General features: G+C 36.1%; 2 protein-coding genes across 3 annotated transcripts; both read right to left on the reverse strand.

Annotated features, from left to right (window-relative positions):
• Positions 1–41,323: 41,323 nt before the first annotated feature.
• On the reverse strand, positions 41,324–48,951 carry LOC117402791 (gap junction alpha-1 protein). The gene is made up of 2 exons (XM_034004250.3): positions 48,795–48,951; positions 41,324–44,054 (listed from the first exon to the last, which is right to left on the reverse strand). Exon 2 carries the CDS (start codon positions 44,036–44,038, stop codon positions 42,893–42,895), a length of 1,146 nt encoding a protein of 381 aa, XP_033860141.1. The 5' UTR covers positions 44,039–44,054; positions 48,795–48,951; the 3' UTR covers positions 41,324–42,892.
• Positions 48,952–51,917: 2,966 nt separating this feature from the next.
• LOC117402793 (gap junction Cx32.2 protein-like) lies at positions 51,918–54,535 on the reverse strand. Of its 2 annotated transcripts, none has more exons than XM_034004252.3 (2): positions 54,313–54,535; positions 51,918–53,511 (listed from the first exon to the last, which is right to left on the reverse strand). In XM_034004252.3, exon 2 carries the CDS (start codon positions 53,490–53,492, stop codon positions 52,467–52,469), a length of 1,026 nt encoding a protein of 341 aa, XP_033860143.1. In that variant the 5' UTR covers positions 53,493–53,511; positions 54,313–54,535; the 3' UTR covers positions 51,918–52,466. The 2 variants fall into 2 exon arrangements, with proteins under 2 accessions (XP_033860143.1, XP_033860142.1); XM_034004251.2 differs by lacking the exon at positions 54,313–54,535 and adding an exon at positions 53,925–54,101.
• Positions 54,536–69,736: the final 15,201 nt, after the last annotated feature.

The following is a 69,736-nucleotide window of genomic DNA, read 5'->3' on the forward strand; positions in this document are numbered from 1 at the left end:
TCGGCAGCCTTCAAGTACCTTCAAGACTTCTTCCCTAAGCTGTGTGAGGCAAAGGTCAAAGCCGGTGTCTTCGTCGGACCACAGATAAAGAAGATCCTGGAGTGCAATGAATTCCCCAAGAAGCTCACTAGTAAGGAGAAAGCGGCTTGGAACAGCTTTGTCGCAGTGGTTTGGGGCTTCCTGGGCAATCACAAGGCCGAAAACTATGTGGAGCTGGTTGAGACTCTGGTGAAGAACTACGGCACAATGGGCTGTAGGATGTCCCTCAAAGTCCATATCCTTGATGCTCATCTTGATAAATTCAAGGAGAACATGGGAGCGTACTCGGAGGAGCAAGGCGAGCGCTTCCACCAGGATATACTGGACTTTGAACGCCGCTACCAAGGACAGTATAACGAGAACATGATGGGAGACTACATATGGGGGCTGATTCATGAAAGTGATTTACAGTATAATCGTAAATCTCGAAAAACTACTCACTTCTAAATCTTTTGTAGTCATTTTTGTATTACTTTAGTATAAATACACATTAATTTGGATTCATATGTTGTTTTTTTCTGACTTTATGTGAACGAAAAGACACAAATTCGCCCGTTTTCTCATTGGAAATAGGTAAATTTCAAAATATCACTGTCCTGGTCACAAAAGCAAAGTTTGTGGGGAATAATAGCCATTTTCTATACTTTTGAGGCATAAGCAATTAGGAAATAACACTTACTACCCAGGAACAAAAATTGTGTTACATAGTGTAATCAGTGTCATATTACTCAGCCTCAGGTGTCCCAACACCTATACCTGACTTGCTATTTTGGATAGTGTAAAAGATGAAACCTTCAAAGCTCTTATTAGCACCAGCAATATTATATCCAGTACCGCTTCCTTTCTGTGATTTTAAAGTTTTGTTTATCATGCCTTTAATCTGTTTAAAAACCAGCAAAACAGCTACCAATTCATGTTGCATATTGCTGTGAGTGAAGCGGAGGCTTACCATTTTAGGCGTCTTCTGTGAGGGGAAGACCTGTGAGAATTCCATGGTTTGCATACAGCATAAAAGTTTTGTTTTGTTTAATTGAAAAGGATTAATATTTAATGACAACAGCAGCCCTAAGCCTAATCCCTTGTTTAAACACCTTGCATTTCAGGGCTGGACAATAAAAGTAACCAGTGGTGTCTGCTTTTAAAGAGTTATGCTTCTTACAGCCCAATTATGTGCCCTTGTTGATTTAAATTAAATAAATTCAGGGATGCCCTTTGACAATTAGAGGCATGCCAGTTGCTGGGATACTGAAGCCTCTTCAGTGATGTTGGCAACATAGAGATTGTTGATGTCTTACAAAATGACTGGATATCTGTTTTATATCTCATCTGAAGGCTGGCACAAAATACAGCATGCACACACCATGCTGGGGTGTTTGGAAGTGCATATTGTAAGAGTTTGCCCCCAAAAAATAGTATGATTTTCCCTTATACTATAAAAGACTGCCAAGGAAAAATTGCACAGTAATTGTGCTGTTTACTGTGCTTTTCATAGTATTAATCTACCTTGTTTTGCAATAGCTTATACCGTGCTTCTCCATACTTCTAAATGTTTTACCCTGCTTTCATTATGGTTATAACATGATATACCACAGTAAACTTTTAAAACACCTAGTCCGTGATTTTCTGGCCTAGAACTGGAGGTGCTAACTACATACTACAAGATACCAACAAACAAATAGAAACTTTTATTTTATTCACTGCCAGCATTCCAGTCTGTAAACAATTTACAGCTTTGAAACCACAATAACATAATACTTTCACAATATACAAAATGTGGGATTACTTCTGTGCCCCAACAAATGGAAATGCATGTTCATTATGCTCTTTTTATTCCAGTAACTACTGTGTCAACAGTAAACATAGCTTAATAGCCTTACATATAGGTGATATATAGACAGAGAGCAGACATTGATTTTTCTGTGCATCTGTTTAAAAACCTGTGACAAAATAATGTACTGTGGGTTGTTGTTCATTTACCAGACATGCTGGGTGTACAATTATTATATGTGGCTGGCAATATATCATTATGCCTGCTGATACAGGTCATTTATTGCTATTCAGATATAACTGTCAGACAGCTGTTGTTTTGTAAATCTTCTAAATGATAACACATAATTATGTTACTTCATAAACATTGCTATTATTATTTATGGGAAGTGTAACTGCAGTCCTAAGAATGTGTGACTTTGATCCCTTCCTGAAGGATGTTAGTATGAATAAATGCACTATGGGTTATCACAGATTTTGATGATATCTTATTGGCTGCTGTGATAGGTGGGATGTTGGTTTCATAGTGGGTACAAAACTCAGTAGGTCAAAATGTCAAATCTTTGCTAGTACACAAATCACACTATTTGAGGGCATGACTAGCTGTTTCAATGATTGACGAAGACACTAAACACAACTTTCATATCAGTAAAGCATAATGATTCATATTTTTATTTTTACACATAATCCCCCCATATGTTATTGTTGTTAATGTTATAGACCCCTTTTGGTGTTGTTTTATCCTAGGTATAATTTCCAAAGATCTGAGGGGGATCAAATATGTTCTGCACATTTCCGACATAGAGGTCAAAGCAGTGTTTAATTAATATGATATTATGGCACATGATGTGATCCTTCCGAATCAAAACAGTATTGCTATAAAAAAAACTTAAAATAAAAACCTGACAGGAGAGCAAAAACATGTCAATGAGAAGTACAGAAATGTATTTTAAAAAGACAACATGTATGTATTTATTTAATGCGATCAGGACCAAAAATGCATGCAGTAGGAAAGTAGTACTACATTGCCAATCCAATTGTGAGGTATTTATGGGTTTTGGTCCAGGGTTTACCACATAGTATACTTTGTGAATCAAGTCTCATTAAAATATTGATTTAGTTTTAGGTAAACATTGGCTTAGTTGAGTCAACTAAGATAATTAAATGCACAACCTGAAATGTTAAAATTTGTATTTGTTGATATAAAGTGTGCCTAAAGAGGAAAAAAAGGCAGAACTCTGTTTGTTAGTACTCATAATCAGTATAAACTGTGCCTGCCGTCATGAAGTGTGTTAAGAACGTAGGAAAAGCTTGGAATAATTTCAGGCTAAACAGACTGTTCACAAGTTTATACAAATAAATTATTTTCCTGAACATTTTTTGGGGGGAAAAGGATAAAATACTTGGTTTCCGACTTGAAAATCCAGAAGCTGCCAATGTCTTCATTAGCGTTAGTGTCCGTTAGTTATTATTAAGTGTTTAAAATCATGATCATGGACACTTTATTTAAAGGACTACTTTTTAAATTAATTAACTGTTAATAACGAACTTACTCATACAAATGTTAATATGCAGCAATCTATTTAAACTATTAAAAAGCTGATAATCAATTACAAGTCTATCATATCATTGGGATTGCATTTGTTTAAAGACACTTTTTACAATGTTAGTGAGATTAAGCTGTATTTTTTACCCTTTCAAATAGTTTATAAATACGGTACTATACAATAATATACTATTAACAAAATATGAACACATTTTTTGACTTGTTAGTAAGCTTGTTAACTATTAATAAACAAAAAAATGTGTCTCTTAACATAAAACCCTTAACCCTTAGCAGAAATATATAATATGAAATATAGTTTGTTTTGTTTCCAGACTAACCTAAATCTCTGGATAATATTAATATTATTCTTTGAGAAAAATATGTGTAAAAAAAAACATGAAGAATTGTGATGTACAGAATACACAATACAATGCATTCTCTTTACTGTCTGATATACAACTGTAACAACATATTACAACAGTAAGGATTGGTCATAGTTCACTAAAGCTGAAAGCCACATTAATTAACAACATTTACTTTAAGGCTTAATGTATGTTGCCTATAATATTGGCAACAGTGTGACCCTCGTTTAAAATATTGTATTAATTGGTTCTGGGTTCACTCTGAACCCTTGTATGAAGAGTGTGCTGTACAGAGTGTTTTTTTAAACACCTTATTGACATCAGCTACACATTCCTTGGATAATAGCAACGCACTGCAGTCTGCAAACGCAGCCAAATAAGAACACAAAGCTTACTTTGAGCAAATCATTAACAACTTGTGGCAGCCAATGAGCAGGGGAAAGAATATATCGCCTAGACAGTGAGCATATGGGAATACTGTTTCAATTACTATTATAGGGAAAAGGAGCACACAAAGCTACATCGGCTAGAGTCAATTCAGATACGTTTATAGGTGATTCACTTTAAAATGCCTTAAATGCTAGTGAAAATGTTTGACCCTTGTATATTCATCTACATATTATGTGATGCCATTTTGAAGTTTCCATGTCGATGTGATTTAAAACAGTTCAAAACTCAAACGCTGCAAATAAAAAACAGTAAAGCAGCAAGGTTAAATTTCAGAACATGACTATTTGGTTTTGCCTTAATGCCTTAACAACAAAGAAATTCCCCACCACAGAAGGCAAATATTTATGTTACGGTCTATATTAAAGCAGCTTCCCTAATCATCTGTTGAGAATAGATGTTGCGTAAATGAATACTTTGGTTACAGAAAGCAAAATGGAATGACAACGAAAAAGAGATTCACAAAACTTTAAAGAGCAAGTAGCTTGAAAATACCTTTTTATCATTTACTATTCCCTTTCCTTCACAAGGTTTCATCCATAACTATTACACACTCAATATTGCTAAATACTTAAACAAGCTTCCGAAATTCAATGACTACCTTAGCTAAAATAACATTAGACACTGTAGTCCAATATTAGGCCTAGTCAAGGTATGTGAAACCAGCCATTAATGTTTTCTATTGAAGACATTTAGAAAGACTTACGTTTGTCATTGGATTTAAGTTCCTTTCTGATGTTTGCAATGATTCACAGTAGTTCGGATTGCTTTTACCTGTGGGTCAAGCTGCTTTTAAGTTATAGTTGCCTGAAAAGACATATGTAACACAAGCTGTTGGTAAGCACCAGAACCATTGAGTCCTTTGCTGTGTATTGCTTGCAATACAATATGAAACTTGGAATACAATAGGAAGCTACTTTTATAAAGACACTTTTGCTGATCCTAGCCTATGTAACATATGTCTATGGATGGCAACCTGAACTCAGGTAAACGCACTTTTACACAGAATTAAAAAAACACCCACAATATTTTAGAAATTAATATAAGAACTCAGAATGGTTGTGAACATCATTAAATAGCAAGGGGATAGTAAAAAAAAAAAAAAGAAGAACGTGTCATTTTAAGCTATTTAACGTGACTTATTTAAAGAATCATATTTTTCTGTTTAAGTCTGTTGTTATAAATGAAATACAGTTTGATATTCATGAATCTGTTCTGGTCTCTTGTTGGCTTCTTCGTCAACTGTCTAGAATGGTAACATGCATACCAAACTTTATTTTATTCATTAAAAAAAGCTTTGTAAATGCATGTAGGGTTCTATATTTCTAATGCAAAATTTCAAAATCAGTAATGGTCCCATGCAATTACTATTGTTCATACTCTTTTCTTTTGAGTTGTCAATAATTATATTTTGTGATAAAGTGAAGTAAGAAAGGTAGGGGTATTGAAATCTTGAAGGAAGTATTTTTGAATTGTTAAACGATGACTTGTCTTGATGGGGACAATATACAGTAAATTAATGATGATGTTTTAAAGACATGCAGGCAGACTACACTACATGGAAAATGACTTTGGGGTTCCATGGCAAGGATGAAGTTCAGTTAAATCCAGATAGAACTGTGAGGGGCCTTATGGAGAAAAAAAAAAAAAAAGCTCTGTGCACAATTCAATGAAACAGAAGTTGTGTAGGGAAATGTACAAATAAGGTTCCGAATTCACCAACCCAGGCACTCTCTCTGAATAGTCATCAAAGAACTACTTTGACAGCCTTATATTGAAGTGTTTTGACAATGCAGTAGTAGATATTTCAGCTATTTGAGCTTCATGAACTATTATCTATTACAAAAAGAAATAGCTGTGATAACAATTAGATTCAATTAATCAAAACACTGATTAGGCCATCTTAACATGTTTTCAATACAGCACATTTAGCTTGATTATATATATATATATATATATATATATATATATATATATATATATATATATATATATATATAATATAAAAATACATGAACAGCCAGCAGATCAATTATGTTTTGGCTAACTGTAAAATATTGATATAAAAATACAGTGCACCCTTAATTAAACCAGCATGGTTAGGATAGGGGTTTACTGGCTGTATTTCATTGCTTTCCCTAGGATTCTCTAGGAAATAACAACATGTATTCAATTATTTAACGCAAATATTGCATAAAATATCCAAAATCACGATAGCTACGATAGCGAAAATAGTTCAAATTAATGACATTCTAATAAAAGGGGGTCACAGTTAACACAATTGCACAATTTTTATGACGAGATAACAGCTTTGTTGCACTATCGCTTCAAAGGATCTATTGTAATCTATTGTAAGGATCTATTGTAATTTATGCTTTCAGCATACCTCTCAATTGGCAGCAGTTTTCTGCAGGCAAAATTCTCTCAGCATGTGTCACGTGTAGCCACTGTTAATTAAGCTATTTCGTTGGTTGTAAAATCCAAGGAGGGGACTGTTAAGGCCTGACAAGGTCTGCAGATCTTCGTCCAAACAGTTCAGTAATTAGTGTATAAATGTATAACAACTTTAATTCCATTGCTTATAGCTGAGACTAGCAAAAAATCGAAATAATAAAAAAGAATGAAACCTGGCTTCAGAAGCATGTAATTACCCAAAATACAATACACCTGTAATAAATTAGAAATGGATCACAGTATAAAGTAATTAGGCTCAATTAAACTCGGCATTGGGTAAGGTGTTGTTTTTTTTTATTATATTATATTTATTGTACATATCCATTTATACTTTAAACTATATTTTATCTTGATTTATTGGCTGTCGATTTAGATGATCTAAACAGGGGCAGAGTTTAATACCATCACTCTTTCAATCCTTCCACTGTTTCTCCTGAGGGGCTATTTCTTACAAAAGGAAGTAAGAATACAGTGAAAAGAAGGCCACCAAAGCTCAGGTTTATACATTTTAGAGCATTGTTATTAAGATCTGCTACAGTTTATATCATAAGCATAGTTGTCTAGAGCATCAACTAGTCTACTCACAAGTGCAATAAATTCTATGGTTATAAGGAGAAGGAGAAATATAAAGCTGACAAATACAGAGTGTCTCCCACTTGACTGGGTAGAAATAATTACAGAAAATACCAACAAGATAAATGGCCTAACTCTAAATCACTTTGGTCTGCTCTGCTGTAACCCATACCATAAATGTTAGTCAGCAAACATATTTCAAACACATTTCCATTTTGTCTTCTAAATATTTGGCCCAATCTTGGTTTTGGGTGTGCTCGTCTTCTTGTTGAGTGAATGGTTCAGCAGCTGTTTATTAACATTTCATTGTCATCATGTAACAATAATTGAAATATATATACAGATAGACCAATTGTGTCCGTCACGCTCTATGTGGTGAACATGATAACTGCTTTGAATTTTCATTTAACTTCCCCCTTGAGGTTGTCTTTTAATATTATGATAAACTGCTTTAAAACAGTTGTATACTATAGATTAATACAGCCCTTGATTATGATTATATTGCTATCCTACTTTAAGCGTGTTGAACAAAAGAAAACATTTGTATTTGACAACCCTCCATTTTGCCAACCTGTTTTTTTTTATTTGTTTGCTTTTTAGTCTACACACACGTTTATGCTGATATGAAAACCTGATAAGGGCTAGATGGTGGATCTGTTCCAGCCATCCCTGTAAGAAGAAATCATTGACATCGCAAAGTCCCTAAACAACATGTTAAAATAAATTAGTTCTGCACCATATAAAAAAAAGGTGATTTTGCCAGTGCTTGCTAATCTATTAACCAGTTTTAAATTTAAAGCATTTTAGTTTGGGGTTTATTGTTAAAGTTTTCACATGTGCAATACTGTCCTACTATTACTAAATGATACTGTGATCATTCCACTGTGTTATGTTAATGAACTATAGCTAAGTTTTAAAACTAAGAGTTGGCAAATGGCTATCGTTAAAGTGTACTGCAGTTTGTAACTCTTTCCAATTACTGATATCTTAAAATTGAAGGGCCATTAAGAACGATAAATATTGTAACTCATTTTTAGGCCTTTGTTGTTCTCCAAGTTGCTGCAGTGACATTGTAAATGCTATCTATAACTAGTTACTGTAAATGAGATATTGTTTTAGCAGACACATTTCATTAAGTAAACATGTATTTGAATGTTTTTTTTAATTAAAAGTAGACATTTTTCTTTGTGAACGTGCAAAGTGATAAATGCCAATTCAAAAACCATCAAAATCTACCAATGTAGAAAATCTGCAAATTTAATATCAGCTAAAATGTCATGTTATAAAGTACATTAGTTGTTTAAAGGATTTCCAGTTATCTTATTAGAAATGGACTGTTTAGCACTGATCTGTACATTCTACTGTGCCCCAGCATTTGAATAATGCTTTACATTACATTGATCAGCATGTGATTAAATACATAACCTTTACAGTAAAATATGGGTTGTGACTCGAGATGGCAAACCAGATCCATTGATGACTACACTACAAAATGAAAACAATGATTCTGTGTTGAAGACTAGAAGATTTATTGATTGCACTATTCAACACTACAGTATATAATTGGAATCTACCTGGGTAAGACAATTTAACTGATCCAGTATATCTTAGGACAACTGATTGACTTTGAGAATCTTATTGAATCTCAGTGTTCTTTCAACTTTTACAGACCTGCACTCTTACTTATTTCTACTATTTGTGAAGAAGTATCTCTTTTTTTCCTAAATCAAAAGATAATCATGTTTTTTTTGTTTGTTTTGGTTTTTTTTTTAGGGGAAAAAAATATCTGTCTAATAAATAAGTTGCTGGCTAAAGAAACTGCACTGCTTAATTCCTGTTGTTTAATTAGTTAGTTATTTCACATACATAAATATACCATCCTCCTTCTTGAACCTGGATAATAATTGAATACATAATACTTGTTAATAGCACGCATCTGGGCCTGGTTACAAAGGGATGCATGAATATGCTTTACATTTAAATATTCAATATTTTCTAACAGTGTGTTATTACACATTTTTAATTGTGAACTGATGTTTCCTCTGATGCAAAAACATTTCTGTCATCTGTCCCCTAATACATAAACATTTACTGTGGTATAATAAAAGCATAGCAAAGTTTGCAAAAGATGAGCAAAAGCACACTATAATCATAGCAAATCTACAGTAACAAAGAAGACTCAAAGACATGCTTGATAATGTATTAAAAACTGATGTATCGGAAAGAGAAAAGCATACTGTTGTAAACTGCAAAATTACTGTTCAAATTTATAAGAATCCCAAAGTTCAAATCAATCACCCTGCGAGATCTTAACAAGATCATCAGTGTTATAAAGCCTAATTTTGCATACTGATATACAGAACCTGATTCCCAAATACTGTACACAGTATTTCACAATGCTACGCTGTTTTGACACAACAGCTACAGGGAGCATGACTACATGTCAACAACATTCGATCCTTTATGCAGCAACCTGTAAATTATGTTATGAAAATTGTAATTGTTGAAAAGCAACTCATCATTAAATGCTGTAACCATAGCAGAGCTTGGTACTGAAGCAACAGGCTTTGTTTAACTTGGTAAACTATGTTTATACTCGCTCAGGCAGTTATACCCTACCTTAGGAACATAAGAAGAACATAAAACAGTTTACAAACAAGAGAGGCCATTCGGCCCATCTTGCTCATTTGGTTGTTAGTAGCTTATTGATCCCAGAATCAGCTTCTTGAAGGATCCCAGGGTGTCAGCTTCAACAACATTACTGGGGATTTGGTTCCAGACCCTCACAATTCTCTGTGTAAAAAAGTGCCTCCTATTTTCTGTTCTGAATGCCCCTTTATCTAATCTCCATTTGTGACACCTGGTCCTTGTTTCTTTTTTCAGGTCAAAAAAGTCCCCTGGGTCGACATTTTTAGAATTTTTAATTTTTCGAATCAGATCACCGCGTAGTCTTCTTTGTTCAAGACTGAATAGATTAAATTCTTTTAGCCTGTCTGCATACGACATTATTATTATTATTATTATTTATTTCTTAGCAGACGCCCTTATCCAGGGCGACTTACAATCGTAAGCAAATACATTTCAAGTGTTACAATACAAGTAATACAATAAGACATGCCTTTTAAACCCGGGATAATTCTGGTCGCTCTTCTTTGCACTCTTTCTAGAGCAGCAATATCCTTTTTGTAACAAGGTGACCAGAACTGAACACAATATTCTAGGTGAGGTTTTACTAATGCATTGTAAAGTTTTAACATTACTTCCCTTGATTTAAACACTTTTCACAATATATCCAAGCATCTTGTTGGCCTTTTTTTATAGCTTCACCACATTGTCCAGATGAAGACATTTCTGATCCTTCATCCTCTGGTCTACATGAAGTGGTAACCTGGTTTCTTTTACTGTTGTACATCTAAATATTATAGCACTGTGCCTTTAAGGAAGAGTCAGGGTAATAGAAGGCAATATTTGTCTAGATTGTAATAATAATCACAAGTTGCTATAAAAAAAATAGGGAGTTAGGGATTAAAATACACATATACTGTTTTCTTACTAAATATATAGGTTTAAACACAGTCAGCTAACTTTAGAATATTACTGTAATGGACGTTTGAATAATATAAAGATGACAGGCTGTAAATGGAGGTGTAAACATAGATGGACCTTCCTATACTGAGAAATCAAACTAAATGTGAACCAAATCTGCCAAATTGAAACAGAAAAATAATAATTTCAAGGAAAATACCTAACATTATGATTTGAAAATTGTAAATGCAAAGTGTGAACCTTTCGCTATATCGCAGCCCTCGATATATAGCGGATATATTGATCGGGTGGTGGTGTGTATATATATATATATATATATATATATATATATATATATATATATATATATATATATATACTAAGTTAAAGAAAGCTCAAGTTTGCATCTTATACATACTTTACATTTCCGACATCATTTCCCTTGGTGAGTAAAATTATCTCCACCTCTCTACAGCCTTATTTCCTGTTATTAACCAACAAGCTGCAGACAGTGGCATACTTTGACCCGCAAGACAAAGGGGAAGTGACCGAGGAAGTGCAAGTGTAACAAGCAGCCTGACACGTAGGACAAGCTGAGATTCCCTTTAAAGAATGGGCTTTAACTCATGTGTTTTTTTGTTGTTGTTGTATTAAACAGAAGTTGATATTCAGAAAGTTGATATTGACCCATAATATAAATATTGCAATACAGTATACATACAGCCATGGCCAAAATTTTGCATCATCTAGAATTTTAGGATTGAAACATAATAAAAAAAATATCTATATATGAACACATTTTAGATATTTTATTTAACGTCATGTAATCAAAGAAACTACAAAATGATATTGCAGAAGTCTATGAGAAGCCATAATAATAGTATAGTATTTAATGCTACATTTTGAAATATCACATTTTTCAATTTTTGTCAGTTTTTCGTTAAGTACTGTATATGGAAAACTACAAAGCGGTATGTAATTCAATATGTTAACGTAACATTATTCAGCAGGATTAATCTGACTTTATGAAGCACAATTAGTTAATTCTACAGGGTGATGCAATACTTTTAACCATAGCTGCACAGTGGTTTCAGAATTTTTTTTTTCAGAAAACTAGCACAGTACTGCACATTTTAATTATATACAGACGAAGCACAGAAAACAATAAGGTGTCAATAATGCCTGTCTTGCAATATTTATTTCACTGTTCACAGTTATGTGTAACTGAAATCATAAGCCTCCCCTCCTCAAGATTATAATTACATGACAAAACACACTGAATAATTATACAATGTTGAAATATTTGAATAACTAGTCTGTGTTTAAGTGGGTTTTTATGATGAGGACTTCAGATGGGACATTATTTCACGTTACAGTACTTTTCAAATACTTACTTTTTGACTTAGAGGTGTTTTATTAATGGTAGCAGTGAAAGCATCCAGTTTTGCACATAATGTAAGTATGTTTCAAAGTCTTAATGGCCAACATCACAAAGACTGAGGGCAAGATAACCAAAATTATTGTGAAGCTGCAAGCGAGGTTGCATAGAAACTAAATTCCGGCAATTCTTCAGACAAAACTTACCAATTTCAAATTTTCAGAAAAAAGATTCTGCAAAATACAGTAGTCAGGTAGAGTCAGCTACAAGCATCAGTCAGTTTCGCCCTATTTCCCTATTAAACGTAGAAGGCAAGATTTTCTTCAGCATTATTGCTCAGAGATTGTCAACTTACCTAATAAAGAACTGCTTCTCTGACACTTCAGTACAAAAAGCAGACATTCCAGGTTTCCCAGGATGCTTAGAACACATCACTGTGATCTGGCAACAAATTCAATCAGCTAAAAAGGAGAGGAAGGAGTGCCATGTAACATTCCTGGATTTGGCTAATGCATATGGTTCAGTGCCACATGAACTTCTTTGGGCAGCATTTGATTTTTTCAGTGTACCAATGACAATAACAAATTTAGTGAAAGCCTACTTTGGAGATTTGCAATTTAGTTTTTCAACTTCATAATTCAGCACTGCATGGCAATGCCTAGAAGTTATTATTATTATTATTATTATTATTATTATTATTATTATTATTATTATTATTATTATTATTATTTATTTCTTAGCAGACGCCCTTATCCAGGGCGACTTACAATCGCAAGCAAATACAAATACATTCAAGTGTTACAATATAAGTCATACAATAAGAACAAGAAATACAATAATTCTCAAGTGTGACAAACCACAATTCAATAATACAGCAGATAATAGTGAAAGTTACATCAGGAATAAGACAGGATGTACCATTTCACCACTGGCTTTTACCATGGCAATTGAAGTAATTATTAGGGCATCAAAATGGGTAGTGGGAGGAGAATGCTTGGCTTCTGGAATGCGACTACCACCAATTCGAGCGTACATGGATGACATGCCAACCAGGCTACAACAGTAGCCTGCACTAATTGGTTATTGGGCAAATTAACCAATAACATTGAATGGGCACGAATGCAATTCAAGCCCACTAAATCAAGGAGCATCTCTATAATTAAAGGTAAAGTAGTAGATAAAAGGTTCTACATTAATGGTGAGGCAATATCAACAGTGTCTGAGAAGCCAGTGAAGAGTCTTGGGAGATGGTACGACGGGGATCTAAAGGACACAGTTCGTGTGGGAGAAGTTAGACAACAAGCAGTGGAAGGGTTGAAGAGCATAGACAGCAGCCAAGACTGCTGTGGCCACTAACTGTGTATGAGGTTTCTTTGACAACAGTAGAGAAGCTGGAAGCTTTAATCAGTTAATTTGTCAGGAAATGGTTGGGAGTTCCACGCTGCCTCAGCAGAGTGGGACTTTATGGTAAAGGAATACTGCAGCTACCAGTCTCTGCTCTAACCGAGGAGTTTAAGTGTGCCAAGGTCGACTGGAAATTACATTAGTAGAGTCACGCAACAAATGCGTAAGGGAGGCAGCACCTGTATTGAAAACTGGAAGAAAGTGGGCAGCAAAGAAAGCCATGGAAGATGCAAAGGCTGCCCTTCGAATCGGTGATATCATGGGGCAAGTTCAGCATGGAAGAGGGGGTCTTGGTCTCAGTTCAGCTCATCCTACATGGCACAAGGTAGCTCCAGCTCAACTGAGGAAGCTGGTAGTCAATGAGGTGCAGAAGCAGGAGGAGAGGATGAGGTGCGTAAAGGCCACTTCCCAGGCCAAGCAGGGAGAATGGATGAGATGGGAGAGTGTGGAACAACGCAAGATCGGCTGGCAAGACCTATGGACAATGGAACAGAGCAGGATCAGTTTCCTCATCAGGTCAACATATGATGTTCTCCCATCACCACAGAACCTAAACCTCTGGGTAGGAGAGGATTCCTCATATCCTTTGTGTTCATCACTGATGTTTGGCTTTAGCATTGGAAGACAAGCGTAACATGACCAATAAGTTGCCACCAGTTCCATCAAAACATTACACACAAAGACAACATAGGAGGCTGTGTGGTCCAGTGGTTAAAGAAAAGGGCTTGTAACCAGGAGGTCTCTGGTTCAAATCCCACCTCAACCACTGACTCACTGTGTGACCCTGAGCAATTCACTTAACCTCCTTGTGCTCCGTCTTTCGGGTGAGACGTAGTTGTAAGTAACTCTGCAGCTGATGCATAGTTCACACACCCTAGTCTCTGTAAGTCGCCTTGGATAAAGGCGTCTGCTAAATAAACAAATAATAATAATAATAACATTCCTTTGCCGTCAAGAAAAGAAAAGGTGTTAAAAACAAGCCTCACCCAGGACAACTTGAAGCTGCTAGAGATTGGAAAATGCTGCCACCACTAACCATCGACCAGATATTGTCTTGTGGTCTGGATCAGCACGCCTTGTTCATCTGGTAGAGTTAACAGTGCCATGGGAGGATGCTGTGGATGAGGCGCATGAGAGGAAGAAACTTCGGTACGCTCAACTAGCTGCTGAAGCGGAACACCGAGAATGGAGAGTCTGGGTTTACCGAGTGGAGTTGGGTTGTCAAGGATTTTTGGCACACTCTACAACCCGGTTTTTCAGAGACGTCGGATTCAGTGGCCAAGAGTTGCGTCGCACAGTGAAGAACTAATCTGAAGCAGCAGAAAGGAGCAGCACCTGGCTGTGGTTGAGACGGAAAGATTCTGGCTGGGGATCTCAAGCACAATAGAAAGAAAGAAACGCTGATGTCCGGGAAAGCAAGCTGGGCTGAGTTGAGTGGGGGACGGAGGGGGGTGATGCCGGGATGCCAGAATCACCGTCGATCTCTCTTGAGGTGTCATGGGATAGTCAACGAAACACATAGGACGGAAGGTGCCCTCTTGAAGATCCCAGAGATGTACCCTACTTAGCTCAATCCAGACGGTTGTCATGCTGATGTGCTAGGGAGACCACACTGTGGTTGATCCCTGGAGCCAGCATCGCAGCCGTTGTGTGTGATGATGCGCTGGGGAGGCAAAATAAGCTGATCCCTGGAGCCAGCATTACACCAGCCATCAACACCAAGCAGAAGGATATCTACATAATCAGATGGAAATAAACACAAATGGATGGAGACGCAGATGGATAACATTAGTTTTCTGTAAAGCTATGTCTTAGTTGGTGCTTATCTTGGCGAGAGCCGAGTTCAAATCAGCATGAAGTTTTAACATCTACTCTCATGTAATGGAAATCATTACTGCTAGGATTGCCTCCAGCTTTCATCTGATTGTCCTGGGATTCCAGTACTGACTGAGCACTGCACAAGGCTCACCTTTTTCTTGCAGTGGACCCAGAATATCATTAGTTGCCAACACTACACACTTTTAACTTATTGAATGAATACAGATTTTCGAGGAGAGTTTTAAACTGTAATTTCATTCATTCCCTCATGTTTGGCAACCCATCTCATCTTGCAGCACTTACCACATGAATGTGCACTGTAATTAGGTGCACTGTCCTCTGGTCAGTCAAGTTGAATTATGTCTGGCGCCCCAGCAATGAAGAGGAACGGGAATGGAATAAAATACATCGGTCTAATCCAATCTAATTGCCAATCTTGGTTTATTTTTTTACTTTATTTTGGGCAATTGAGTTTAATGATGTTTAATACAATATAAAGATATTAGTTGTCGCTGTGCCTCATATTTATGTTCTCTTTTTAACATACTTTACAATGATTATATTAAAATTAGTTATGGTTTTGCTACACTGTGCTATTGTGGGGTAAACATTTGGGCATTAGTGTGCCCAAATGTTTGAAAACTATATATTAATAATGTGCTGTTTATTGTGCATTTAAAAGAGTGGCAAAAAATGGCAATTCAATCTTACAAAAAGTAATTGTGACAATTGAGATTTGTTGAGCACCCAGTGAAAGAAGTCATCTGACAAACTATATTCCAATAGTGTTAAAACCAATAATATTTAGCCTCAAACGAAGGCATTATATAAGGCAAATGCATTTCAGGTACACAAGATAGCAACTATATTAGAGCCCAGCATAAACAGAGAGGAGGAAACATAAGGAATATGATTAATTGAGCCAAGTTATCTTTCCCTATTGCTAAGATAAATTTTTTTTACCATCCTTACTAAATATTCCAAGAAATTACAAATATAAAGTATCCAATTAAGTTGCAGTTTATATAAGTACTAAAAAGAAAAAAAAAAATCTTAGAAAAACATTCTTAATCAATGTCTGAAGTTTTGTTTTACCCGTACTGTGCAGCTAGTAAAAACCACAAGCTGTTTTTCATATGGGTATTCAGAAGAAATTGAGCCATTCAAATCTTGGAGCTGGTTAAGATATGATGCTTTTCGATGGAGGGTTTACTCTTTGTTTACGTTTGTTTGTTTGCTTGGTTTAATTTTGAAATCTCACGTCACATTTTCCCATGTTAATGATTTTCATTAGAGAAAGTTAATCAACAAAACAGGATTACGTGTGAAAATGCAGTTTAGGAAACACATTGAAATAAATACCACTGAAGAACTAAAAGAGAAAACATTGGTTCAATAAATATGATTGCAGTCCAATTCACTATAGAACACACAAAATAGCTATTTAAAAAAAACAACATGGACTTAGAGAACTGTTTTCAACTGGATCCATGCTTTCATTGTTAAAGTATCATAATTTCATACATATAGCAGGCTCTGTATATCAAGGTGGCATGCCTTTTTGGAGCCCATGAGAAACTATATATTCTGAAGTTTTGTTCATGTCCGCATAGACAAATGGGGATTGGCACTATGTCTCCTGTCTCTTTAAATCCTTTAAAAGTTCCCTCGTAAAGTGACTGGTGTGTCCTGCAGGACTCCCTGGCGTTACCATAGTAACCTGAATGTTTTATGAATTACACTCCAGGGCAATGTGTGTAACAAACTAATTTCTTTACCTGACTGAGCCCCAGCGCCAGTATCTGCATGGTATACAAAAAATGCACATTTATTTCATGAACTGTCTCATTTAAGCAATGGCTTGTGAGTGCATCTCTGGCAAAAATTGGCTATAGCTTTAAACTGAGCCCTTTTCAGTCATTCTTCTCAGAGGCCTCAAGAATGTTTTGAATCTCATGCCACAGCAAAGGTAGATATTGCTGTGGAAATATATTTCCTTGTTTTACAAATCTATCTTTATTTATTATTTTACATTTTTTTGTGGGGGGGGGGCAGCGTCAATCAAACACATAAAATAAAATAAAGTATTACGTCAAAGACAAATTGAATTGTAATATAGGCTTCATATTAAATTTTATACATGAGATAAGAACAGTATATAATTAAAGAAAACAAACAAATAAATAAACATTGCAGTATGAAATTGACGTAACTTGCAATTAACATTTTTGGGGGCTGTGAAGTTTCACAAATTGCATATCCTTACCTTTTAAGCACTTACCAAAAATTGCCTAGAGCTGTAGTTAATATAGTACTGGCTCATTGTTTGTGTATCAAATTATATATTATTATATGCAATAATGTGATGCTCAGTATCTAAACTAAGAATTACACATATTTAGCAATGCCTTTTGGGAATATTCTCTAGTTAGCCTGTCTGTGAATAGGAACAGAATCTAGAAAAGGTTGTTTGTGGGTCAAGTTTACTTCAGTTGTATTTTGGATCATCAAATAAATAAGGTATTAGTTGAGCTGAAAATGAATTAATTACTGTGAGAATGTATTAGTGTGTAGTATGGTAGCAAGTTAAAGTATTGTTAGAGATTTGGTTACAAGTATTTTTAGGATTTTAGACATCTCACGCAGTGGACTCCCACAACAAGGCACAACACTAGATTAGTTATCTTGTATTAGAGTGTTCAGAAAACGGTATCTCTGTTCCAGCCGGTCGCAGGCTGGATCTTCAAACTGTCACAGTTCAGAGGCTTGTTTGTGTATGAAGAGCCTTGGATTTTGGGTCGGGAGCCCTGTTTGAGTGTCACGCCCAAGCTTTTGTAACTTTCTCTTTACTCCTGTGATTGGATAGTTTGTTTACTTTCGGCGGTGCCTAAGTCCACATGTTTCCCATTGGTTGTTCTCATTCCTAGATGGCCCCTTGTTTTCAATTGGTCCACTATTTCGCCCTCTATTGGCTGGATTTATGATCCATTCAGCGATGCTGGAGATTGTCCAGTATTTAGTTTATGACTGTTTTTAAAAGCATTCCTTGTCAATAGGAGAGTTTGTGACCAGAAACCAAGTAGACACAGATAATGGCTTAGGACCCCCATCTGTATATTTCAATTCTATTAATTTTATACACAGAATGATATTATGACCCACTCTGACGCTACAAGGCTAAATGTTTAAACTCCAACTGTGCCTGGTTTAGTACACTGATCAGAGAAATAGTGAGGTGGAAATAGTGATATTTAAATCATTTTTAGACTCTCTATTTATCTTCCCTCTGTTATCATCACTGTATGACATGTTTTGTATCGGGGGTTTGGGAATAAATATGTTGAACAATACCGTGTTGTTGTTTGCTACCCATATCGAGTGTTCAAGTTCTGGGTTTCAATATCATGCACACCCCTGTTATATAAACATGTTAAACCAGACCAGAAAAAAAAAAAAAGTGAAAGATGCTTTCCACTCTGGCGTTAATTCAACTTAACCAAAGCAGAGATCACCCCCAGATGGCTAACAGCACGAACAAATCAATTCAATAAACTACTGTATTGTGACAAAACGGCAGGCACAGTGCAGACACCCCCGTTAATGTCAATAAGAAATTAACAAGAACACAAGATTGCAATGTGTTAGGCTTGTTTGTGTGTGAGGTGATGCCTCTAGTATGTTCTTACACCACCAGCACGTCACGCTATTTTCCTGTAAATATGTATTTGGGAAAGATTTGTTTCTGCGATTAGTTAAGGCAATGTGCCTCATAGATGTGGTAATTGTATAAGTCTGTTCATTCTTTCTTTGTTACATGTGGCAAATACATTCTGGGACTGGTGATTGGACTGGACTGATTTAGTAGAATTTGCTATCATTGAGAGCTGTGCAGATCATCTGAACGGTTGCAATGTCAGAATTCAATTCCATATTAAGTAGAGATTTGCATACTCCTCATGTATAATGATAAAGAACCCAGAACACGTTCATTGGTACATAATACAGCCAAAATGAACCAGTTGGGATGACATGGGTAAAGCAGACAGGCATCAACGTCATAACATCATCCCTATGGGTCGTGAAGGAACTTCAATATAGGAAAACGGAACCCTGTTCAGAGACCAAACAGCATATCACTCAATGCATGTGGCTGCCTTGCTGATGTATTTGCAGACACAAATTGGTACTGAACAATGGGGGGAGGGGTTCTGCATGAGACAAAAATGAAATAATCCTTACCAAATAACCTTTAATGGCAAAGTAATGGTTCTTTACTAAAAGGAAATTGATGCAAAAGGACAGTTATGAGTCATTGGTAACATTGTCACAATCCATTGAAGTCCAATGGTACCATATCAGGACCACTCTGTAATATTTGTTCGAGATACATCTGTTAGGATTTCATCAGTTATATTTGTATTATAATGGTACTTCTTTTAAACTTTCCAATAAGAGAACATTGAGAAATACTGTTACTTAGAAAACGATTCCTTATTACGATACAAGAACTATGTAAAGAGAATGATCCCCATTTCTTAGTATATTGTAGGGTTTGAGGTCTCTAAGATTCTGGTTTGCTAAAGCTTTAAAACCTTGGTGTATACTTAGTACTGATTAATATATCCCAAACTGTTAGAAATGTTTTACTTTATTCTTAGAGATAGCTGCGGTATTAAAGTGGCTTCATGTTATGGTTTCTAAAATGTATAGGTTCAGTTTTTATTTTTTAGTATCACAGCGCATTGAGTATCCTAAACCAGTGTCCAGTCCTTATAAATTTGGCAAATATTGCAAGCTACTAAAAAGTACTAAATAACAAGCAGTAATAACAGTTTAGATTTGCTTCAGTTATCATAGCCAGCCCTGCTGATTACATTTGCACAGTTTTGTTTTGTTTTCTGCCGCCCATTGAAGCATGTTGCGTCAATGTTGATTTCTGCAATGAAGGGCACTGCCAAATTCATCACAAATGTGCCAAAAACATTCGCTAAATCTACATTCCAAAACAAAGTGAAAATAAACAGGAAATATATACTTATGGGCCTGTGTTATTGCTCTTCTGCTAATATTACCAGAACATTCCTGTTATAGGATCATGTTGAAGCTGTAAGCGTGCCCACTAAATTAATTGAATTATATTTAACTGGTCCAGTATAAGCAAGAAATGTATATAGCACAGCCTAAATAGTAGGCCAGGATCCAGGCAAAAATAAGGGCCCCGTTGCAGAATATCATAATCATACAGGTGCATGAGTAAGTAAGTGTAAAAGCCAAGCCTCTTGTATGTTATCATTTTGATGTCTATTTGTGGGGTGCAGGCGCTACAGTAATACTTGCAAAGTTATCAATTCTAAAACTCTCTCTATATAGTATATATATAGTATAAGCAAGTCCTGGCAGTTAAGATTTCCAAGAAAAATCAAAGCACTGAAACACACAGAAAATAGAAACAAAAATGAGTACCTTGACCCAGGGGCAAAGATATCAACAAACCTTTATTATAGGCTTCATATCATCTTAGCTGTCTGTTTGGAAACCAGCACACAAAAGAGACAAAACAACATCAACTGACCCTGATCAGTTTCCAAAACAGTGACATTCAGATAGAAAAGAGAAACTGGGCTTCTTATCCCTGCACCATGAAAGTTTTTAATTTTTTTATATGGTAGAAATGGAATGGTAATGACTTCTAAAATTAAATAAAACACAGAGCACCCAACAGAGTGAAAGATATACAACTGAATGCACTTACTGTGAAGGTATAAATAACGATTGCAATACTTTTTTCTCTAATGCTATTGTATGCTGTAAACAAGTATTCACCCAGTGATTTTTAAGGATCATTCTGTCTTATAATTCCTCCAGACCTTTTTATCTGGTTCCAATCACATTTCCAAAGCATGGACATTTTTTTCAAATGGTCTTTCTCTTCTTCAATTAAAAGCTTATAGAGCATCTAGTCGAAAACATAACTGCAGTCATATATTATATAGGACAGCTTTGCTTAGGTCTTCTTGCCTCCAAATGAAATTTTTTTTAATTACCTTCTGTATCTATCTAAAAATGGAATTTGATCAAATCATTTTAAAATAGAAGAACACTATAACAATGGTCATATTTGATGCTAAACAGACCCAATCTGTTCACACAACTCTAATTTAAAAACAAATGGTAACACTTTAGGGGTCATCTAGATTTATTGTCTACAGCAAGTGCTCACAGCGTGCTCTTTTTCAATGACATCTACAAATACATTACAAAAAATATGTTTTCTAATCAGAAGAAACAGAAGTATTGTGTGACAGGCAGAATTTTTCAATCTAGCTGTATTTATCCTTTTTAGTTTACAGAAGCTTATTTGTGTGGTGGACATTTTATGAAATTCCATAGACCTTTAGGCGTATTATTATGGCATGTATATGAATGAATTGTGCATGTATTTGCATACTGGGGGAATACAGTAACAAACAAAAACAACAAATTCTGCCATTGAACAATGAATTGTATTTTTATTTATCGTGTGGGGCTGTCTTTATATACCATTTGCCATTCAAATTATCGTCTTTGATATACACTGATATTGATAAACACGTTTCATCAGAACTTGATAGGCCCATGAAAAGTTTTAAACACAAACACTGAGAAAACAAAAAAAAGGTCTTTTGATGCTCCAGTGCTTTCTACACTGCACTGGAAAGGAAATGTATGCTAACATTAGAGGATTCTTTTCTCAACCAATAGTTTCTCAATAAACTATTGGCTATAGTACATATAGTTCTTTTGCAGGAATGCATGTGAATATCTGAAGTTATATAAAAACGTCATTAAAAAAGTGTTATTTTTCTGATCAAAAAGCATCCATTTTAAATGAGTTCACTTTGTTGTACTTTTTGGGATTTTCTTTACATCCTATACATATTACTATCCACAAGTTGTAGCTGATTTATATACATTGGGAATAAATAGTAGATTTGTTTGCCAAGAGATTCGGTTTCCAATAGATACTGTAAATGACAGTGATGGAAGTTTCCTTGATTACCACTCTGAATGAGTTACTCTTTGCTGTAAATTATTTTATTTTGCATACATTATACTGAAATAACTGGAAAAGAAGTACTGGTTATTCAATACCCACAGTCTCACCTAGTCCCACATTGTTTATGTCAGTAAATAAAGCCATAAGAGGTTATGGAGCTGATGTAAGGATACATGTGAAGTGATTTGCAGTTGCACTTTCCATATATTGCGGGCAAAATCTGTGTTTTGCATGTGCAAACTGTGTTTAGCGGCCGTAAAGTGGGACTTTAACAGCAAAAAAAAATGCGGTGTATGTAAAGAATGTTTTTCACCTGCTGTTCTGTACCTGCTATCAAATTAGCACTGTGCCATAATTAATCAATTTAAATGATATTGAAATGTATTCAAATGAAGAAAAGAGCATGGAATTGAGTGGGATCTGGATACTAAGCAGGCGCAAAAGTTATAATGAGATATTGAAGCCAAAATTGACATTTTGCATGTGCAAATCATGTTTTGTGGCCGTAAAGTGGAACTTTAGCGGTCACTAAAAATGTCATATATGTAAAGAACGTTTTTCACCTGGTGTTCTGCACCCACTATCAAATGAGCACTTTGCCATCATTAATCAAGTTAAATGATATTGAAATGTATTCAAATGCAGAAAAGAGCATGGAATTGAGTGGGATCTGGAATATTGAGTGGGTGCAAACATTATAAATGAAGTGTAACGATTTTGCCTCGCACTTGCTGACCCTCCAAAAACTTTGCATCTCCTCTTACAAGGTGCAAACCATTGTAAAAGCGAGTAATTTAGAGCTGTATAAAACCACACACCTATAGAGACTTGGCACTGGCCTTAGGGTGGCTGCTGTGGTACACTTCCTGATGCGGCGACACTTGGCTCTTGTTGAGAATAGGCAGGAAAACCTTCGGAGGAGACGGGCAAGACGGAGAAGACCCCACATATTCAAACCCAGGGTCACTTTGTTTGGGATGCCGGAGGATGCGGTGGTAAGGCGTTATCGTATTACTTCGCATCCTAGACCTAATAGCTGAATTTCACCTTTTCATCTCCTGGTAACACCGACTGCATTATAGAGGATAACAAGGCCTCTTTGGTAGCATAACTGATGTTGGCTGAGGCTTTTCCAAATAACGGAATTTCCTGCTGAGTGACCTCAGCCGTAAGGACTCTCAGCTCCTACTCAGAAAACATTTATTTTCTTTTCCATGCGCCAAGAGGACTTTGGTGCCCTTCCTCTGACATATTTTTTTCCTTGGTTTGATTTTTGTGCTCCACAAATCTTATACAGCACCTACTGCTCTCTGTACTGCTAACTCACCTCACCTCTGGGCTGCAAGTGCGGCCACTACATAGCCCGATGCACAGACGGCTCTCATTGCGACCCTCATTATCATGATTACTGCTCATTATTTGTGCGTGTTGAGTAATTTGCATTGCTCTTAAGCTTACATATTTACATGCAGTTTAAAATAATTGCCTGACGGCTAGGCAATTTAGATTTTGCAGGCCCAATTGTTTGCTCAACGCCTATCCTTACATAAGCCCCTAAGAATCTTTGTTTTTATATCCTAGCTCAGACATTGACTGTGCAACTGAGGCAAGTCTGCCCATGTCCTGATGCCATAATTGTACCCAGCTGTAAAATTAGGCAATAAAGGAAGATATTCCATCCCATTTGGGTTTTGTATCTTCATTCCTACTTATTTCTTCTTTTTAACCATTTTTATTCTGGATATCCCAGAAATTGTAATGTATTGTATATATTTAATACAACTTAATCTGCATCCCATATATTACACGTACTGTTTTTTGGTTGTTGTTGGAGTGTACTTGATGAAGAGGAATTGGAAATCTCACAAACAAAAGGTGAGGGCTGAACAGCTACACGGCAGAAGTAGCATCCCTTTTTTTCATGGATACAATTGCTGCTGTTGATATGCTATTCCATCAAGGAGATGTTTTTGGTTTTTTTTTTTTTTTCTCAGTGAACTAATTACATAAAACAAATAAACAACAAGACTAATTGCCTAAGAATGGAGTGTATAGCTATACAGAATACAATAACTAAACTTTCCTCAAATTCCCAACACTGTGCACAAGCTGACTGTTCAGAGGCATGTGAGCACTAAGCCCTAACAGAGCAGATCTGCTGCAAAGCTAGCACTGCTGAGCATAAACCCATAATTTCTCTCACAAAATTAATCTCTAAAGCATGTTCTCCAATGCTGCATTTTAGTTTCAGTTCAAGGGAATTAGGTGAGTTTTTTTCTACTGCAAATTAATAAATCAGCTAGTACCTACCTCACCTCTCAGACAGCTCATATCTTCTTTGGTCTGGTTTTTAAAGTAATTGGTCCAAACAGCTTCAGTACTTAATACAGTGAAGAGCATGCATGTATTTATGGCACTCTGTACCTCAACAATAATAAATCACAGTTGCAGTTCTACTGAGAAGCTTTATAATGCATCACCAATTATATTTGTTACATGTGAATTTCTTGCGTGAAAAGAAAGCTTTGTCATTGCCAAATACATCGGCTTACGCAAAAGCTATAAAACTATGCTGCGATTTTTCTTGCATTTCACTGCACTCAGACAACTGGCTAGTTATCCATGAACAGATAAATGTCCATTACAGATATTTGCAAACAGGTTTAAAGCATTATTATTTATTTCTTAGCAGACGCCCTTATCCAGGGCGACTTACAATCGTAAGCAAATACATTTCAAGTGTTACATTACAAGTAATACAAAAAGTAAGCAGTCAAGCGGTGGAAAGAAGATGCTGTGCAGGCAGCTAGTGAGTTAAAGTGGTACAGAATGCCCGCAGTGTTAACAAAAAACAGGTTTCTCTACCTTTGCTGTATTCCGTGCTGTCTATATAAAAGTATGTTTTAAAATACATTCCTGATAGTTTTCTTTTTTTTTTTTTCATGGTGAACGGTCCATGTTAAATGTTGGGAAATGTATTGCCCAGATGATTTATGAGTATGATGAGTGATTACAAATTTCAGAAAAGTCAGCAATCTTTTTTAAAAAAAATAATGCTGCGATACAGACAGCACAGGACATAACAAAGGTAACGTAGTGCGTTTCTTGTAAACTTCACAGTGTGTTCTGTAATGCTTTAAGACCCGGCAGTGGGTAATAATGATTGTGTGATACTAGTGCCTATAGATCAGCATGTGTGGTGGCTCATGTGTGAGGAATCTGTTTTTTTCTGAATTTGCTTGGAATGACAAATGACGAGAGGGTGGATATGTATTGCCTAGTTAAACCCCTTGTTTGGTATATTGCTAAATCTGAATATACAACCCTCCCTTCAAAAACAGAGAATATATTCAAGACATCCAGCAAGTGCAGACCATTGGGTGGGATAATGGAGTTTTTGAAATGGTGACAACTGTAACTTATTTCACATGATTCCACAAGTTATCCTAAAAAGATGAGAGGAAAGTTTAAAAATGTATTAGAAAAAATGGGCATGACAACCATAAATGTTATGGAAATAAAAACAACAGAAAAAACAGTGATTCAATCACGGTTGCATCAGTTGTGAGAAGAATCATGTTTGCAGAATATGTTTAAACCTAAGAACTACAGTGGCATTCAGTAAGCGATCAGATATCAGATATCTGAATTGGAAAACAATACATTTATAATATGCCTTTTGTGTTTATGATATTGTCATGATTTTGTTTATGATGTTTTTATAGTACATTTTTTTATTACTTTCTACAAATGAGGTTTCCCCTATGACCAATTAACAAACCCTGTGTAACACTCTGGTCTTTGTCTGTAGGTATTATAGCCTGTTGCCAAAAAGCTTAATATAAACATTGCATTGCAGCTCAAAGAGCACGCAGAAGAGCAGGCAAATCCACTGGGGAACAAAGCCATTTTTGATCCAAATATTGCTTACATTATTTATATGATGTTGCAGTCATAACCTAGCTGTAAGTCGAAGCCATTACATTGTGTTTTTGTTTTTGTTAAATTTCAGTAAGAGAAACAATATTTTTTAAAGTAGGTTAATGTGGAGCAGTTTATCATAGTATCTTTAAAAAATATTTCTAATCCCAAAGTACTTTGCTTTGGTCTAAATAGTTCCATTGCGTTGCAAAACTGCAAATTATTTTATTATATGTTATATAGCAGAATTATGTCAATACAAACATTGCACGGTTTGATCCTTTAATGATTAATCTGGCATGCATGCATTCTTTTGTTTAGTTACAAGTATTACCACACATAAGTCAAATGCACACTGCTTTGGTCTAACTGTCCCCTGATTTTTTTCCAAGATCAAAAGTTTTTATTTGAAACATATACATAGAATTGAAAACATTAAATGATATGGTTGCAATTAAGTGGGCAAAGCATAATTTGCTGCCCATTCTTAGAATTTTGCTGGTTTGTAGTCCATGATTTGGATCTTGCAATGGAAAACCATTATCTGTTTAGCTATATTTAGAAAGGCAACTATCATCTAGAATCATGTAAGTGTTAGTACATCTGTTTGACAGGAAATGTGGTAACACCTTGTGTGTGCCAGTACACCTATTATTGACTTTGAATTTTTGCTACATATTTTACTTTTGATGGACTTTCAAAAATTATATTAAACATGTTGTAATTTAAGATTAATATTGACCCCAACTTGAGTAAATAGTTCAGACTTAATCAATCTCAATAAAAACATAATTTGAGGCTATGCTCACTTTCAGAATTTGATGATTTATTGCGGTAGACATGCACACCACTTTCTTATTGAAGTTCTTACTTTCAAGATGATTATTTAATGCTCAAAGCTAACCACTTCCATATGGAAGTTTTATCTGAGCAGTAGCCAGTTTGAACAGAGTCTGGTTATGAATTAGTCTGGTTATGAATCTCCTAAAAAATGTACGCATTAAAAGGAATGCAATATTAAGAAATTCTACAGCCAAACATCTTGCCGTCATGCTTTTGTATTTAATTGCACTTTGAGCCTTTTGCATTATATTTACATTCCAATTGTGGCCTGTTCCTTTTCTAAGTATTGGGCATGATATTAAACGTGAGAGACGCGGTTTGGATTGTTTAATTCCAAGAGGTTAGCTCAGGACAAGAATTGCGATTTAAGAAAAAAAAAAAGGGTTACGTTTCTTATGTTTAACAAAACACAATCATGGCATTTACTTAAACCATGTATAACCAAGAAAACCCTCATTTAGATTAAGCATTTTGTTTCCTTGAGTGTCTGGGAGAAAGATGAGACAGTCAGATACAATCATTCAATATGTAGAAGACAGTCATAACACAAGGAAAGAAGAATACATTTCACTTTGATAATAATTGTGTTTCAAACTGGATTCAGTATATAACCCGTTTACAAAACCTGAATACTTATAATACCAGGGACAAACATATAAGAGTTTTAAAGTATATAATGAGTAAGTAGTAACACCTCACCTCTGCTGGGTGAGCCACTGGGGAGTCCCTATTAAATTAATATATTTTAGCCATGTTAAAAGCATAGTAAAGTCTAGAAAAGCATGACAAAAATAATACATGGTGAAAGTATTGCAAGTGCTTTGTAAACTACAAGTTACTACATTAACAATAAACTTCTTTAACAGGCTGTACATATACATAATAACATTCTCTCTTATGGGAATGCAGGAACATTAAAAACAGACAAGCAGTTATTTGTTGGCTATTGCAGTGCTCCCTCTTTCAATGCAATGCTTTATAGTGTGGGACCAGTAATGTTATAATAAAACCTCTAGGTTTAATGATCATGCTATAAACTATAATCTTTAGAAATATCACTACATTTTTTGCAGATTATTTGACAATGGATTACAGTGTATTTTTAAAGACAAAATTGAGGAACATTTCATGTCATCATCATAACATTTTATATTTACAGGTATGTAACTATGTTTTTCATTGTGCTTTTAGTTATTTCTGCAAACAGAATCTCCTAACTGTTTATTTATCACAAAACTACTGAACCTTAAGCAAGTAAAAAAAACCTCAAATGGAATTTCCTGAATTTAACAGAAGGTGTGTTAATAAAATAATAAAAAAACAGCTGTAAAACAGACTTCTTCCTTTCCACAAGAGCATGTACTGCAAGCCTACCACATGCCGCCACAGATTCTGACCTTATCAAAATTATACAACATTGTAGTCTTTATTAACATGGCTGGGGAGGTAATATTTCACAAGATTCAGAACAGGCCTGTTTTTGTATTTAACTAAGTGAGTAACATATATATATATATATATATATATATATATATATATATATATATATATATATATATATATATATATATATATACTGTATATGGCGCCCCCTCTATAGGACTGTTGTTTTAACTATGCCACCCCTTAATTATACCAGGCCTAAGGGGAGCTCTGAATTAAAATATCTCCCATATATTGTGACCCCTGAGTCCCTTTCAACCAAATGAAAGAATGAGGAAAACGTGCATATGGTTTCAACCTTACCCAACATAGGCAAGGTGTTATTTAAATACAACAAAAATTAATTCAGACAAAAGAATAAAAGAGAAATGTTTGCTTTTTAGTACAGGTATCTTCTTTACTAACTAACAGCAGTTATATGCTATAAGAGGTGGAGGGGTAGCGCTATACAGAATCAATATGGGTCAGAAAAATGGACAAAAATTCAATGGGCATTATAATAGGGGCATGCTATAGACCACCAAATTCAGACTCCAAGCAAAATAATCTGTTATACAATGACATTAGAAATGCGTGTAGCAAAGGAGAAGCCATGTTTCAACGACGGACAAAATTGAAATGGTAGAAATGATAAATGTTGATAAATGCAATTTGTCAATGCACCAACTAGAGGGGAGGCATGCCTTGATTTAGTCTTTTCAAATAACAAACACAGAATACCTAAAACAGAGGTCAGAGAACCATTGGCAAACTCAGATCACAACATGGTCTCATTCAAAGTGCTTTTTAAAACCACAAAAGTAACAACTAAAGCTAAAGTTTACAATTTCAAAAAGGCAAACTATGAAGGTATGAAACAGAGACTAACAGAAGTAGACTGGAGTAAAATAGAGAAAACATCCACAGAAAAAAGGATGGCTATTTTTTTAAAAATGTAGTACTAGAGGTGCAAAACAATTACATCCCAAAAGTAGACTAATCAAAATCTAAAACAAAATGGCCAAAATGGTTTAATAGATAACTTAAAAAAATATCCAGAGAAAAAGGGCACTTTACAGAACATTTAAAAGGGACCAAGAACAAAGTGCATAAAAAGAGTACTTAGAACTGCAAAAGTCAAAAAGGAAGTTAGAAAGGCCAAGAGAGAGATAGAAATGAGCACTGCTAAGGAGGCTAAAACCAATTCCAAGAAGATTTTCCAATATTATAACAGCAAGAGAACATTCAAGGAGAAGGTAAGATGTCTAAGAGATACAAATGGCAAAATCATAGATGAAGAATAAAAAGCAAATATATTAAATGATTACTTTTCACAAGTTTTTACAAAGGAGGATAAGGACAACATGCCCCACATGTTGACCTGTTCCTATCCAGTTTCAAATAACTTTAGCATAACAGGCAGAAGTGTTAAACAGACTAGGAGATCTTAAAATAAACAAATCCCCTGGGCTGGATGAGATCATCCTAGTATTACTCGAAGAAATGAAAGAAGTTATTTACAACCTGCTGAACAAGATCATGCAACAGTCTCTTGAGACGGGTTGTACCGACAAACTGGAGAATTGCAAACGTAATACCAATCCACAACAAGGGAGACAAAACCAGACCAGGTAACTACAGACCAATAAGCCTGACTTCTATTATATGGAAACTTATGGAAACTATAATAAGATCCAAAATGGAAAATTACCTATATGGTAACAATATCCTGGGAGACAGTCAGCATGGTTTTAGGAAAGGGAGATGGTGTCTAACTAACCTTCTTGATTTTTTTGAGACTGCAACATTGATAATGGATAATTGCAAAGCATATGACATGGTTATTTCGATTTCCAGAAAGCTTTTAACAAAGTCCTGCATAAAAGATTAATTCTCAAACTGAACGCAGTAGGGATTCAAGGAAATGCATGCACATGGATTAGGGAGTGGTTAACATGTAGAAAACAGAAAGCACTGATTAGAGGAGAAACCTCAAAATAGAGCAAGGCAACTAGTGGAGTACCATAGGGATCAGTATTAGGTCCTCTGCTATTCCTAATCTACATTAATGACTTAGAGTCTGGTATAGTAAGCAAACTTGTTAAATTTGCAGATGACACAAAAATAGGAGGAGTGGCAAACACCGTTGCAGCAGCAAAGGTCATTCAAAATGATCTAGACAGCATTCAGAACTGAGCAGATACATGACAAATTACATTTAATAGAGAAAAGTGTAAGGTACTGCACACAGGCAAAACAAATGTGCGTTATAAATACCATATGGGAGGTACTGAAATTGATGAAGGCATCTATGAAAAAGACCTAGGAGTTTATGTTGACTCAGAAATGTCTTCATCTAGACAATGTGGGGAAGCTATAAAAAAGGCCAACAAAATGCTCAGATATATAGTGAAAAGTGTTGAATTTAAATCAAGGGAAGTAATGTTAAAACTTTACAATGCATTAGTAAGACCTCATCTACAATATTGTGTTCAGTTCTGGTCACCTCGCTAAAAAATGATATTGCTGCTCTAGAAAAAGTGGAAAGAAGAGCGACCAGAATTGTTTAAAAGGCATGTCATATGCAGACAGTTTAAAAGAATTGAATCTATTCAGTCTTGAACAAAGAAGACTACCTTGTGATCTGATTCAAGCATTCAAAATTCTAAAAGGTATTGACAATGTCGACCCAAGGGACTTTTTCAATCTGAAAAAAGAAACAAGGATCAGGGGTCACAAATGGAGATTAGATAAAAGGGCATTTAGAAAATAGGAGGCACTTTTTTACACAGAGAATTGTGGGAGTCTGGAACCAACTCCCCACAAATGTTGTTGAAGCTGACACCCTGGGATCCTTCAAGAAGCTGCATGATGAGTTTCTGGGATCAATACGCTACTAACAACCAAACGAGCAAGATGGGCCGAATGGCCTTCTCTCGTTTGTAAACTTTCTTATGTTCTTATGTAATATAATTTTACCCATGGCCTTATCCATTGGCGCTCGATAGCCGCCCCTCTACACTGGCTGAACTATGATGTAATGAATATTGATGAATGATATCTAATGCCAGCGGGCAGGACAAGTGGCACTCTGGGCCACCTTCCCCCAAAGGGACAAGGCCACCTCATGCTGGCCGAACTACCTAATAAAGAAAAAAAACATATCTTGTCAGCGGGTGGGACAAGTGGCACTATGCCCCCCCCCCCGTCCCCCCCCCCCCCCCCCAAGCAGCAGCCTTAAGAAATAATGCAATTGACGAAATAAAGATGTCCCAGATGTCCCAGTGAATAGTTACCATTTCAATAGTTCGTCTTAATATATTTTTTTTCAATTCCCTACTGGTGAGTCATACCATATTTTTTTAGAAAGGAATTTAAGTGAATCCAGTTCAAAAATGAAAAATTATTATGTCTGATCTGAGGTGGGAGGGTGTCGGTGGCTCATTGAAGCGGGGTGGGTTGTAGTGTGGAGAACGGTAGCAGCCTCCAGCAGTAATAATCTCTCCAGGATGGCACAGCGCAGACAGCACAGCACAGCCAGCCTGACAAAGCACACCACGTGCCGCACAGTACAGAACAGAACAGCACTGCACAGCACCACACAGGCCACACCGCACCGCATCACAACACAGCATCGCTAAGACTAGCATGATGCAACGCAGGAACTTGCCTCCGTTTATCCGAATTGCCAATGGAAACAGCAGTTCTATTTCTCATTTTCGCCTCACTTTCGGTTGTAGGAGCAGCCCTCACATCTTCAGTTCCCTAACTGAAGCATTGTGTTGGATTCTCCTAAATAATTTCAAATTGCCATTCGTGCTCCATCTATTAGACGACTTTCTATTAGTGGACTTTAAGGATCAACCCTCTGCTCGTTCTATTAGTATTTTAAAAACTGCATTTTTTTAACTTGGAGTTCATCTATCAGAGGAGGAAACCTTGGGACCTACCACCTGCCTGGAATTCCTCGGGATTGAACTGGACTCCAAGAAAATGGAAGCACGTCTCCCCCAAGACAAACTGTATCAAATTTCAGTTGTCTTGAAATCTTTTCAGGACAGAAAAATTTTGTACTAAACGCAAACTCGTCTACAGGGATCATTCCACAAGGAAGATCATTTGTTTCTTATCTTTTAAAACTAGCATTTTCCTTATTGAAACTACAACACCATGTTAATAGCAATGCGGGGTGCCGGGCTGATATCAACCTATGGTCCCACCTCCTCTCCAACTTGAACGGCATTTCCTTATTTTACAATGACTTACATACCTCTGCCGATGCTGCCCCCTCTCGGGGCTTTGGTGGTATCTCAGGGTCCAAGTGGTTCTACGGGAATTGGCCCCCCGAGATCTCGTCCCTTCCTTCCACAGAGCAATCTTCATCATTGTTTGAATTGTATCCTATTGTTGTTGCAGCCGTAATCTTGAGGCATACATTGTCAAAAAAGGCCATAACATTTAATTGTGACAACCTCTCTACAGTAGCTATTATCAATAAGGGCAGATCCTCTTCCCCAACAATCATGAAGCTCATGAGAAAGCTCACCTGGGTTTCAGGGCTGGGGAACTTTAGAATCTAAGCAAATCACATTCCGGGTTCAAAAAACATAATCGCTGACTCTCTCTCTGTCTCTCGTTTTAATTTTCAGAAATTCCACGCATTCATGTCCAGGGTTCAAGGACCTCATATAAATATTGCTCCCTGTAACATTCATGCCTTACTTCTGAATCTTCCATCATAGAATTCATTACTAACTGCTTTTTAAAACACAATCTCACACTTCCCACCATATGCCAATACTTGTCAGGACTACAGTTTCACTCTCGTTTGCTCAGAATCGCTATCCCTCCCTATCTCGTGTTCCTCGGATGCAAATGCTGCTCCATGGGATTCAACGAACTGCTTCCAAACCTTCATCTTCCAAGTTGCCTATCACAAAGGAAGTCCTGGAATCCATGATCAACACTTTATACTCTGGCTGCTTTTCTCCATACAAAGATGATCTCCTGGAAGCAATGTTCATCTCGGCCTTCTGCAGGTTCCTACGATGTGGTGAAATCACATGTCAGAGCCAATCATTCAACTCATCCTCGGACCTCTGCATAGGAGCTCTCCATCGTCAATCTCAGGTCACGTACTGTTTACATTTAAAACATTCAAAATCAGACCGAGAAAAGAAAGGCGTGTATGTTTATTTATCAAAAATACATTGTATTATTTGTCCTGTTTCTGCTCTTTTCAGCTACCTGTCACTGCGTCCGATGGCTAGCAACCAGGATCCCCTCTTTCTCCTCCCCCCGGAAGAGATAGTCATGTCCTGGAACTGGTTCTTTGACCACCTTCGTCAGTGTCTCCTTCGCGCTGGGCTTCCTCCCGACAACTACTCCAGACATTCATTCAGGATCGGCGCGGCAACTTCTGCTGCTTCCAGGAACATTGCTCCACACCTAATCAAGGATATGGGGAGATGGACTTCCAGTGCATACAAACTCTACATTTGAAAGAATGTCTCGGAATAGTCTATGGACTATTGAAGTCGTCATTTTAGATCTCGGAGGAAGGGTAACCCTTGGCCATGGATTCCCTAAGGTTTCCCCCTATTTTTGGTGAGTAGGGTTTTTTCCCTTACCTGAGCACTGAGTGGTTTAGATCTGCAGGGTGGGGTTGGGGCTTAGGTGGCCTTGTTCTTTTGGCTTGTCAGTATTGGGCAGCGTCATAGCTCCTTGAACCAGGCAGGACCAAAAAGTAATCATCATGCTCTATTACAAACAAGATATCATTCTATCTTGCATCATGTCATACTGGACGATTGGTCAAGTGCATAGTTAACTTTACACATTACCAATGGATCTTACCCGCATGTCCCCAAAAACATGGGTGACGGTTAACTATGTAAACAATTGGCGGTGGCCTTATATTTTGGGGCAAGGTGGCCCCAAGTGCCACTTGTCCTGCCTGCTGGCCGAGTCAGTCTTAATCACTGTATTACATTCATCTTAGCTCGGCCAGCATAGGGGTGGCTATCGAGTTCCGATGGATAAGACCATGGGCCAAATTATAAATGTGAATGTATTATGTATCTGTCAGCTATCATGTTCATGTCAGGCATAACTGTTTGCCAATTGTTCATGTGCCCATCAGGCATATCTTTTGCAATCAATAAATTGTTATTTTCTTACTACTAAGTGGATGTCTCCTTTCTGAAAAAATATTTTCCATATGCTTCTTGTTTTATAGACTGATAAAAAATGTAAATGTCAAACATAAGTAGCCTACATGACAGTATTGAAATATTTTTTACAAACCAAGAATATTAAATTAAGAGCTGACGAGTATGTTGACTTCTTGTTAAATTAATCAACAAACATAAACGTAAACCAAACGTAAACCTTTTCCATATATCCCACTGTATCATATGATTTTAAGCATACAGATTAACCTTCAGTGAATGTACAAAAGCTGGAACAGCAACAAAGTTGGCTTTCTAATATAACTGGAATAATGTATCTCTCACGAAACTATGTAGCCCATACAAGGTATAGAAAAATCCTATCACTTGAAATCCGTGAATGTTTCATACATGTTTGGGATGCTCGTAACCTTTGTGAAATGTATATATGTGTAATACAGTCTTCCTACATATTTTTTTTATTTTTATATTCAGAGGATAAGGTAAAATTTTACTTTTTGGTTCTTGGTGCATCTAAATAAATAACCATTACTTGAACAAGATGTAATTTTGATAGGAATGAATGGAAGCAGCTACTTTACGATCACACTTTTAAATATTGCACAGTTAATGACTGAAATCTTTTATTTGTAGACAACTATTGCTTCCTGATTAATTTGTACCCTTTAATTTGTAACTTCATTGTAATTGTTAATGTGGATAGTGTCATTGCTTCTGGCTGCTACAGTAATGAACTCAATGATAATTTTTATATGCACACACACACACATTTTTATTGGTAAATGTCAGTACATTTGCCAGTATATTATATATGTTTAATGATAATTTACATTTACTTCATACAATCTGCTCAGATTACACTGAAATACACTGAAAATGCCCCTTTTCCAAAATCAGGCCTAGTGTTAATAGTAAAACTAAGCATTAATTGAGCAGCTGCTGACCAATCAGCTTTCAGGAACACTTTGTCCCATTTTCTAAAAGTATAGTGTATGCATTACATGACATTTTAAAAGTATACATTTGTCATCCACTGCTGTATGTTTTCATTTTCTTGACGTCCATCTGCAGTTAAACACTGACTGAAAACTAAACTGCATGACAGTGTATCTTTGAAAGCATTACATCAAATCTATTACAAAAGGAAATGGCATTTGGTATCTGAATCACGCTGGTTAAAATATGAAGATAACCTAAACTTTACTTCAAAACATCCTATTTTAGTTGAATGGGAGTTTTTACATCAATATCGCTTTTGTATCTGTCCTCAAATGGCTCTGCCAATCAAAACTGGAAGCCTTGCAAAATTTTGCTGTTGAATATTTAACATTTTTATAGCATCTGCATTTTTTCCTCTTTTGTCAGCTATGCATGGTGTGTTTCTAGGATACAGGGAATGTTTTTAAAAGCTTTTTTTTTTATTCTACCATCCTTTAATCTCACAGAGTCCTGCACTGTGTCTTGCCAAGTCTTATTACATCATGGCACAATTCACTGAAAAGAACTGGGTGTTATCTTTCTGTCAGCATGAAGTAGTTTGCTGATATATTGTTGAATCAACATTGTAAACATTGTTTGTAAGTGTACAGAAAATGTGTTCCTGTTCTTAAATAAGCTGTCTAAGAGAAGAGTGGTGAAATAGATCCCAAATTCACCTTTTCATCTAGTTTGCTCGTTTCAAAGAATGCCTCGCAAAGCCAGCAGTTAGTAGCAAAATAACCAGAATTTACATTTATCATCCTACAGAAGATATTAATTAGAAAACTATTTATTATTTGTATGCTGTCATTTTTTCTGTCCAGAGAAAAAGCATTATAATAAAGCACAAAGAGGATAATATGCTTGAAATGCTTTACAACTGGTTTACAAAACAATATGCAAAGTTTCTTCAGAAGCAGACAGACTGATGAATCCTACACTGAATGAAATGGAGAGGGTGGATTAAAGTCCCCATACTCAGCTCAACTGCATAGTGCATCACAATCAATGGTTTCAGCCTAAATAGTTTTATTTTTATGTATGTTAATGACTTCAGTCAGCTCTAAAAAGCAGCCTGTTGGTGGTGCTTTGTTTTTATATACTGTACTGTATGACAGATGGTATGACAGATTAATTAAAATTTTAAGCAAACACAGTATGTGGATGATATCATGACTTTGTGTTTACTTAATATGTTTTTACAGCAGTCTGCAAATGTATCCTGACATGAGACTGTGAAAACATGGTGCTTGCAATGCACATTTCTTACAATGGCCAATTTGAACTCTTTTTTTTTTTTTTTTTTGGATTAACACATTTAAACAAATCTTTGGAAATTATGCAAAATTTAAACAGGATTAAAAAAAGGTATGCACTGCATTTCTTTAAATGAGGAAGGTAATCTTAAGGAGAACAAGATGTTAAAAAGGAAAGAAACCAATTGAACAAGAGGATTCAGGTATTTCTTCACACAAATATTTTTAAAGCCTAGAGTAGAATCATTTCCTCAGATGTTACTGTGACTCAAAATAAATTCAAATAGTAGACAATCAGGGCATTTTTCCCATCCTCCAATCAATTCAAGGATAAACTTCATCTCTAAGAGTTATAAAGCTATTGCCTGGACATACTTCTACTTTTTGGTTAAATGTAATGTTTTAATTTATGCTTTTTGGCTCTGTAGAAAACCACAACCTGCTTCTGTCAAGTTTCATTATTGTCCAGAAAGGTTTAAAAATTTGGGGGTTAAACAAAGCGATTACAATTACAAATAACAGAAAGCACTTTCTGAACGAGGATGTATCTTGTTTTCCAAAGGAAACATTGGTGCACAGCCCAGGTCAGTTCTTAAGGAAGGGGATAGTGCATGAAAAGTGCTGAGGAAAGTTAAGTCTAGCCAGTTTGTTAAAGTTATAGTTTATATTTTATTCTTTCATGGTATTAGCTGCCATTATCGTCTTGACAGGAAATGAACATGAAATTCAATTAAACTAGTTTTTCCATGAGCAGCTGGACCTGTTTAGAAAAAAATATATTCAGACACGTAAGCACTGCAAACAAAAAAATAAGTGACATTGTCGTTCATTTTTTTAAATGTATTTTATCTTTAAGTTTTTTTCCTACTTCCAAAAAGCCAGAGTACGGTTTCTGAGTACTGGTGGTGTAATCTTAGATACATTCATGATTGCTTACTTTATTCCAGAATGTACTGCTTGGCTAGACTGATGTATCTGTTTTTTACTCACAGTATATGTTTTCAATATTTAGTTTGCAAATTCCTTGTGATCTTTAAAACATTTTAAAGTATGCAAATATCAACAAGAGACTGCTATTTAGTTAGCTTTTTTTTTCTAGATTTGTAACCAATATTTTATCATGCAAGTACAACTCTGTGCACATGTACAATATTCTTTATCAGCATTAATGGTGGTGGGGGGAATAAACGTCTATAAAGTTCTATTTGAAATGCCAGGTACAGGAGTCAGACATCTGCTGATAATGCTGCATTTTTCTGAGGCTACCATCTTGTAAGCCTGTTGTAAATGTGAGTTGCTGTAAAATGCTATCAAGTAACAAAAAAGTGGGAAAAAAAGATATATTTTCTGATTTTAATATGTCATGCGTGTATATCCTAATACCACCTCAATTAGCTTGCATTGTTGGCTAACGGGGAGGCAAGCAAGTTTCAAGGAATGAGTAAACTTCATTTGGCGAAAGTAAACACACAAACTGTGGAAGAATGTGGTAAACTGACACAGAGGGGTCATGTTTTAGTGTAAAATTGAACATGACAGTGAAAACCAAACATGACATCAAACCAGCAAAGGTCACTCTATACCCATACAAATCCATGAGACTTATACACAGAGCTTCAATTTTAAATGGATTAAATCAAGTTTTTCTCTGGTTGCTGTGCTTGATCTCATTGTAATCAATTAATGGAATGAGACATTATCGAGGATTATCATCCCAATTGTATTGGCCAGCATGTATTCAAAGCAAGCTCAAAGCCAGATAGAGAGATACAGAAAGAAAACAAAAGTCAATTTTAGAGCAACAGGTTGCAAAAGGTAAATTAGGTAAATTTAAATATTATCTGATAAGTTGTGGTTGTCACAATTCAAAATAAAACAGTTTTTCCCTATCATTCCCTTTAATTGTGCTTTGAAATAAACAGAGATGTAATATAGTAACTTCTTAGTTCCATGCCACCCAATAACATAATCATCTTGCCACATCGCACACAGAAGAGACCCAGTGTATAAGGTATTCATTATCACTTTGCACCAGGTTTACCCCTCTTATGTATACACTGTAAATCAAAGTAAAAAAGCCCAGAAAGTGTATGGTTTCTCAAGGCAGTCACTCGTTTGACATATTTAGTTTAAGTTAGCAGCTAAACTATGTATCAGTAGCACCACCCTAAAGTTGTGATTGTAATGGTGGGACATGCAAAGGAAACACAACACATTTTGTATACTTGGGTATGCAATTGTCTGCGTGGTAGCCTCTCTGTCACTGTGCACATTTTATTTGAACTTGAATCGTCATGTACTGTCATTTTGTTTTAAAGGTAGTCCATGTGCCCCAGTTAATTCAGGTCTGACAATCAAACTTAATGTCAATGGTGAAAAGACAGGTCTCAAAAATAGTAACATTTTAAAAGAGCTCATAGAAATTGGGATACAGCTCTGTCTTCTAAGTTCTAATTATTCAGTCTGATCTGTGAGCTGTTTTTGAAGCTTTGCAACATCTATTGAGATGTGTCAAGTGCTTCTACAGATTGTAGTTTTGTTTTAGCATTCAAAAAAAATAATAGTGAAAGACTAAAGTAAAATTATCACCTGCAATACTCCTGTTTCCTACATAAAAACTATATTCAGACCCTGGTTAGCATTAATCTTGGACTTTACCTGACTAGTAGTCCAAGATTCCAGCTAATCAGGGTCTGTGAAACCAGGCATATGTATACTAGACTGTGAAAAATCATGTATGCCTCTAAATATCTTATGGTTTATACCACAAGGGTTATTATTGAGCATTTACAGTATGTATTATGAATGAATTTTAAATCTTAACAAAAAGTGGCACACTACAAAAGTATATACATGGATATTTGAAGAATACCAATAGTGTCAGTATTATAGGTTCTAATAGGGTGCTGTGTGTGTGTGTGTGTGTGTGTGTGTGTGTGTGTGTAGTTCCATAGTTTGTCTGAAACCAGCTTGTCTGCAGGACAACAGCATGGACATATTTAGGAGATGCATACCTCAGCCTCAAAGAGATGTTTTTTTCAATCTCTTGGTTGCATCAGAATCCCTTCCTGTTATACTGTTCTGCAGCTGCATATAATCCAAGACATACGTGTCACACATCGAAAGTTGCCACCACTGGCTGCTAACACTGAAAAGCCACTTAAGCCATAAAAGAGTGTGTAGGTGCCCATATAAGCAGTTGACATTCCGTACTGTATTCCATATAAAATGAGCAGCACAGTTGTTGATGTCTTGTCATTGTAACTGCAGTCATAGTAGAGTTAAACTCTTGAATCACTGAACTAACTAAACTGCTAATTTACAATATAAGCCTAATATGGTGATAGGGTGGCTTCATTTTGTTTTCTATGCATGAAGTTGTTATGGTTGTATTATGGAATCTCTGTATGTTTCACCCAACATCTACAATAAAATGTGAATAGGACATATTCCATGTATATTGTCTGCTAAATACTACTTCCCCATATGGTACTAATATATAAAATCATATTGTAGCTTACACTGCTATTTAGCATTTTCATTAAAATGCTGGGTTGTTTTTAATTATGACACCTTGAAAGCTTTTTTCAAAAACTGCTTTTTTATGATTCCTTCTTTTTTATGTGATTAAATTATGATATATTATGGTAATTGATTAATTAGTATGATTCTTAATTTCCAAGTTTAATTGTTTTTGAATACATCTCGGAAAACAATGCCGGTAGAAGCAATTTTTGTATTCAAAAATCCCAAGTAATTAGTACTAGTTCAAAGACAGAGCATTTTATTTTTACTACATCAACATGTGGCTAGCAGAGCCTTGTTCAAACATGTGGTTTTATTTATTTTTGTGGAAAGGTTAAATGGGAAACTTGGAGAAGAAAAAAAGAACAGAAAGTCATATGCAGAAATTTATTTAGTCTATTGAAAGTTGTATAACTTTCAGTTAGCCCAGTCTTTATGCCTCTGCATTTAAAGTTATTGAGGCGAAAAAAAATAGTCTGTATTTTAACATGGTAATAAATTAGATGGCTGATAAGTTCAAATTATCACATGCATCTCAGTAACTAACAGTTAACAATATGGTGGGAGTCATTTGGCAGTGACCCTGGTCAGGGCTAGTCTTGTACTGTACCTAATTGGCTGGTTTCACAGACTCTGACCCAACATCTTGAACTAACTAATTTGATCTTAGGTAAGGTGTTCTAAAACTATCTCTAATCAGAGTCTGTGAAACCAGCGGAATGCTTATTTAGGTAGTCCAGGATAAGTTTTAATGAAGGTCTATGGAACCCAAATCTTGATCTGCTTGACAAATAACAACCCCAGACCTCTGAATGAGAAATGTTTAAAACAGAAACCATTTTTAAGAAGAAAAAAATATCTTTATTGGTTAAAATAGAGATGATTAATGGCATTTTGTTGCTAACATGCAATAAAGCACTGCACAACAGTGGATTTAATGGAATATCAAATGAACATGCTGTACAACAGGCCTGCTCTGTGAATGAAGATACCTTGCATGTTGCTCTGAAGATAATATTGAAATGCATTGGAAAAGTCAGAAATAATTGACCATAGTGAATTTTCAGTCTGGTGTATTGTAGAATAAATTAGTAACATGCATACTATTAACAATAAGCACCCTTCCGCATCATAATGCATCCTAACCAAAGTCTCAGTGCAAACACCATTGTAGCTCAAGAACTTCTGACTTTCAGTACCCAGTCGTACAAAATACTATAATGAAAAGTTACATTGTCTTTAAAAAAGGCTCAAACTAAAATTCCACAAAAGTGTTTGGTGAATAATGGGCTACACTGGCGTATATCTTTTATTTTCGACTAAACATTAGTCCAGCTCTAAAAGCATTCTTCTAAAATCTCACATTAGTGACATAGTTAGCTTGATTTACAGTACTACATATCTATCACACAGTAATGATTACATCATTAAAAAAACAAAAAAAAAAACATTCACACCAAAAATTAATAATAACAAAAAAAAAAATTGCTAATGCTTAGCAAAAACCCAAATACCATATATTAAAAACAAACCATTATCCCTTCTGGGAATATAAGGGAAATATGTTATATGGAGAAAAAGGTGTGCCCTACTTACACAGCAGGAGTTTATTACACTGTGTATATGCCCACTGTTTCACAAAATCAAAGACAACAAACAAATAAAACTACCCCACATAAATTCAAAGTTTATCAGGAAATTAAAGTAATCTATAATTAAAAAATAATAATAAAACAATATTTTTTTAAACAGGGAACATTAATCAATAAATATGGTGAGTGGGTCTATTGAAATCATATATATTATTAATATGGTAATGACCTAAATTAGTAGTCATTCATTGTCTAGTGGTGGATGTCCTGCATTTTTAAACTAATAAATACATTTTAATGCAAACCCATTTGTTTTACAGCATATAGTTGGAAACTTCAAAAGAATGAAGGTCATTCTGCAGGGTTTCAGGAAGTGATTATGTGAGTCAAAATGTAGGCATTGCTTTAAACCATTTTAAGAGTTATGATATGTTGGGCAGTGTGACATCAAAGTGCAAAATCTCAAAATGGAATGTTCTTGTGTGGGCATAGAAAAAAAATCTCTCTCTCTCTCTCTACCAAACCAGCATAAATGAGACACATCACCAAGGCTTCATCTTCTAAAGAAAAAAACTGGGACTATTTGAATGTGTTTGTTTGTATTGTACTCGCTGTCCCCTGCTGGCATTTTGTTTAGTATCAACTTGATAACTCCCCTAGTTTTGATGTCATCATAATGGATAGTACCTCCAACAGTGTAAGTATATTATGTCTCTGAGTTTACTAGTTCCTAGTCGAAACTATGAAATGGAAAGTACCACCCCTTTCGAACATAAAAGACACCTCAATGCCTATATTCTCTAAAGTGAATAGGGCTAGACCTCAAGGTCATCTGGTCTAGCTCTGCTGCTGACTTGGCTGCTGGCTCTACTCAAGGGCCTGGGGTCCATGAGAGCCAGAGGATGGAGCTCATGTCCAGGTGCTAGTTTCTTATTATCATGGGTGTCATCAGGGAAGTCAAACGCTTGTGCGTGAGAGTTGGAGATGGTGCTGCCAGTTTGTCCTAGGCGGTTCTGTTCGGTGCTGTAATTGGCCCAATTCTGCTCAGTGGCTTGCTTGTTATAGTTGCGGCATGAGTTGGTCCTGTCCCCAGTGGCAAGCTTGTACCCAGGAGGAGACATGGGAGACAAGGGGGCGGTGGGAGAGGAGCAGCCATTGTAGAAGGCATACTTTGGAGAGGTACAGTCCTTAGATGTCGGGCTCATTGCACCACTAGATGAGTAAGGATCTCTTTTTCCCTTCACACGATCCTTTATGCTTTTGAAAAAGACATAGAATAACTCAATCACATTCAACACTAAGGACACTAAAGACACCACTAACATGAAGATGATAAAGATGGTCTTCTCAGTAGGACGAGAGAGGAAACAGTCTACTTGGTGTGGACATGGATCCCTCTTGCAGGTATATACAGCCTCCAGACTAAACCCATAAATGTACCACTGTATCAACAGGAAACCAACTTCAAAGAATGATTTAAAGATAATGCTCACAACGTAGGTGCGCAAGAGGGCACCCTTCATCTTTACCTTCCCATGCTCCTGCAGACCATACTTAAACTTCTTGATTTCAATCTGCTTGAGGGGCAGGTCCACGTCGCCACCATCATTCTGGACCGCTTTCAGTTCCACCTCTTTCTTATTCAATCTTTCCTCTTTTCGCATAAGGTAGAAAATGTGAGCAAGGTAAAGTAGTGTTGGGGTTGAGACAAATATAATCTGCATGACCCAAAAGCGGACATGGGAAATGGGGAATGATTTGTCGTAGCAGACATTCTCACAACCTGGTTGCTGAGTGTTGCACTTGAAAGCAGATTGTTCATCCCCCCAGGCCGACTCGACTGCCGTCCCCAGGACCAGGATTCGAAAGATGAAAAGAACCGAAAGCCACACCTTTCCTCCTGCTGTTGAGTAGGCCTGGACTTTGTCAAGAAGTCTTCCTAGAGCACTCCAGTCACCCATTTTGACTGAATGCTACCTGTAAAAAACAAGCAGTAAAACAAGTTAGACTGGCATTCATTTTAGATCTCCAACCAAAAAAAAAAGAAACACAATTAGAAAGAAACATTTGCTGAGCAGAATACATCAAAATATTAACCACAGACATTCTTAAGTGACTCATTTTGCAGCATTTTAGTAATCTGAGTAAACCATTAGTTCAGTTGTTTTTATCATAGCATGAGTTTACCTCTTATTTAGGTGACTGCTATGTTTAGAAAGGAGCTATGGATATTTAGAGCAAACTGACTGAAATTGTTAAAATAATAGTGCGATATCTGATTACACCGTATAACAATTTTTTTTTTTTTTGGTTCCTGGGTAGTAAGTGTTATTTCCTAATTGCTTATGCCTCAGAAGTATAGAAAATGGCTATTATTCCCCACAAACTTTGCTTTTGTGACCAGGACAGTGATATTTTGAAATTTACCTATTTTCCAGAACATTCCAGATAGATTCAGTGCTGAGTAAACTTGGAGTAACTTCTAGAACTTTCTAGAACTTTCCAGTAATATAAATAGTAGTATAAATACAGGGGCCTTAAGCCCACCAGTTCAGTTTAGTTCCAGCTGCCTAAGTGGATACATATCTGCATTTTTCTGGAGATGGCATCAAGGTCATAGGAAACTTCAAAATGGTGGCATTCCTGATGGGTCTCCAAGGCGGTTTTACCAAGTTTCCCTGCTATCTTTGTCTTTGGGACAGCAACCACAGGCGGGACTGGCCACAGCGGACCGAGTTCTCTGTGGGGAGGAACAACGTCAAGTGGGAGCCACTGGTGGACCCCCAGAAGGTGCTGATGCCACCACTGCACATCAAATTGTGCCTTATGAAACAATTTGTCAGAGCTCTAGATAAGGAGTCGGCAGCCTTCAAGTACCTTCAAGACTTCTTCCCTAAGCTGTGTGAGGCAAAGGTCAAAGCCGGTGTCTTCGTCGGACCACAGATAAAGAAGATCCTGGAGTGCAATGAATTCCCCAAGAAGCTCACTAGTAAGGAGAAAGCGGCTTGGAACAGCTTTGTGGCAGTGGTTTGGGGCTTCCTGGGCAATCACAAGGCCGAAAACTATGTGGAGCTGGTTGAGACTCTGGTGAAGAACTACGGCACAATGGGCTGTAGGATGTCCCTCAAAGTCCATATCCTTGATGCTCATCTTGATAAATTCAAGGAGAACATGGGAGCGTACTCGGAGGAGCAAGGCGAGCGCTTCCACCAGGATATACTGGACTTTGAACGCCGCTGCCAAGGACAGTATAACGAGAACATGATGGGAGACTACATTTGGGGGCTGATTCGTGAAAGTGATTTACAGTATAGTCGTAAATCTCGAAAAACTACTCACTTCTAAATCTTTTGTAGTCATTTTTGTATTACTTTAGTATAAATACATGTTAATTTGGATTCATATGTTGTTTTTATCTGACTTTATGTGAACGAAAAGACACAAATTTGCCTATTTTCTCATTGGAAATAGGTACATTTCAAAATATCACTGTCCTGGTCACAAAAGCAAAGTTTGTGGGGAATAATAGCCATTTTCTATACTTTTGAGGCATAAGCAATTAGGAAATAACACTTACTACCCAGGAACAAAAATTGTGTTACATAGTGTTATTACATAACCTTAAAGGGTATATCAGCACTACATGAAAAATAAAACATAAACTACCCCACCTTGCTGTTCCGAATGTATTTGGTCATTGTATAATAATCTGAACGCGTCCAAACATTTGCACATTTGCATATGTGTACTGTCAGATGACCACATGCCCAATGAAGCGTTGTGTAAACTATATTACCTCCACGTGGAAACACACTAGTCTGTGTGACAAACATGGTCCGGCTAATTTTCCATAAGGAAGGAACTTGTACCTGCTTTCATTTTGTGTAGCAGAGATCTTTCACATTGTACATGTTTCCTTTGCATGTTGTATTTTGATGTATTATTGTGATTAATATTGCATTCAATAAAAAAAGAAGAAAAAAAATAATAAATATTGCATTTTTTCATCCTTCATATTTGGTTTTATTTTGCATTTCCTGACACAACACATGCACAACCATCTACACACCGTTGAGTGGGAAAGTCGAATTCAGCCACAAATTCCATCTGATCAGTTTCTGAACAATCCGATGTTGAAATATTGTCTGGCATTATTTCGGACGTTCCCTGCGTACAGTCACACTGTGTTGCTGAGGAAAATTAGAATTTAAACTGTTAATGACACAGTGCTGCTATAATTGTGGGTAGGTCCCTTCATTAGTTGGAAACGAGAACAACTCTGTTTTGGATTTTCTTTTCCCCGCAACCACTTACACAGCACAGACGTGTTTTTTTTATTTACTTTTTATTGAATGCATCATTATTCATAATAATACATCAAAATACAACATGCCAAGGAAACATGTACAGTTAGAATATGTCTACTACACAGAATGAAAGCAGGTACAAGTTAATTCCTTGTGGAAAATTAGCCGGACCATGTTTGTCACACAGACTAGTGTGTTTCCACACGGAGGTAATATAGCTTATACGCTTCATTGGGCATGCACTGGTATGTTTCAGAGCACATGTGAGGGTACATGTGGAAGTCATGTTTTTTGGCTCAGAAGAGATGCTCAAGAAAAGTGATTTTGGACATAGCAGTGTGGCATTATGCAGATGTTTGGGCGCATATGGATTATTATACAATGACCAAATACATTCAGAAGAGCAAGGTGGGATAGTTTATGTTTTATTTTTCATGTAGTGCTGATGTACTCTTTAAAAGTAGAGCTGTTTTAACAGTGTTTTTACACATCTCTCAAAGAAGCGCTCCTTATTTGGTGGATATTGGTTTTGTGTCTAATTTTTAAAATAAAATGCACCAGTACAATCATCATTAAAAATGGGTATTATGATGAAATGTATTATAGTGACATGTTTATCAGCTGTTTAGTGAGTTACACAATCAGTTGGACCAGTGTGAACCTCATCAGCTGCATCTGAAAAGAAAATGTCAACCTTCTTGTATTATAAGGTTCTTTCCAGAAGCCGAAAAATATAGAAAGCATTAAAAACAAAACCCGTTTACAGCATGTCATGCTGAAGAAATGGTATATTAATGTATGAATACCTCATGATGAAAACAAGATACTGCATGTCAATATTTTAATAAAGCTAGATTATATATTAGGCCTACTTCCAATCTTTTTCAATATTTCAAAAGAAAAGTAACAAAATAATGCACTATATAACGTTGGGAGCTTGTTAACTGGAGTTCACATGTGGATTAAAAAAGTTGAATTCTATTTGGAATTAGAAAATGTTCAACCATTTAAACACACAATCACAAATCTGAAGTAAAACTTACAGGAAACTAAAGAAGTGGATAAACGTTTTGGCTAATGCCTTTATCAGTGCAGGAAAATAACTACCCTCTACATTAGACTCCCATTTTAATCGTTCGCATCTGGTGGTGGTACATAAACCAAGCATCTGTTGATAATAAAAGGAGCCATCTACACTCAATACAGAGCTGGACAAGTGAATACCGTCTGACCCAAAATATATGAGGAATAAATCCCATTTTAATACATGTAGGTAATAAAGAAATAACGTGTGCGCAGATCAAATCTCACAGCTCAGAATCTACAGTTATTTTTAACAATATGTTTTTAACAATTGTTTTTCAGCAACTATTACAACTATTGTTTATTTTTTATGATTTATTTTTTTTTCTCTCTGGGCTCTAAAACATCCTAAAGTTTATGCAATCATTTATAACACGTTTTTTTTTAAAGGATGATATATAACTTGTTTAAATTTTATCTACGTAGAAACGACTATGTTTTAATGTCTTTAAATAGTGAGAACATGTAAATGTTAACTTACAAATAGATCTGAATTTACTTATTTTGCTCAACGATTCCCTTAAATGAAAATCTCGTGACGTTTTAATATGCGCTGGCTGGCTTTAGTTTATGTACAATCATCTGCGCAAATTAGAAGGGACTATAACCCAAAGCTTTCTGGTGTGCTTATCATTTTATATACAACTTTTCATTATTGGCACCACTGGTTTAGCCAATACTGTATTTAGTTCCTCTATTTAGAAAACTTCAAAGTAGATCATGTCCTCCAGATGTGAACAGCAGACTGTAATCTTTGATTAATTTGTAGTTGTATAGCTTGTTTTATAGCTTTTCAATAATATGCTTTTAAAATATGCTGTTTAACATCCATGAGTAGGATATTTTTGTGCATTTATAATACAAAATAAGTGGAATGACGGTAACAAGATGACGTTGCTTTGAGTTTAGAGTTTGCAAGTACACTGCACGTGAAAAGCCACCATTAAATATTTAACTTAATATTTATATTTGAATCAAAGCTGTAGTTCTTTTACCATACGTGTAGTGTTTGACATTTTGCCAAGAAAAACAAAAACCGTTGTTTAAAAAGTTTTAACACATGCATATCAACTTTATTATTATTATTATTATTATTATTATTATTATTATTATTATTAAATAACAACAAACCCATGTAGAAAACAATTTACATTTAAATAGGTCTAACGTATAGTAAGGATTCCAACAGTAAAAGAAAGCACATATTATGTTATCACAGCATTGTGGTGTACGACTAACTTTTGAGCCGACTAACAGACTGTCTGAAAACGTTATGAAGACATAAAGTAATTAATAGTTTAAAACTTTTTAAACTGTCCTGACTTACCTACTAAGCTTCAACAGAATCACACGAAAGCCTCCGAGGACTGCAGAGTATTTGTTCTGAAACGTTTTACAGTATCTTCTTAAAATCCACGTTTTTGAACAACAGCGGAACCGCCGGTTGTCAAACTTTCCCTGCTTATTATAGCTGTCTCCTTCGGGGTTTTAAAAGTTTGCAGTCACCTGACTACTGACGTAGGAATCTTTCGGACCTCTCACGAAACAACTGTAGGAATTAAAACCAAGAAGTTTAATAACCTTGCGTGAAAATGTAACCACCTGGGTTTTTTTTTTTTTTAATAGAAAGGGATTCCAGAGTGTAATCTTATTGATCTATTGGATAACCCAGAAACACGGGTTATCAATGAATTAATGAGGAACCTACATTATATAATATAATTTTTTTAATGTATTTAATTTCAGTATGATATCAGAGTCATTGAAGCCATGTATATTTGCTACTGTCTTTATTTACTACCGGTTTTACTATAAAGTCTGAAAATACTATATAAGCAACACATTTTAAACAATGTATCCTATAGTGAAGTTCTCTATAGGCTAATAGTAGCTTATACTAAGTAAAAGCATAGCCAATGAATTGAAACGTGGTTAAAGCATTGTGCAAGCATAAAGCACATGTGAGCATGGTAAATCAAACATGTGGACGGTAAAACTTTACCTAAAACTATGGTAAAGAACAGACCATTCATAGAGGCATGGGAAAGTCTAAACAATGTGAATTGCACAAATACCGTGACATCTTATGAAGAGTGAACTAAAATAAAATATCAAATACAATACTGTAATTGCTGTTGGGACTAACAAGATGGAATTAATTGTTCATTATCTCAGCTAACATTTTTATTTATTATACAAATACTGTCTTAAAAACTTTAAAAGTCGGCGTGCCATTCAAATCTGAGTATAAAATGCGTTGCCTGTGTTTATAGCGCCATCTTATGCATATCAATTTAAAAGCAACGGCCAATCTTATGAAGGCAACAATTTAATTTGAGTCGCACATAATGTTTTAGTTTTTATTTGAGCCATCCATATACGTTGCAAGAAACGGCCCATACAAGACAAATGTATTTTATGTTTTTAATAAAGGTTGTCTGTTGGGGGAAAAAAATGTACTCACTGCTCCTTTGCAGCAGGTCATGTATTACACTTTATATGCCCTAAACAAATTTGTATTGGCATTATAAGGGTTAAAAAATAACAGTTAAGATACACCTTAAAACAAAATCTTCCTGAAAACTATTTCAACGTGTACAGAAAGATCATTTTTTACATTTTTTTTTTTTTTAATTCAAATAAAAAATTTAGGAGTAACTTCATTTTTAAGTACATGCAATGCTATTCTGACTATGAAGTTATTTCGACAGTTTGCAAAGCTACTGTGAAAAACTAAAACACGCTTACCTTATACATTACACCCTGTGATAAGTTTAGATTTGTAATGAAGATTATCTGAAGCCTCAGTGTTTTTCGTTGATCGACAGTCTGTGTTAGTATAGTCTCTACAATTAAAACCGTGAAGAACACATTGGATGCCAAACCAGAGTAGTTTTTGTGTAAGTTCTTTGTAAATGTCCACAATTAAATGCTTTTTATAGGGTTTTATGGGGGCTTATGTCTTTTCTTTAAAGGCAGATAACAGTATTGTAATACAATGTTTCTTTGTCAAAATACAGTACTGAGTTAAAACTTTGACTTTGCTTTCTAAGAAAACACAAATAGCAGGGCAACACTTAGTTACGGTGATATTACAGTATGTGCTTTAGGGTATGTGTAAGTTATATAGAGGAATCTTTTCTTGTAAACAATAATGGGGTGATTAAACCCTTTTTTAGGTTGACTGACCTCAGTTAAACTGGTAAATTTGAAGTTGTAAAGACAGTTACCATATTAAAAAATGTGTTTTGATATTTAATTAATCTGTAGACACTTTAGACACTATCACAGACTGTGTCTCGATGTGACAATACTGTCACAACTGGCACATTATTCTTACATATACAGGTATGTCAATACTAAATCTGTGTCATTGTAGTCTCAATTTCACTGTCATTTTAGCTGAGGGATGTTTTTCCCGTGAGATAAGAGTGTCTGTATTTTGCAGACACATATTCATGTGTATTTTACCCTGTGTGACAGTACTGCCAGACACAAAATAACACTGGCTTAGGCTTCCAAACATGAAATGGTTGTAGCATATAACACCACCACAGTTATGTGAAGAATTACCCACCTAAAATTATATGTTATGTAAAACACAAATATTCTGCAAATAATAGTTTATTCTTGACTCAAATATGAAGTATGATAATTAAACACAATTACTGTTTTAAAATGCTAAAGGCTAATACCTGCCTGAAAATAATTATGGTCTCCACCTAAATGCATACTTATTGCACTAGACTTTTAAAATCAAACTTTCTACCCCTCATTAAACTCAGTATCATTATTACAATAATATTAAGGTAATGAAGTTGAAAACTGTACTTTAAATGGCTGGCATGTATACAGTTAAAACAGAAGACCACACATTTGTATGGGCGCTGGTTTTATATTTTTGAAGGGAAATCTTACACTGAAAAAAGAAAACATATTTTCATCAATAATTAGGTTTAGAGAAACATATTTTAGTGCATGTAATAATTATATGTCGCTTCAAGAAAATTTCATTTTATTTCCATAAAATAAAAAGCTATTGGCCTTGGTATTTAAATATTTCAAGAGGCAGTCACATTATAAAAGTTCACCAGAGTAAATTTGCATGATGCTTTTCCCTATACTTATATTATGCATTTTCAGTGCTTTATAATGACAATCGTATACTACTGTATGTCTTACCTTACTTACCTTTGATTTACCATGTGTACCTGTGCTTTACCTTGCTTTCGCTAGGTTTTACTACACTTTGCTACACATTTACCATGTGATGCATGATAATATACTACTGTATTTGTAAATTCCTAAACTAGTATTTGTGGGAATTGTAAATGAAGCATTTGAATATCTGCACTTAAATATGTTGAAATAGGAAATAAATATGTTGCAAACTACAGATAAAAGTTATATCACTTATAGTAATCTAAAGAAATAGAAACAGAAACAAAAGCCATGATCCATTTTTATTTTATAATTTGAAAATAATTACATTTTTGTTAATCAGAATAAGAGACCACAAAGCTGTCACATGGGACATAGGTAAGTAACTCACATTAGCACATATTATTACACAAGTAAGCACATATTATTACACAAATAAGCACATATTATTACACAAATAAGCACATATTATTACACAAATAAGCACATATTGACAGTATATATACTGTAAACATTACTCCTGTGGTTAGTATGAAGACTTTTATATTTTATTAATTATTTTATTCATAATGCTGCCTAAAAATAAACATAATATTTATGTAATTTATCATTTATTGAAAAAAGAAAATAAAAGAATAACAGCTAACAGTTGGTTTAAATTTTAACCTAATGTTTTAGCAATTATGACAATTAGATACTTCGAACACTATAGCCTTTTGTTTATTTTTTTATTAACATCCTTCTTTTATTGTGCATTCTGTTTTATCATTGTAGGTTCTTTATGAAATAGAATCACATTCTAAAAAGAGAAACCATATATATGGGCTGCCTTATTGTCTTAAATATATCTATCTTTCCTTAAACAATTCTCTACTAGTACACTTTCCATGCTTCCTTCAGAGCTGTGGATGACTATCTGAGGTTCCCCTGTAATGGGTTGTTCTTGTTCAGCTCCTGGCTCCTTCTCCTGCTCCTCTCCACCAACACTTTTACTGAACTCGCTCTCCAACTTCTCCCCATTCTGCTCAAACTTATAGTTCATCCTGTTCTGAGACATGAGGTCCTCTTTACTGGAAAAGTCAATGTCAGAAAGGGGAGCTGCTCTAAAATCTGAAATCCTTTCAGAAGTGTGTTTTAGGTCATCAATCTGGTGCTGATTCCATTTTTTTGTGCTATCTCTAATCCTACTCCCACAGAGGAACAATATTTCAATGAGGTTTAAAGCCAGGGACACACAGGCTACCACAAACATAAACACAATAAAAATGGACTTCTCAGTGGGACGTGAAATGAAGCATTCTACATAGTGAGGACAGGGCTCCCTGTTACACAAAAACATGGGTTCAAGTGTGAAGCCATAGAGATACCACTGGCCTACAATGAATGCCACCTCCAACAATATTTTGCAAGTGACATTAGTCAGGTAACTGCCCAGCAAACATCCTCGAATTCTGACTTTTCCCTGTTCATCTGTATATTTTGGTAACTTCTTGGCTTTCATGAAGATCAGTCCCTCATATTCACTTTCACTCTGCTTATTCTGCCTATGTTTTGCTTCCTTTCCAATCACATGCAAAACGTGCCCGAGATAGACTAATGTTGGAGTTGAGACAAAGATGATCTGAAGGACCCAGTAGCGGATGTGGGAGATGGGGAAAGCACTGTCGTAACAGACAGTCTTGCAACCAGGTTGTTGCGTGTTGCAGATAAACCCAGACTGTTCATCACCCCAGACCTTCTCGGCCCCAGCTCCCAGTACTAAAATCCTGAAGACAAACAGTACAGTCAGCCAAATCCTTCCAACCGCTGTGGAATGGGACTGCACTTTCTCCAGTAATCTGCTCAGAAATGTCCAGTCACCCATGTTTGTCCAGTTGTCTTACCTGTCAAGTAAAAATAGACACCTGAGTTACACACACAAATACTATTTTTCTGCTACTGCTATATTGAAAATGTAGCAATGAATACACTAGAATGTATTTACCTTTTTAGTTTCAAATTAATAGCACAAGTTAGTTTTAAATGATTCATTCAATTTATTGATAAGCCACAGCTGTGATTTTAGAACATTTTACAGCACCAGAAAATCCCATTTGATTGCATCATCCACTTATTTAAAGGGTAATTCTGGGATAATGATAGGTGTTTGATGTAGTTCAGGGGCATACTCAAGTTCTGTAAAATGTTCCAGTTCTTGATCAAGTTGATCCGTTTAGTTTCTTAAAAGTTTAAATAATAAAGCAAACACTACATATACATTACATCACTTTAAAGATACAATAATAGATGCACTCACAGAAACAGTTGTCTTTGTCTCCTGGTATATTAGAGCTTATTATAATGTAAATTTTCTACTGAATGTTTTAGGATGAACTGTTGCTACAAGCCCATGCCATGTGGACTCTGGTCAATCAAGGTTTGTAGGGCTTACGTTAAACATTTCACCAAACCCAAAATAATCATTAATGTAATCCACGTGCTGAATTCGGCTTATCGGTGTTTGTAGGAAACGGTTCTGAACCTCAAGTACTGTAGTTTGCAAATTAATAAAATGTTAGCTTTCAAAATACTGACATCTAGTGGATTCAGTTGGAAGTTATTGACTAGATTTACTTTAAAACTTTTCTCAATTGCACAGTATGTTCTTACAATGGAAAATAACTGTATTACAAAAACGTACATACATTTTAAGGAATTGCTGGGAAGGTACCTCAGCGCCCAAGTGATTGAACCCAGGTCTCATTGTTCAAAGCATACAGTTACTATTAAGCTCTGTACTGGATACCGTTGATTAGCTTTTTACAAACCGAGTGGTGTTCAAATGATTTTTATAAAACTGCTTGTTAACTTAGCAGGGATCCCAAATGTTTAGTTTCCCAACTGTTCAATGCCATACAGTGTGTGTCTGCACGTTTTCATCTATTGCACAATATTAATCAAACATAACAAGAATTACATTTGTCCAGAACGCTGGTAAACACTTGACTGGGGTTACAAACTTAAAACTCTGGGACTTTGGCATTTTTGAAAGTTTAATTATTAATAGTAAAGCTAGAAAACATTTAACCCTTTAACTGTCACTCAAAAAAATAGACAGTAGAAAACATGTTTCACTATAGATTCGGATTGCTGGCATGAAAGGGAACAACATTTGAGGATTTTTTAAAAAAAAAATTTACTGGACCCTTAATTTAGGAATTACAAACATCAACCAGCCGGTTGAGCTGCCTTTTAATGGTAAAATAAAGATTTTAACAACCTTTCTTAACAAGTGAGCATAAAGCATTGTAAATGCACATAAAACCATTTTTGTATGATTGCATACCACTTACATGGAGGCTGAGGCAATACAAATTGAGCATTAACTTATGCAACTATAGCATATTTAGCTATCAGTTACAATCGGAATTCTGTTATTTAGACTATAGACAACATGGAAGGATCACACGTAATAAGCTATTTCTTCTGGTGGTATTTCACAAAGCACTGTTGCTTATTGTTTAAACACAGGAACAGCTTTCCATCGCTGCACTTGGAGCACCTCCATTGGGACACACCCTTTGGGCACAGGTTGCAACGACCAGGCTGGTCACCAAAGACTGGCCAGTGACCATAATTATCACAGCGCACATCAGGTGTCGGCTTGGGGGCTCTAGAATTCTGGTGGCACTTCTTTTCAGTCTTTCTCAGCTTTGGTGAAATTGGTGGTCGGCCAACCCTGGCTGGAGCTTTGTTGACTAATTTCAGTGTCTGGGTTACGGACAGACAAAACCTTTTGAGTGGTTTTGGCTTTTCAGAAGATCACAGTTCCTCTTGTACATCAGCCAAGCATTGGCGATGGGTAGATCCAAAATGAAGCCAAACAGGGGCAGGTACCAGCTGCGTGACTTCATGGGCTCTTGTACAGATGAACTAGCCTATCTGAAAGGTCAATGCCCCCATGTGTTGATTATAGAATAAAATGACTGATGGGCATGAGACATCAATCTTTTGTATTTTTTAATGGAACTCTTACACTGAAAAAGAAAAGCAAAACACATTTTCATCAATAATTAAATATGTTGAAATATTAAATAAATATGTTAAAAACTACAGATAAAAGTTATATTACTGTGGCAAAGTGGTTAACAGTGTGTAGGTGCAGGTGATCAATAAACAGACAATGATCATCCAGGTGCAATGGTGTTTTATTTTATAATCCAATTGCCTGATGGCAAAACAGCAGTAAATAATAACAATGATAAGCAGTACAGCGACGTGTATTACTTTACTGTAATCCGCGGGCTGGTCCCGAAATAATAAACAGTCCCGATCTTTTACACCCACACATAACACAAACACAAATCCGCAGTGTGTGCTTGTAGTGCAAATGCAGTTTATTGTGCAAATAAGGTGAAGTGTTGTCCGGGTTTAGTGCTAGCCTCTGGCGACAGCTCTGGATCGTGTTAGCCATCTAAATAACAAACATGTACTCTTTAGACATGACAAACAAAACAAACAAAACACTCTCGGTTCACAACACAGGCCTCCTTTTGGTTTCGCTTTAACCACTTACAAAGGAACAGATCACATCGCTCCCTCCCCTTTTGTAACATCTATTATGACCCCTTGGTTAACGAGTGCAACAGCTCCTCCAATCCACAGCTGCCACTCGTTTCCTTTCCAGGTCGATGATTTAGTTTACCGGAGCTCCGCCCCCTTTCTAGATGACCAACTTCCGCCTAACCCTGGAAATGAATTGTCTGGCCATCCAGTCCAGGGTACTCTATTCCCTTTACACAGCGCCCTCACAGGTCGGGAGGCAGATGTATCACCAAGAATCACTTTGTCTCTGTCACAATCACTTATTATAGTAATCTAAAGAAATAGAAACAGAAACAAAAGCCATGATCCATTTCTATTTTATAATTTGAAAATAATTACATTTTTGTTAATCAGAATAAGAGACAACAAAGCTGTCACAGGGACATAGGTAAGTAACTCACATTAGTTATTATTATTATTATATTTCTTAGCAGACACCCTTATCCAGGGCGACTTACAATTGTTACAAGATATCACATTATTTTTTACATACACTTACCCATTTACACAGTTGGGTTTTTACTGGAGCAATCTAGGTAAAGTACCTTGCTCAAGGGTACAGCAGCAGTGTCCCCCCACCTGGGATTGAACCCACGACTCTCCGGTCAAGAGTCCAGAGCCCTAACCACTACTCCACACTGCTGCACATATTATTACACAAATAAGCACATATTGACAGTATTGTAGCGTTCCGGGGTAAACAAAAGGGAGGCAGACGACCACAGCAAGATCTCAATCAAGATTTTATTGACACAAGGTCAGGTCACCACAACACAGCTCACAGCAGTGTGCACACTGCCCCTTTATACCCCAAAACATGTAACATTTAGACATAACAAGACATGTTATTGGACAACATTCACAAGCACACTGGGACCACGACTCGATCACGCTCTCCCCTCACTCACATGCACAGGCACTCAGGACATTGACAAAACACGGAACAGCGACACAAAACCATATAACACATAACACAAATAGTCCAGATTGCTACTGTATACATTACTCCTGGTGTTAGTATGAAGACTTTTATATTTTATTAATTATTTTATTTGTAATGCTGCCTAAAAATAAACATAATATTTATGTAATTTATCATTTATTGAGGAAAGAAAAAAAACAATGAATAACAGCTAACAGCTGGTTAAAATTTTAATCTAACGTTGTTTTAGCTTTGATGCCTTTGTTTACTTTTTTATTAACATCCTTCTTTTATTGTGCATTCTGTTTTATTGTTGTAAGTTATCTATGAAATAAAACCACATTCTAAAAAGAGAAACCAGATATATGGTTGACTGGTGATCAAATGATTTTCATAAAACTGTCTGTTAACTTAGCAGGGAACCCAAATGTTTAGTTTCCCAACTGTTCAATGCCATACAGTGTGTGTCTGCACGTTTTTATCTATTGCACAATATAAATCAAATATAACATGCTGAATGACGTTTGTCCAGAACACTGGTAAACACTTGACTGGGGTTACAAACTTAAAACTCTGGGACTTTGGCATTTTTGAAAGTTTCACTATTAATAGTAAAGCTAGAAAACATTTAACCCTTTAACTGTCACTTAGAGAAATAGACAGTAGAAAACATGTTTCACTATAGATTCGGATTGCTGGCATGAAAGGGAACAACATTTGAGGATTTTTTTTTTTTTTTACTGGACCTTTAATTTAGGAATTACAAACATCAACCAGCTGGTTCAGCTGCCTTTTAATGGTAAAATTAATGGATATCATTTTTTATTCATGAAAACAGTCACTGAAAATGTTTGCATTAAAAACCTCTTCAGTTAATGCTTTGTAAATAGGGCCCATAATGTTATCCTCATCTCCACTTAGGGAAAAACGGTGAGATTTGCATCGCAACTGAAACAAAGCAAGCCACAGATGCTTAAATGCAGTGGGAGTCCTGACAGTAAAATACTGTACTGTAATGTCATTTTAATTCAAAGGCCCTTACACATAACACCGCACGGCAGTTAAACTAGGCACCCTGATGAGACGATCGCTTCTCAAGTATACTGTAGTAAAATAGAATTCTGCAGCCTTGAGTAAACATAATTGTGATCATATAACAAGTTGCTTACACACAAGGACATGTTTTGATTGTTGTGATGTATTGTCCTCAGTGATTGAGCACCATTGACATTTTTATACTGCATTTAAACTGCTGATGGGTTGAGGCATGCTTTTGCTAATTCTAATCATATTGGTCCACATTTAAGAATCAACCGCTTATGAGAAACCAATCTTCCGGGCTGGATGTGATTCTTATAAAGTGCACTGTATTGCATTTGGTGTAATTTGGATTTACATGTAGTTATGGAAGGCTAGCTTCCAAAATTCTGATCCTTATGGTAATCTTACGGTAGTACATTTTCAAAATACTGGTAGTAAATCTATAGGCTACCCTACTTGCCCACATTTCCCACATCATCATCATCATCATCATCATAATAATAATAATAATAATAATAATAATAATAATAATAATAATAATACCTGAATCTCAATTCTGCAGGGCCAGTGTGAGGCTTTTGCCAGCAGCATGTTGTTGTAGTTTTGTTATTGGGGAGCCAAACAAATTCCTCAGTTGATGCTTTATTCACCCAGGGCCTTTTTGTATATTTCTGGAGCTTCGTTTTGGAAGTCTTGCAGCAACCTGATATTAACCCCCATATTTGACTCATTGAAGAAATGTGTGGAATCAGCAGTTTAAAAAAAAAATGTCATGCTTTTGTTCTTCTGAAACAAATCTTGCCCTGTGAATAAGGTTTACTATTTGTTTTTGCAAAGAGCTGCGTTTTTTTTTTATTGTAGTTTGTATTAGCTTCAGTATAATTTGCCCAAGCAATAGCGGCTGTGCACATATTTGCTAAATAAGGCCCATGGTATTGTTTTCGAAAAAGTTTTAGCATGGAAATGCGATTTACCCAACCTTTTTAGCCATACAATGTTTTTGCAACACATTTCCTTTAGTGTGAGGATTTTGCATAGTATGTGCATGCCGAGTCATCCTGTCATGACAATAGAGAGATCATTTGGAGTTACTGCATGTAAACCAATCCTATGAGATACTGTTTTTTCCATTGACATTATGGATAATATATTTTTTTAGTTCCTTCAAAAACTTGTGTTGTGTGTTTACCCAATAAGCATGGTCTGAGAAGAGGCACTGCAAGACTATTTGTTGAACTTTGCTGCCACACCAAAGGGACTACTCCTGCTTCAAGCAGACAGGAGCTACCAACAAGTGTGTCACCTATGGTACATGTTTGGTAGATTCACAAAAAAAAAACAAAAAAAAAAACTAACAGGTATGTTACTGTATGCTGGTTTAATGTGCCACTGTGAATGTATATTAAACCTGGCAAATACAAATATATCAAAGAACAATAATATGTTGGGTATTACTTGCAATTGCTTCATAATCTTAGGTGAGTTGTAATCCTTAAAGCTAAATATCTCTGCCAACATATTGTTTTCTTAAAAGAAATAGGCTGCACACAGTCTTATTAATGACTTTACTTGTATGCCTTTGTAATATTTTAACTAATGGATATTGAATATTATATTAACAGTGTTCCTCAGACAGATTATAATTAATATTGTACGCATTAGCAAATTGAGGCATTGAGTACTAGCCAACAATGAAGTGTTTATATTAATAATACATTTGGAATTCAATTTGCAGTATACATGATGCACTCTTCTTTCATAATAGGAGCTTACTGCAGTTTCAAAGAAAGGTCTAATTCATTAACATGTTTGCAATCAAGGGTGTAACCCTAACCATTAATATTTGTCATAACGAACAAATAAACAAGGTGGAAATGCACTTTACAATAGAAAGTTATATGATATTGCTGAAAATAAACATGCATTTCCTTAGCACCATCATAAAACTATAAACCATATCATGCCAGCCAAAATAAAAATTGACAGTGGTTTACCGCAAGGCTAGCTTGGGCAAACTGAAACTATATATATAAAAAAAAAAAATTGTAAATGCTAGCTCAGTGTGGTTTTAAATGCACAAAAATGTATTTCTGAATTCATATATGTTTTTTGTTTTTGTTTTTTGTAATTTAACAAAAATAATTACTTATTCCTTTGTGTAGCTGTCTGATTTGCATTGGTTATTTAGGAAAAATAGTCACATTTGCATATTCATTATGTTGCTATATCTTCATTAAATATTGTTAATTATTAATGAAATGATGTATCAACATTGTTCAGGATGTTGGTCTGCTGTGTGAGTAGTCCAATTTCCGTAGAAACATGTTTTAATTAGAATAATTCATTTAAAACCTGTTTCCTGTAATGCAAGTACATTATTAAATGGTTTCCATATTGTTTGGACATCCACTCACAGTCTCTGAGATTAAAAATAATGAGGAGCCATTCTGTTCCTGAGTTACTCCAATACTTTTAATTACACATGGCATGTTTATAAATAATTATTCAGATTTGCCAAAAAGCTTCATACATTTCACCTATAAATACAGATTTGGTGAGAAATCTGGGTGTTTTTTTAAGTTTTAAAAGCAGAATGGAAATGGGAGACACAAAGCTTTTGTTGTCTTCAGTTTGTACCACTTTACACAGTGGAAACGAACTGGAGTTGTTACAAATTAAGAGAGGTACACATAGCAATTATTAAATTAACAGTCTCAGTGGTTTGTTTAGAAAAAAAAAAAAAAAACTTTAGGTTAGCAAATATGTCCCGGAAATGATTCAACTGGTGCAGAATTTCTTTATGGGTTTACAATAATATGTATTAATATGAATTTAAAGGGCAGCAGCGTTTACATACAACACTTAAAAATAATTAAAATGTTACTGTGATCTGGATGGCTGCAGGGGTGACGTCAGACCAGAAACAGAAACCACAACAAACAGGTAATGCCAGGGCACTCAGTGCTTTATTAAATAAAACAAAATAAAGGATTTATACAAAACAAAAATAGTTTAACAAACAAAAGGGCACATTGGCCAAACAAACAAACAATAAATAGTCACAAGTAGTATGCTGGTTGCAAAACCAGCATATGTAGCAATTGTTATTTCTTTTTACCTCTCTCTCCACCCGTCCTCCACTCACGAACACACTCTTCACCGTGCAGCCAAAGCTGCAGGTCTGTTACATTGATGACCGATGGATTGACTGGCTAACAATTATCTTATTATCCCTCAATCACATTTTGCACAGGTTTAATAAGACGCGTGACTGTCAGATATTATATACTTAGTAGCTGATCAGTCATGCATCTTCACAAGGTATTCTAAAACATTAAAACAATAACAAATAATGGTGCCGATTTTTTGTCCACGCCGCAATAAATCCAATAAATATAAATCCAATAAATATAATACAATAAATATAATAATACAATAAATCATAACAAAATCTACAAAGGGGCGGGACACTCCGCCACAGTTACTGTTAATGTTGACATGTTATTTTGATTTTGGTTTGGGTTAGAGGTTAATTTTATCAGTTTATACCATGACAGCTAAACCATCGATTTTTACCGTACTAATCCACCTAGATTGCATCAGCCACTTGTTTTAAGTGGTGCAAATTGCTTCTAATTTAATGTTAAAAGCATTATTTCATTTTAGTGAAATGTCTACATCTTATTAAAGATAAGTACCCATATTTTGCAGAAAATGTAATCTGGCTACTTGGGTAAAAGTGAGAGCAAAATAAACATTGAGCTCTTATGTAATTTTTTTACAGCTAACTATTATGCCACATGCTGCTCTAGTGCACTGGGTTTTGAGATCTGTCCTCTAAATCACTGCAGGAACATAACAAGTGCTCTGGCTTTTCTGTTCCGTACCACATCATGGATCGTTATTGCTGTGTTACCTGTTTGACAATGTGGGCAATAATCCTTACAGTATCAGTGCACTAGAGTGGACATTTTGAAAAGAGCTTTGAAACAGACTTTAAAGTTAAAAGTGTAAAAAGTTGTCAGGATGTTACCAATGAAAAGAAAAATTAGAGGTACGTAATTTAAACAGTTGTAGCAACACATGGGGAAGTGTAACTTCATAATTTTCGGAACCCCGCTACTTACTCTTTAAGCCCATAGGGGTCTATTCATAAAGGGTTAACGCCTGTCGAAATGAGAAAACAGGAGTTCATGATCGGATTTTGTCCATTGCCGCCTATTTAACGGCAGTTGCTATTCATAAGAGATAATTCAGATGTGGCGTTAAGCCCCAATGATTTTTGTCTATGAAGGTATCTTTTTAACGAATTGAGAAAAAGGTTAATGATTACCTCATTAGCATAAAGTTTTCATCGGTCCTGAGCGTCAACCTGCTATTCATAAGAGTGAACGACAGCAAAATGCTGTCGATAACCAGGAGTTACTGAACGCTTTCTACAGTCAAGTCTAAACTAACGACAGCCTCGGCAGACTATTTTTTTAAAGACATATTTTATTACTACACTTGCTCTGTTATACAGTTTGACATACCTGTGATTATCACTGCCTATTTAAAAAAAAAATAATTTTGTAGTTTTATGAATGAAAATGTTTAATATAAATATATACTAACAGAAGAACATATTCTCTGGCATAATCATTTTAAAACAGCGCTGTAAAGCGGAGAGAAAGTGAGAGACTGACAATAGACAGTTATTTTATTATTATTATTTCTTTGCCGTGATCCGTGGCTCACAGTGGTCCTTTTCTTTTTATGTCAGCCTTAAGGCATAATTTGGGGGGCACAGGAGAGGGCCTCTTTCCCTATGATTCCTATCCTTACCTCAATTCTGCTTCAATGCAGCCTTTCCCAAACACTCTGACCAAGTCACTGTGCGCAGTTTTGGATACAAGGTCCGCCGCATGTCCGTATCCCATCTTTTATCCTTGCTCCAGGTACACGCCCGCCGAAACGTCACTCTCTTTGGCTAATTCACCTGTCAATCTATACTCTCCTATAAAAGTTAGATCACAACACCCATGTTTCGTGTTGCGTTTGTCTTTTCCTCCTCCTCCCTACTCCTCTACTTCCTTCTATACTGCAAAGAAAATGCACAGAGCTCCCTCTGGAGGGGCAGTGAAGCTCACTCCTGCTGCCTCGGGTTCTGGCCACGCCACCCATATGCCAATAAGGCAGAGGTTCTCCCGGGAAGCCAAAGGGGACCCTCGGCCACACCTATACTTTCGCAGCTCATGCCCTTTGCCTCTACATAGACTCTATCCTAATCCTGTCTCTACTAGCTAAGCTCAACTCTCGCACTCTGGCCTCTGTCTTCTTAATCACAGCTCCCTTCTGGGCTCACGACCTGGCACCAGACACCTGGCACGACCTCAGCCTCGAGGACGTCGCCTGGTGCCGGCCCTGTCTAACTCTTTCTGTTTCCAGGTCCGCCCCTTGGGAAGCCGAGTCTACCCAGGCCACTAGAACGTGGTCCTCCGAGCAGTAGGGGCTCTTCCCGTCCTATATGTTTTTCGGTTCCAATCACATGGAAACCTTTGCACTCTCACGGGTATCTGTTTCCCAGACCGAGCGAGGAAGCTCCTCTAGGTCCTCCGAGTAGTGAGAGTCATGTCTGTCCTGTCTGTCTTCTAAAGGGGTGTTCACACCGGACGCGGCGCGGCAGTAGCAATGGTTTTCAATGAAGGCGGTTACGCGCAACGGCAGAGCGGCGCACAAGAGATAAAATATTTTCAACTTTTGCCGCGTCGTTACGTAACCTACCAACAGCCAATCAGGGAAAAGTAGGAGGTTTTTTGCGAGGAAGAAATAAAAAAATAAAATGGAGGAAAAGCTGCTCGCTTTAATTTCAGATTTCCCGGCGTTGTATAATACAACAATTAATAGTTACCGAAATATTAATAAAAAAAGATGTAGAATGGTGGTCTGTGGGTGTACAAATGGGATTACCGAGTGAATATTAAATATACATAATTACGTAAATGAGCTAATATATATTTTTTGTGCTAAACTCCACATTGAAAATAATTATGCACCTGCTACTATAACGTAAGCATTTTTTTTTTTTTTTTTGATAAGATAAAGCAAAACGTTTTATCCAAATCTGAGACCTATGGGTGACAATGATGTACTGACACAGAATGACTCATAAGTAAAAATGTAAAAAATGGGATAGTAAACTTAAAGAGACCCGCTGTATTTATTTATTTAAACAATGCTGTGCTGCCATGCCACTTCACCTGGAGCAGCCGATGGTATTCGCCGTACTGTTTTATTTTCTTCAGGATGTCATGTACCCACAACGATCTTACATACAGTTTTTTTCTTTCTCAGGTAGAGCAGAGCGATCACAATTTTTTTTTTGTTTGTTTGCTGAGCATTCTTCGAAGTATTGTGTGTGTGTATGTGTGTGTGTGTGTGTGTGTATATATATATATATATATATATATATATATATATATATATATATATATATATTTAAAAGCAACTCGGGGGTCGGGTCGTTAGGGGTGATTGTGGTGCTCCATCACGTAAGCATTTTTTTTTTGGATAAATTAACTGCAGACAGACTTTAAAAGATAAAGCAAAACGTTTTATTTGGTGTACAGATATTATATTTTAACAGTTTTTAACAAAATTAATATAAAAGGAGGGGGGGTTGTGGTGGTGTGGAGGTTACAATTAGGTTTTATAAAAAAATATATATATATAATGTTTCTCTCCTCATTTTTGTCTTTTGTCAGTGTCTTCAGTTCTGTCAAAAGAGTTTTATTTTCCCGCTGGCATTTACTGTTTGTTGCTCGGTAACCAAAAGCCACTGTACCTGCAGCCGTGACGTAACAACAGACCACCCACTGACTTTACCCTGCCACGTTTGGTGTGAACAGTACTGCAGCGCGGCGCGCAAGCAGCCGGTATGACGCGCCGCATCGGGTGTGAACGCCCCTTTACACTCAGCTCTCATATGCGCCCCATGACATTTCTTTTACCTGTATTCACAATAAACAGTTTGGACGAATACTGTCTGTGTGAATCTGTTTATTTTCATGGAGCGTTACAATATTCAGTATACCAGGGCTGCTGATGCAGTCGGTGGGAAATTTGGGCTTGCTTGGTATTGCAAAAAACACTGCGAGATCAGTGTTTGAAAGGGAGTCTTTTTTTTTTTCGCACACCACAAAACGATCAATTTTTTGTACAGTGTGCAAAACGGCATGAAACTTTGATTGATTCCCTGCTTTAAGCGGGGTTTATTATTATTATTATTATTATTATTATTATTATTATTATTATTATTATTATTATTATTATTAATAGTTGAGAATTTGTAAGATTAACATTTAAAGTTTTCAAAATGATTATTATTATTATTATTATTATTATTATTATTATTATTATTATTATTATTATTTCTAGAATTACAGTATTATTCAAACGTCCTCCTACAGTGCTTTTTGTTTATTTATTTATTTATTTTTGATCCTGCAGTTAAGAATGGAAATCTTATGTGTGCATATGGCAATGTGTTTACCAGTGCTGCCAAACAAAACGAAAATACAAAGTATTTATTTAAAGGCTTTTTTTCTAAGTTATGACATGTCCTGAATTTTTGGCAGACGCGATAGGGGCATCGGAATCAGGTTTTGCAAACTTCCCATGACTGGCAGCTGCAGACTCTGGTTTCGGTAGTACTGTTTTTGTTTGAATATTTATTTTGCTCTGTGAGCACGGTTTTTGTTTAAATACTTTATTTTTGTTATTTAAATAAACGTTGCACGCCGCGTCTTTTGCACCACAGTATTTTTTCCTTTGTTTTCTTCCTGCATCTGGCCTGACATCACCACTACAGCTATCTTGTCACAGGCCCATAAAGTGGAAATTTGACATCTTTCACAATCGAAAATAATACATACTGTAAGATTGAATAAAACACCTTAATATTAGGATATGTGTTTACAATTTGCATGAATTTGTTTTAGGTTTTGCGAAAGCCTTGCTGTTGGAATTGTGGCCGGTTCTTGAATGTGGAAGAGATGACGTGAAAATGATTCATCCCAAATCAACCCCCATGGCTCCTACTGACAGAAGCTGTCAGAAGGTAAGAGTCAATGTGAATCAATGGCCTACATCAAGTTTAAATTGAATTTAGTCATCGCTTTTGATGTATTAAGTTATTTAACATGCTCCATTGTATCCACACTTACTTTAAAAGAATAATGCTATTAATAATGGTACATATACTTACTTTTAGTTAAATCGTTAACATCTTCATTTTTATGTTTCTACATTATTTTACAAAAGGCTATTTAGTTCTGATTCTGTACCAACATTATTATTATTATTATTATTATTATTATTATTATTATTATTATTATTATTATTATTATTATTATTATTATTGTGCAAGATCCATAAAATGTTTTTTTAATTTAAAAGGTAATATCTGTAAGAGGATCGCATGATGAATCATGAAGTGAAATGGGAAACAGAATCAAAGTGCAGAAATAATTTTAATTAGACAGAAAGAAGCTGCGTGCAAATTAGGCAAAGTGAAGTATAAAAACGTCACTGTTTTTTGCTGGGGTGTTCACGAGGGAGTTAAAGTAACATAAAAAAACAAGCACAGAGCACACAAGAGACTCATAATATAATTATGTTTGTACTCACTTTCACATACATTACAGAAGGATCAGAAATCTTGAGACTTGCATGCAGGGACATTTAGTCTAAACAATAAAGCCGTCTCTCTTTGGAAGTATGAACATAAACATGGATCTTCCTGCTTCGTTTTTTTGTGCTCTCGTGATTGTCCACTCTGACATTTTCAGTCAACACTTTTTCCCTTGAACTTAATTAATGGCAGAGTTGTATGTATTTATTGTATGCAACTAAGTCCTTGTTCTAATGAACAGACACTAGAATATATACTACTTTGTATGCTTGTTTTATTTTAATTAAGCAAACACATAAATCAATAAAAAAAATATTTGTGTAACATACATTCATGAAACAGAAATCAAACCAATTATAATTAGGGGTTTGGGAATTAAATTTGTGAGTCAGCTATGTTTAACTCTAAAATTATAATCTTATAATCCCTAATCATTTATAATAGCAATAAGATCAGTCATTATCAGACTGTATGGACTATGGATCTCAATTACTCAACCGAAACAGACAGTAATGATTGGTGATGATCAAAATCTGATATGGAAGCTCTTGTTCTTAACTTCCCACTTCATTTGTGCTTTTGTGAAACCCAATGAATAAATGGCCTTAATACTTTGAAGTTTTTACATGCATGCTTAAAAGGAATCAGGGGCCTGTATCTTAGAAACCCTCAGTTTAAGAAATACATGGAAACTGTATGTACTACATGTGATAGTGTGGAAAAATATTGTATCAGTTATTCTTCCTACAGTCTTTTCTTGCTCTAGTGAATCTCTTATCTTCTTACCATGCTGTATATGAGCTGATTGGTAAACAGCCTGAGTACCCCTTGCGTGAGATACCCACCTCTATTATTGTATGACGATACACTACATTAGCCTTCCCTGCTTTCAGCACTGCATTCCTTTCTATTAATTTTATCTATGAGTGTTAAGCTAGATACAGTAACATAGATAATGAAGGACAAATCTCTCATGTGGTATGATTGAATCTTAAGGAAGCTGTTATCATTGCTGTAACTGAAAGATAAGAGACAAACTGTTATAGTTGGTTTGTGTTGATACACCCCCTTCAGTACAGGGTCAAGTGCAGGTTATTTGCTTTCAGAACCATAACTGAGTGTCCAACATGCTCACTGTTCTGTGCAAGGCAGCTTTCTGTATATAATGTGAGGGATATTCATTATGTTAAATGAATCATTCATATATGGTATACAAATAATTTGTTCTATTCCCAACATTATAAAGCTTGCAAGGTTTTCAGGCAGGAAATCTATAGTACAAGTGCCTGCTACATTCATTGGTTAATCTACAAGCCTATTACCGGCAAGTTCCCATTAACCTATAAGGTATATTAACCTATTTCGCAAACTCAGTCTTGCCGTACTTTCGAATTACCACTTCCTCCCTAACCACCACCACCTTACTCCCAGCCTCATCCGGAGGGGGAAGTATACAATGCTCCTCTGCCTAATATTTTTTGTTCACTGGGATGAACACGTTGCATAGATTTATTATTTTATTGTTTGTTTTTTAGCAGGTAGCTCCAAGGGATGAGGCCGTGCTCCAACTATTTTTACGCTACTTATTTTTCTTCACCCATTTTGGAAATCTGTAATATTTTGTATTATGATTTCCATTACACGAGAGTAGATGTTAAAACTTCATGCTGATTTGAACTGGGCTCTCGCGAAGATAAGCACTAACTAAGACGTAGCTTAAGCTTTACTTTAATGTGATCCATCTGTGTCTCCAGCCATTTGCGTTTCCTTCCATATGATGATGTAGATATCCTTCTGCCTGGTGTTGATGGCTGAAGTGTAATGCTGGCTCCAGGGATCAGCTTATTTTGCCTCCCTAGCGCATCAGCACAAACACAGGCTGCGATGCTGGCTCCGGGGATCAATCACAGTGCGGTCTCCCCAGCGCATCAGCATGACAACCATCTGGATTGAGCTAAGTAGGGTACATCTTTGGGGTCGTCAAGTGGGCGCCTTCCATCCTCGGTGTTTCGTCGACTAGCCCACGACACCTCAAGAGAGCTCGACGGTGATTCTGGCATCCCAGCATCACCCCCCTCCGTCCCCCACTCAACTCAGCCCAGCTTACTTCTCCATACATCAGTGTTTCTTTCTTTCTATTGTGCTTGAGATCCCCAACCAGAATCTTTCCGTCTCAACCACAGCCAGTTCCTGCTCCTCTCTGCTGCTTCAGATAAGTTCTTCACTGTGCAACACAACTCTTGGCCACTGAATCTGACGTCTCTGAGGAACCGGGTTGTAGAGTGTGCCACAAATCCTCGACAACCCACCTCCACTGGGTAAACCCGGACTATCCACCCTCGCTGTTCCGCTTCAGCGGCTAGTTGAGCATACCGTAGTTTCTTCCTCTCATACGCATCATCTACAGCATCCTCCCATTGCACTGTTAACTCTACCAGGTGAACAAGGCGTGCTGATCCAGACCACAAGACAATATCTGGTCGAAGGTTAGTGGTGTCAATCTCCGGTGGAAAAATAAGCCGTTGACCAACATCTGCCAGCATTTTCCAGTCTCTAGCAGCATCCAGTTGTCCTGGGAGAGGCTTGGTTTTAACACCTTTTCTTGGTGGTTGCTCTCCTGGACAGAGGAATGTTGTCTTTTGTGTGTAATGTTTTGATGGAACTGGTGGCAACTTATTGGTCATGTTACGCTTGTCTTCCAGTGCTAAAGCCAAACATCGCAGCACCTGGCCATGGCCCCAAGTAAACCATCCTTGGCTAAGATCCACCTTACATCCTGTCAAAATGTGCCTTAATGTTGGAGGTGATGAACACAAAGGACATGAGGGATCCTCTCCTACCCAGAGGTTTAGGTTCTGTGGTGATGGGAGAACATCATATGTTGACCTGA

This window comes from Acipenser ruthenus, chromosome 5, assembly GCF_902713425.1.
Source record: "Acipenser ruthenus chromosome 5, fAciRut3.2 maternal haplotype, whole genome shotgun sequence".
Classification (NCBI taxonomy): Eukaryota; Metazoa; Chordata; class Actinopteri; order Acipenseriformes; family Acipenseridae; genus Acipenser; species Acipenser ruthenus.

What these genes read in the sequence shown, in the direction of transcription:
- LOC117402793 (XM_034004252.3), bottom strand. Translation starts at nt 53,492, where the DNA reads ATGGGTGACTGGACATTTCTGAGCAGATTACTGGAGAAAGTGCAGTCC.
- LOC117402791 (XM_034004250.3), bottom strand. Translation starts at nt 44,038, where the DNA reads ATGGGTGACTGGAGTGCTCTAGGAAGACTTCTTGACAAAGTCCAGGCC.